Source organism: Lissotriton vulgaris, chromosome 3_1, assembly GCF_964263255.1.
Source record: "Lissotriton vulgaris chromosome 3_1, aLisVul1.2, whole genome shotgun sequence".
NCBI classification, from domain to species: Eukaryota; Metazoa; Chordata; class Amphibia; order Caudata; family Salamandridae; genus Lissotriton; species Lissotriton vulgaris.
In genome coordinates this window covers 1,419,732,350-1,419,804,438 of record NC_141689.1, presented here as the reverse complement: position 1 = coordinate 1,419,804,438, position 72,089 = coordinate 1,419,732,350, and positions in this window count along the sequence as shown.

Here is a 72,089-nt window from a genome sequence, read left to right as displayed (position 1 = left end):
ATATTCAGGAATCTATCTTGACAGTTATTTGTGTCTGTGGGCCAGATTAACCATTTTTTCCAATCGGGATCAGTTCTGTTTTTAAGTAAAATTGTTTTACGTCGACCAGCCCCTCTGTAAGGTTCTTACTATCAGGTGTAGGTGTAGGTATGGACGGATTGTTCAAATCTTTTATCTTAGCTAGGCCAAGACAGGATGTCTGTAGGACAGTGTCATTCAAAAACATTATTTGTTCAGGGATAATGCAGGCTCGAAATAAAGCTTCTATTCCCTGCACATGACACTCTTTTGTGCCCCAGACAGTTTTTGTCGCAATGTTGTCTCTCCAAAAGTCAAAACCTAATGTGGACAGCTGAGCATAAAAGGCAGCAGAATAAATGTGCTTAGTATTAGTCAACATACTTTTCATTCCTGACTTATTAACATTTTTAAAGTAAAATGTTTCTGGATTTGAGACATTGAAACCTGAGAAGTATGGAAACTTTTCATAGAATGTTTTTGAGCTACCCTTCGGTGGCGTTGGACAATGTTCCCATTGACTAAAAGTATATACATTTCTAGGGTTTGCAGATTTGTGCAAATAATAATGACCACAGTGATTATAAGAGTACGTTTGTTCATAATCTGATGAACCTTCTAAGTATTCATGTTTTGTACATTTTGCAGACATCTCTAAATCTGACATCATATTATTAACAGTCTCAAAGTCCCAATCATCAGAAAATGTGCTGGGTGAAACAAAGTCACTCAAGGAAACCTTGAATTGGTGTGGAATCTTCAACAGCTCTGCAGGACCAAAGACGTCATAATCAGTTCTGTCCCAGGCTATACCACCAGGTATAGGAACGGCTGTGATGTTCAACAATGTCAAGTCTCTTTGTTCACAATGAGATGATTGTGTGGCTTGAGTAGTAAGTTGATGTTCTTACTTGCTGTGTCCATTTTACTAAATCTACCATTTATCAGCATTCCCAAATTTAGGAGCCGATTAGGATCGCGGACGGAAACGTGTTCCGTCCGCCAAGGAAGCGGCCAAGTTACTCCAGATCGCACCGCGGATAAACCTCCATTGCAATTAGGATACAAATGGGACGAAAGTACGACCGCAGCAGACGGACCTCACCAAACACCGTCCGCGGTGAACGGAGTACACCTGAGACCGCCGCACGCGGACGGAACCGATGAAACACTGCCCGCCGCAGATGCACTTGACCGCGGGAACAGCCACATCTACCGCAATACCTGCGAAGGCTCAGTGTCCGCGATTAGGATAACACCGCCTGTACCCCGGTACGCACCGCAATCCACGGCCGCAGCGGAAACAATGCAACGAGAAACGGTGCATCTTAGCGGAAGGCCAACATGAACAACATCCCTACCGTCAAACCAATGACAAAAAGTGTCGTAAAGGAAATAGCAAACACATGAAACAGGACTACCACCCACATGAAACACCAACACCAATCACAAGTCGTGAGAATTCTGCGAATCGTTTTTTTGAGTGTTCAGAAGAATGGCGCACAACTTGTTACGGTAGGGTAGTGGTCAATAGGTTCTTTAAAGGATATTTTGATAGGTGCTTCTAGGCCAGAGGAAAAACCTCAACCTCTGTAAAGAAAGAAGGACAGAGACCTCCTTTTCTGTGAATTAGGCAAAAGGTCCAGAGCACACAATATGTATAAATAGACTGGTTTGTCTTAGAGTAGTGATAGTAGGGATAGACCGGACAAAGCATATAGTTTTCAAAGGTTTTATTCACTCACAGTGTTCCCCACCTGGGAATCACTGTAAATACAAATCAAGCCGACACGTGTGTCGTCACAACATATGGCTGTGACTCTTCAGGGCTGAAATAAATAATCAAGGGCGGGGTCAGTGAACCGGTGATAAATCCAACGCGGTCCTAATCGGGTGGTTTTAAAGTTTGAACGGGCGGCACCAATCGGGTTGCCGGTGCCGATCTGTAGGTTACAGAACTTGTTAAATCTACAAATTCTGGGGAGCTGAGGCCGTATTATGCCTGAGTAGTGGAGTCGACGTCAATCGAGTGCGGGACTTAACCTACAGATCGGCAGACAAACCAGTCTATTTATACATATTGTGTGCTCTGGACCTTTTGCCTAATTCACCAATCACAGACCACAATGACACCCCCCCAAGTACCTACCAATGCACACAAGTCAACACACCCACCTAGCACCTGACTGCCAACAACCATTGGGACACGACCACGACACACACTATAAAATGACTCCCACCCACTACCACAATCCTTTGCATCACAGCATAGCTGCTAGCAAGAGGCCCAAGACGACCAACAGCACACACCAATTGAAGACACACAACCACCACCCAAACACACCCATCACACTAACACCCACCACACCATTCCTACACACCACACACCTGCTCCTCCCAACTCACTCAACCCACACCCTGAGCACCACACACCATGGCACCCAAGAAAAACTCAAAATTCACGGAGACCGAGTTGAAGGTAATGGTAGATGAAATCATCCGTGTTGAACCCCACATATTCGGGGCACTAGTCCAGCAGACCAACGTGGCTCACAAAAATCACATGTGGGACAGGATCGTAAGTAGGGTGAATGCGTCAGGGACCGTGCCAAGGACCAAGCACGAGATACAGAGGCGGTGGAATGACCTGAAAACGCGTGTCAAAGGGATCCGTGCCAAAAACCATCTACGGGCACAGCACCCTGGCGGCGGCACACCCCCGGAGCCCATACCCTACACTGAATGGGAGGAGAAGGTGTTGGGCATACTGCACCCAGAGAGCCTGGAAGGAATTGAGGTCCACATACTCACCAAACTGTAAACGACTCCCAACAGGCCCCCATGTCCACAGGGAGGGCGGTGGTGGTTGGTGGGGTGTGTGAGAGGTCACTACTACAACTCCCAACAGGCCCCCCTGTCCACAGGGAGGGTGGTGGTGGTGGGTGGGGTGTGTGAGAGGTCACTACTACAACTCCCAACAGCCCCCCATGTCCACAGGGAGGGTGGTGGTGGTGGCTGGGAGGACACTACTACAACTCCCAATAGGCCCCCATGTCCACAGGGAGGGCGGTGGTGGTGGGTGGGATGTGTGAGAGGTCACTACTACAACTCCCAACAGGCCCCCATGTCCACAGGGAGGGCGGTGGTGGTGGTTGGGAAGACACTACTACAACTCCCAACAGGCCCCCATGTCCACAGGGAGGGTGGTGGTGGTTGGTGGGGTGTGTGAGAGGTCACTACTACAACTACCAAAAGGCCTCCATATCCACAGGGAGGGTGGTGGTGGCTGGTGGGGTGTGTGAGAGTTCACTACTACAACTCCCAACAGGCCCCCATGTCCACAGGGAGGGCGGTGGTGGTGGGTGGGGTGTGTGAGAGGTCACTACTACAACTCCCAACAGGCCCCCATGTCCACAGGGAGGGCGGTGGTGGTGGTTGGGAGGACACTACAACAACTCCCAACAGGCCCCCATGTCCATAGGGAGGGCGGTGGTGGTTGGTGGGGTGTGTGAGAGGTCACAACTACAACTCCCAACAGGCCCAGATGTCCACAGGGAGGGGTGTGGTGGTGGGTGGGGTGTGTGAGAGGTCACCACTACAACTCCCAACAGGCCCCCATGTCCACAGGGAGGGCAGTAGTGGTTGGTGGGGTGTGTGAGAGCTCACTACTACAACTCCCAACAGGCCCCCATGTCCACAGGGAGGGCGGTGGTGGTTGGTGGGGTGTGTGAGAGCTCACTACTACAACTCCCAACAGGCCCCTATGTCCACAGGGAGGGCGGTGGTGGTGGGCGGGGTGTGTGAGAGGTCACTACTACAACTCCCAACAGGCCCCCATGTCCACAGGGAGGGCGGTGGTGGTGGTTGGTGGGGTGTGTGAGAGCTCACTACTACAACTCCCAACAGGCCCCCATGACCACAGGGAGGGCGGTGGTGGTTGGTGGGGTGTGTGAGAGCTCACTACTACAACTCCCAACAGGCCCCCATGTCCACAGGGAGGGCGGTGGTGGTGGGTGGGGTGTGTGAGAGGTCACTACTACAACTCCCAACAGGCCCCCATGTCCACAGGGAGGGCGGTGGTGGTGGCTGAGGTGTGTGAGAGGTGAGTGGGGTGTGTGCGACAGGACAGTGAAATGTGATCATTGCGAAATAAACATGTAATGACCACAGACATGAGCAGCACAATCTTGTCCCTCAGGTGATCGCAATCTGACTGGTGAAACCAGCAACCGGCTGCAAGACTCGCCTTGCACACTTCCAGGATGCTTTGGGGACGATGCCACAGCCAGCTCCGGTGCGGAGGATGGAGACGGCCCAAGCAGTCAGCCAGGGACATCTGGCTCACAGGAAATCCCAGGCCCGACAACCGTCGCCTGTGTAACTCCTGCAACACCGGCCACAGTGAGCTGCTGAGCCACCACCACCACCACCACCACCACCTCCACTACCACCAGTACCACCACTCCTGTCTGTGCCACCCTGCCTAACCCACCGCGCGACGCAGGGCCATCGACATCACAGCCAACCAGGGAGAGTGGACGTGACAGGAGTGTGCCGAGGCCACATCAGCCAAGCAGGAGTTCCACACACCTTCGGGCTGGTGAAGGACACCCACCCCATCCTGTTGCTGAGTCACTGGAAGCCCTAGCCAGGGTCCAAGCTTCCTACGAGCATGGCCAGGAACAGGCAGATCGTGCCCACCAGGACTCGGTGGACAACACAAACATGTTGCGGGCCATTGACAGCCACCTTGCCCAAATAGTGGACATCATGGGCCAGCAGACAACAATGTGGAGGGAATGGATAGCCCGCAACACAACCACCCCCCTCAACCAAGGGTCCCAACGCCACAGGCAGCAACACCACTGCCACCGCCACCTGTGCCCCTGGCAACGGATGTGGCCCCTGAGCAACCTGCCCCACAAGCTGACTCCGTTCCAGCTCCAAGACGGAGGGGCCGTCCGAGGCTGGAAGTGGGCGAGAGCAGTGGGGATGCTCCGTCCACACGCTCCAAGAGGGGCCGACAATGACTCTGAAACTGCCTGAGCCAGCCATTCACCCTGCCAACTATCCTGTCCCACATAGCCTATCATTGGCACAGGTCTGCTGGACTAGCCGGACATCATCCAATGTGGTGTCAGCACGGACATTTCATCTGCCATTACCTTCAACTCCCACTCCCACACCCCACACCTACCTGTAAATATTCACTAGCACCAATGCACAACCTGTAAATAAATCGCACTTACACACTCAATGATGTGTTGCCTCCATGTTTATTCACATGATTGTCTCAGAAACAGACGTTACCAGGTGCATGGATCCAAGTCGTACATAATCATGCCGCTGTGGGAGTGACCTAGGATAAATCAGAGACAGCAAATACACGTCAGCAAACTGAATCACACCCATCACAACACACTGCAGTGCAACATTACACAAACCACACTCATCACTAAATAATTGGATGAGAGGACCCACATCATGTAGACTTGCATGTGTAAAGAAATAAACAAACACACATGCAAACATCACATAGCACAACACCCAGCTGATGCACACCACATCCACACAACACCAGCAAACATACATAAGGCATTGTCAACTGGCACAAGAGGTAGTCACTCACATTCAAGGGAAGTAGCGATCAATGAGCTGGCGCCTCTGGTCCACACCTTCCTCCTCACCACTATCCTCATCAGTCGACATAGGTGGGATGGGAGGCCGAGGAACTTGTTGGTCTTCAGGATCCAAGAGCAGTTCAATGTTATTGCGCAAGGCTAGGTTGTGGAGCATGCAGCAGGCAATCACGATCCTGCATACTTTGCCTGGTGAGTAAGGCAGGGCCCCTCTGGTCTTATCCAGGCACCGAAACCTAGACTTCAGCAGTCCAAAGGTACGTTCAACCACTCTACGTGTCCTTCCATGGGCATCATTGTATCGCATTTCACCCGCTGTAGTTGGATTACGTATGGGACTCAGCAGCCAAGGCCTGTTTGGGTACGCCGAGTCGCCTATGTAGGGGGATGAGAGACAGAAATATCACAACCAGAATTGGTGGGTACCCCATGCCACACAGATATCACAACTGTCCCCACAGCATAATCACCAACAAGCCACGCACGTTCCGGACGCATATTAGCCATCAGTTGGGGAACAATGCTGCTCCTCATGATGTGGGAGTCATGTGCAGAGCCTGGAAACCTTGCACACACATGGGATATGATGTTGTCAGCCAGGCACACTACCTGCACATTGAGGGAATGGAAGTGCTTCCGATTCCTATACACCTGCTCACGTGCCCGTGGTGGAATGAGAGCGATATGTGGGCCATCAATGGAACCCACTACGTGTGGTATCTGGCCCAGTGCGTAGAAGTCTGCTTTGACTGCTGCCAACTCTGCCGCCCGTGGAAAATGGATGTAGTCATCCTTGTACAGCATCATGGCTTTTAGAACATCCCGAAGTACCATGCTGAACATGGACTGTGACATCCCCCGGCATGTCCAACTGTGTACTGGAAGGTGCCAGTTGCAAAGAAGTGTAGTGCCGCCATCACCTTTGCTGCTGGTGTAATGGATCCTGGATAGGTTCTTCGTGGCTGCAGGTGAGGAGACAATTGGTCTACAAGCTCCATCAATCGACGTAGATCCAGCCGGAATTTCCTGATCACCTCCTCGTCAACCATTTCCTCCAGCACAGTGTATGGGCGATGGACATTTGGAGCCCTCCTGTGTGGGAGTAGAGGAAATAGAAGTCAATTCACAAACAACGCATGGCATAGCTACTCAATCACATGTCATACAGCTCTACCAACTAGAAAATTGTTGTAGTCAATTGTGATATGTGTGACATCTCTGATTGTCACAACAACACGGAGTGCCGTATGAACAACGTGCAGCCACTAACAACATGATGTGCGTCAACATGTGCAATGCAACTTAGTCTAATGCCAACATGAATGCCAACAAGACATGTGTCATGACCCACATGTGTAGAAGCATCATAACAGACACACATGCACGTGCAAGCACACAAACGATAATGATACACACACACCATGTCATCATGCACCAATGACAACACCAAAAATGGTGAGCATACGGACATCACATGCATGGTGACACTACAGGCTACACACATACACGTAATGCATGTGTACCACCACCATTGTTATTACCACACATTAACCACACACTGACAACAGATGCACAATGTGGGTAGACAGCCGTGATGTACTGTGTAGATGTGACGAAGTATAAACGTCTGTATGGAAATACCCGACGTCAACACGGCGACATGCACATGTGTTGCACATTGTGTACACACCGATGGGCATACTATGAACACACATGAAATAGAGCATGACATATGAAGGACCGCTATCACGCTCACAACCCTCATGACGCAACTGCAGACTACACACCACGGTGCAGCGTCTGAAAATATACAATCATTGGCGCCGCCATGGCGGTGCACTGCTTCCGCTATTTTCGAATGGGCATACGCGGGCCACGTTCCCTCTTCCCATTGTCTGCATGTGCAAGGTCCGTCACAGTCAGACATCGGCAACCGCATGTGCAAGCTTCCAGGACGGATGCTCCTTTTGCAACAATGTTCAATCACTGGTGCCACCATGGCTGTGCACGTATTCCGCGGGGGAGGTGCAGTCCAACACATCCTTCAGATAATGTCAATGGACATGGCAGTTCATGACCCCCCTTACAGTCACATTGCAACATCCACCGTACACCGGCCGGCCAAGCCCGGCCCAGAACCGCCGTGCCAGGCACCGTCCACAACCTCTGGTCCTGGACCGCCGTGCCAGGCCCGGTCCAGGACCGTGGTGCCAAGCATGTCACCCACGGCCTGCACAGGCCCGTCCACAACCGCAGGTCCTGGACCGCCGTGCCAGGCCCGGTCCAGAACCACGGTGCCAAGCATGTCACCCACTGCCTGCACAGGCCCGTCCACAACCGCCGGTCCTGGACCGCCGTGCCAGGCCCTGTCCAGGACTGTGGTGCCAAGCATGTCACCCACCGACGGGTGTCAACTCGCCTGGCACGGCGGTGGTTGCCATGGCCTGCACGTTGGTCCTGGACCATGCCTGGCATGGCGGTCCAGGACCGGCGGTTGTGGACGGGGCTGTGCAGGCCGTGGGTGACATGCTTGGCACTGCGGTCCTGGACCGGGCCTGGCACAGCGGTTCTGGGCCGGGCTTGGCCGGCCGGTGTATGGTGGATGATGCAATGTGGCTGTAAGGGGGGTCATGAACTGCCATGTCCATTGACATCATCTGAAGGATGTGTTGGACTGCACCTCCCCCGGGGAATACATGCCCCGCCATGGTGGCGCCAGTGATTGAACATTGTAGCAAAAGAAGCATCCGTCCCGGAAGCTTGCACATGCGGTTGCCGACGTGTGACCGTGACGGTCCGTGCACATGCAGCCAATGGGAAGAGGGAACACGGACCGCGTATGCCCAATCGAAAGTAGCAGAAGCAGTGCACCGCAACACCAGGGCCAGTCATTGGCCCTTTTACAAACATGCATCCAGGGGTGACAATTGCTGCCGACGTATGCCACTGACATGGGCACAGGCCCCTATATATGTGTGATTACCAGAAGCACAAATTCTACGCTGTGAACCAGTGCTGCCTGTGACCATCACCTCGACCTCCCGCTACTGAGCTGACCACCGACTGCTGACTGTGACCATCTCCTTGACCTCCTGCTGCTGAGCTGACCACCGACTGCTGCCTGTGACCATCTCCTCGACCTCCTGCTGCTGAGCTGACCACTGACTGTTGCCTGTGACCATCTCCTCGACCGACTGCTGCCTGTGACCATCTCCTCGACCTCCTGCTGCTGAGCTGACCACCGACTGCTGCTGTAGGGCCACAGTCCAGGACCTTGCCATGCAGAGAGTGCGAGAGATGCGATCTCATCCCTTCACCGCCGCAGAACTAGATGTTATCGTGGGTGGTGTGCTCAGCCACTACAAACAGCTGTACGGTGCACCCGGACAGGTGGTAAGTGCAGTGGTGTACATGTCGTTGGCCCTGAGGTGGTGAGTGGCTCCTGTCTTCTGTCGGGCTGCCGGTGAGCTGTGGGACCTTAACATGTGTTGTGCTGGGCATGGCTGGATGTAGATACGTCTATCTACGTAGTATGTGCATGTCATACTGTCCACTAACGTTAACCTCTTGTCTCCCATCATGGTAGGTGAAGCTGCACCTTTGCAAGGCCGTGTGGAGTAGCATAGCACGTGATGTACGGGCAGTGGGGGTGTGCAATAGACAACACACACACTGCCACAAACGCTGGGACGACATTTCCAGACTGAGCAAGAATGTAGCGGAGATGACACTGAGGATGATTCCAAGAACGCCACGTCTGGCCCGACGCTCCATGACCCCTCTCATGCACCGTATCATTGCTGTGACGCATCCTGACCTGTCCGACCGGCTGAGTGTGGATCAACAGCAAACTAGCGGTAAGCAGACTGTCTGTGTATGTTACTTGGGAGTGCAAAGCATGTATTGGTGCTCAGACACTGTAGTGACTTCCGTGGTGCGCATGTATCGCAGCAATGGAATGTTGGTGCCATTGGCGGAGTGTAATTTGACATCCAGGTCCGGCATGTTGACAGGCCACTTGCTTAGTAGTGGAGTGTTGAACCACATGCCGTAGAGGTCTGTGGCCCCATAGGATGACATGTGTGCATAACTACATGCTCCTGCTCTGTCCGCATGCTGTACGTGTTTCATGGCCATTACCGGTAAAATCATGTGAGGATGACTGGTAGGGGTGGGCCGTGTGGAGGATGATGGATAGATGTGTGCTGTCACCAATGGAATTAGGGATTTCATGTCCTTCTGTACGTGAGTGTGGCCATGACTTACACCTCTTTTCTGTGCATTTCAGCTTTGGCAGAGGGCACTCAGCCACAGACGGCAGAGATAAGTGGTGGCAATGCATCCGGATCTGACTTCACGCACACGCAGACTGATACTGAAGAGGGCAGCTCCAGGGAGGGGGACAGGACCATCCCTGAGGACTCGCATGTCGAGACACCATCGTCCTCATCCTCCGACAGTGTCGTTGAGTCAGCACTGTTGTCACAGACTGGGAGTGGGCAATCAACACCTTCGGTAGGGACAAGGCACACAGGGCCCACACTGCCGCTACCTGTACCAAGTACTGCTCGTGTACGAAGAAGTAGGGGAGCAGAGTGGCGTTCGGTGTAGGCACCGCTGCCCCTGCCCCAGTGACCCAAAATGCACTTTATGCTGAGGCTGTTGATCTGCTGCGACAGCTGTGTGTGGGTCAGACCAATATGATCAATGCTTTCCAAGACCACGATAGGAAGTTGGGGCAGGTGGTGGCATTCATGGAAGGGATGAATGGCGATGTTTCTGGTCTACACAGGACAGTTCAGTCATTGGCAAGAAGTGTGTCGTCTGCCATTGTACAGTCGCATGGACAGAGTGCAACTTCTGTTCCCACATCTACACCACTGGATGTCTCAGAGGGGAGTGAATTTTCGGACCAGGACTCTAATACAGGTTATTGCACTAGAAGCAGCCACAGACAGCACATCAGGGCATGGAGGGCACAGACACCATCCCCTAGGTCAGCAAAATCTGTTCACAAACACAACGTCACAGACACTGGAGTTCACACACAGGATCCACAAGTGGTGGTGGGGGAAATGCATTCACATGCTACACAGGCATCCCACACTAAAGGTACTCCCAAGGCAAGTGATACTCACAAGTCCATGGACACTCCCTTGGACAAGGTCAGTCCAAAGACGAAGACACCTCTGAAGAGCAGGGACACTCCCAGGGACAGGGACAGCACTAAGGAAGGGGCCAATCCCAAGGGCAGGGACAAGGACAGTCCAAAGACAAAGGCACAGCAAAAGAGCAGGGACACTCCCAAGGACAGGGACACTACTAACGGAGGGGCCACTCCCAAGGGCAGGGACAAGGACATTCCTAAGACAAAGGCACAGCAAAAGAGCAGGGCCACTCCTAAGGACAGGGACACTAGTAACGTAGGGGCCACTCCCAAGGGCAGGGACAGTACTAAGGAAGGGGCCACTCCCAAGGGCAGGGACAGTACTAAGGAAGGGGCCACTCCCAAGGGCAGGGACAAGGACAGTCCTAAGACAAAGGCACAGCAAAAGAGCAGGGACACTCCCAAGGACAGGGACACTAGTAAGGTAGGGGCCACTCCCAAGGGCAGGGACAGTACTAAGGAAGGGGCCACTCCCAAGGGCAGGGACAGTGCTAAGGAAGGGACCACTCTCAAGGGCAGGGACACACACTGGGAGAAGGTGTGTTCTGGAGACAGGTACACCACAGACGACAAGTCAGATGCCAAGAACAGGGCACCGTCCAGGGAACAGGGAAAGTACAGAGACAACACTCCTTCTACGGACAAGGCACATTCAGGGGACAAGGCTTCTCACATGGACACTTGCGCAATCAAGGACAGGCATACATCACCCCTGGCTGCACTGAGGCTGATGTTGTTGAAGGAACGGAAAACAGATGTCTCTGCGGCGGAGTACCCCCATACCTCCACTCCCATCCTAGACCGTCAGAAGCTGAGGAAGGAGTCACCTGTTGTTGCATCCCCCATTGCACATGATGCTGAGTCCAGGGGGCAGGCACACAGCAAACGACATGCAGGGTCCAGCACGTCCCCAGAGAGCAGAGCCCCAGAAGCAGACACTCCACCTTTGGTGGGTGATGTTTCATTGGAGTCTGCACCACTTGCCAGTCCTGTTATGTCCAGAGTGTCCTCACATATCCCAAAGAAACGTAGACACACACCATTGACACATGACCACACCGATGTGGCTCAAGTCCAGCTACCCCCAGCTCCCAGAGCCACCCTGCCACCTGGCCCATACAGCCCTGTGGCTCATCAATCCGGTGTTCTCAGTGGCGCATCAGAGGTTCATTCTCAGTTGTCAGATAGTGGCACTGTGTCTGTTGTCTGCTGTCATGCATCATGTTATGGCACTGTCTCAGTTGTGCCCACTCCTGTTTCTGGTGCTGGCAGTGTGTCTGGGTCTATGGCACATGTGTCAGTCACTAGAGCTGTGGCTGTGTCGCACACTCCTATGTCTGGTGCTGGCAGTGTGTCTGGGTCTATGGCTCATATGTCAGTCACTACATCTGTGGCTGTGTGTCACACTCCCGGTTCTGGTGCTGGCAGTGTGTCTGGGTCTGCGGCTCATGTGTCAGTCACTAGGGCTGTGGCTGTGTCTCACACTACAGTTTCTGATGCTACCAGTGTCTCGGGTGCAGGTACTTCAGGCAGTGCTCCGTGATGTGCGGTGTGTTTACCTTCACTCACATCTATTTGGAGTTGGTGTGTATAGTGTCCATGTAAAAGACTTTGGCATTGTCCTTGTCCTTGTGAGGGGTACCTTGCACCACGTACTTGTGCGGCCTCTAATGTACCTGTTGGATGCCATGGACTGTTGATGCACTTAGCCCCTCTCATGTGCTGCCTCTGATGTACCTGTTCAGTGCAATGGACTGTTGATGCACTTAGCCCCTCTCATGTGCTGTCTCTGCTGTACCTGTTCAGTGCAATGGACTGTTGATGCAATTAGCCCCTCTCATGTGCTGCCTCTGATGTACCTGTGCAGTGCAATGGACTGTTGATGCACTTAGCCCCTCTCATGTGCTGCCTCTGATGTCCCTGCTCTGTTGGCCACAATGCCCTGTTGCTGTTCTTATACTGCTGTCTGACCTCATGTGCTGCCTCTGACGTACCTGCTCTGTTGGCCACAATGCCCTGTTGCAGTTCTGATACTGCTGTCTGACCTCATGTGCTGCCCCTGATGTACCTGCTCTGTTGGCCACAATGCCCTGTTGCTGTTCTGATACTGCTGTCTGACCTCATGTGCTGCCTCTGATGTCCCTGCTCTGTTGGCCACAATGCCCTGTTGCAGTTCTGATACTGCTGTCTGACCTCATGTGCTGCCTCTGATGTACCTGCTCTGTTGGCCACAATGCCCTGTTGCTGTTCTGATACTGCTGTCTGACCTCATGTGCTGCCTCTGATGTCCCTGCTCTGTTACGAACACTGCCCTGTTGCTGTTCTGATACTGCATTTTGCCCTCTCATGTGCTGCCTCTGATGTACCTGTGCAGTGCAATGGACTGTTGATGCACTTAGCCCCTCTAATGTGCTGCCTCTGATGAACCTGTTCAGTGCAATGGACTGTTGATGCACTTAGCCCCTCTCATGTGCTGCCTCTGATGTACCTGTTCAGTGCAATGGACTGTTGATGCACTTAGCCCCTCTCATGTGCTGCCTCTGCTGTACCTGTTCAGTGCAATGGACTGTTGATGCACTTAGCCCCTCTCATGTGCTGCCTCTGATGTACCTGTGCAGTGCAATGGACTGTTGATGCACTTAGCCCCTCTCATGTGCTGCCTCTGATGTACTTGTTCAGTGCAATGGACTGTTGATGCACTTAGCCCCTCTCATGTGCTGCCTCTGATGTCCCTGTTCAGTGCAATGGACTGTTGATGCACTTAGCCCCTCTCGTGTGCTGCCTCTGATGTACCTGTGCAGTGCAATGGACTGTTGATGCACTTAGCCCCTCTCATGTGCTGCCTCTGATGTCCCTGTTCAGTGCAATGGGCTTTTGATGCACTTAGCCCCTCTCATGTGCTGCCTCTGATGTCCCTGTTCAGTGCAATGGACTGTTGATGCACTTAGCCCCTCTCATGTGCTGCCTCTGATGTACCTGTTCAGTGCAATGGATGGACTGTTGATGCACTTAGCCCCTCTTATGTGCTGCCTCTGATGTCCCTGGTCTGTTGGCCACAATGCCCTGTTGCTGTTCTGATACTGCTGTCTGACCTCTTGTGCTGCCTCTGATGTACCTGCTCTGTTGGCCACAATGCCCTGAACTGTTCTTATACTGCTGTCTGTCCTCATGTGCTGACTCTGATATACCTGCTGTGGTGCCCACAATGCCCATGCTCAAGCATACACTGTGATTATACCCCGATTATGTGTAATAAAGCAAGTCAATCATGTGTCGTGATTTGTCGTAGTCATTCCTGCTTGTGTGCTACAGTTGTCTATTTGTATTTGCTTCAAATCAGTGGTTTCTGACACATGACACTCCCCCTCCCAACATCACGACCCTTGCAGGTACTCCCCTCCAGACAGCGAATGATTTGTAGCGTACCAGCGTCGTCGTCGATAGTGGGCCAAGACTTGGACGTGGTGGATCGCGAAGAGTATCGGGTAAGCGTGTAGTGCTGGGTCCATCACGGCGAGCAGCTTGTGGTGGGTATCTCTGCTATGTATGGTATCTTCGCTGTGGGGAATCCGCAGTGTTCAGGCAGGTTGTTTTTCTGCAGCGTTTTTATGTGTATTTTCCGCCATCTTGATTTGGGGGACGGTCGTAGACGTCAGTCCGTAAGGCGGAGTCTCTGGTTTGGTTACGTCCGCCGCGTGGTCGGGTGTGGTTGGACGGCGGTGTGTGCTCTTCCGTCGCGGACGGAATTTTGACACTCTTTCCTATCCTGATATGGCGGACGGAGTGACTGCGGCAGGCGGACACATAAACGGCTTTTTCCGCGTACTCCAGGGCTGCGGTCGCACTTCCGCCCGCCATCATAATGAGCCCCTTAATACAAGAATTAGTCAAAGTAGGAGAAAAAGTACGCCTAGCACAATCCAAAGTTCAACCCATGGTAACATCAGATAAGTTTTTTCAAGTTGCTGAAAAAGGTCTGTTACTTGTTACTAGAAGCCCATGTTCTGTTGTGAACATGGGTTTCTATTGGAATTCTTAAGGGTATATTATCAAGCCCATTATCGCCACTTTAGTGGCAGTTTTCTGCCTCTAAAGCGGCGATAATTTTAACACCATTCCTTGATAATATGATCCTATGAGAGGTGAGCTTGAGAGGTGAATCCCATGATAATTAGTATCGAATTAAGCCATCGAAATTCCACATTTTTACAGAACTGTGGTAACATCATTTTCCCTTTCTTCCTGACATGACCGAAAATGCTCAGGTATGATTAAGACAAAGTGAAGAATGATGGAACTGGAAGGGATGTTTTTAATGAAGGTCAAGAATTTTCATCCTATCAAAAGAATAGTGTAGTAAAAGTACTGATCTCTCAAAGAGACAATATATTCTCAAGTAAGGTGTATGGCTCAGGCACAGGGACATTCACTTAAGTTCTGAAATATAAGTGTTGTGTGAGGGATTCACTTGAGGATTTACTGAAAGATAGAATTATGCATTCGGGGCTTGATTTAGACTTAGGTTGCTCCATCAGTGCATTGGAGTATTTTACTCACGCACCCTGACGGAGTAACCCCACTCCAAGTTTAGATTTAGAGAGCAGACATCTCTTACATTGGCAATTTATCAATGCAATTGAAATATTGAAAAATGTGCTGTACAGCTCCTTCAACATTTCCATTTCTATTTTCATGAAGAAATTTGAAAGCACATTTTCATTTTGAAAATGAAAAAAGCAATGACCCACTCGCCCTTGTAGTTTTCGCCCATGGCGTGTCAGTCATTGATTTATTTATACTTTCACTTACTGTGAGTTTTTTGTTCATGGTAAGTGAAATTAAAAAAGTTGCCATTTGTTTGCCCACTCTAAATACTTTAAGTAGGGTAGGCAGATAAATGTCAAAACCTCCAATGGCCCTTACTCTGTCAGGCACTAACAGATGTATTTGTCTGACAGAGATGGAGTAGTCTCCGTCACTGACATACTGAAGGTGTACGGCATCTAAATATGGCGGGCAGACCATCATTACGGAGGAAAGGGTACTCTTTCACCTTCGTAATGGAGTACCCTTTCTGTCACACCCAAAGCAGCCCCTGCATGTAAGATTGGTGGGGCGGAGTGGAGGGAGGAGTTGAGAGAGGACGACAAGGGAAAATTACATTTAAAAAAAGAAAACATTTACCTTGTACTTGCCGCATCAGCGCATGGTAAGTGGTTTTTTTAATTGAACTTTCACTCGTCGTCATCTGTCTATGCCAACCCCACCACTCTTACCTGCACGGGCCACTCCTGCATCACCCTCTAAATCATGCCCCTAGTCAGTAGTGCAAATATGGTGCATTAAAAGTGTAGTGTAGTTCCTATATTCCCAATAGGCTCTGCGCATTGGAATAACATAAACGGCAGTTTAGACGTAGGACTGAGGTCGACTAGGTCTCTACTGACTATGTTAGACTTAATTAGGTATGCCAGTTAGCTCAGAGGTCACAAAAAACTTTCTCAAATGAACAGGAAGGAGTTAACTTTCCTGATTAGAAAAGAAGGGATTAGTGTCTGACAACCACATAAACATGACAACTTTGCTCCCTCCAGAATAAGGAGTATATCTCCAGAGTCGTGTGAAAACAATAGATAGCTATTTTTTTTTAACACCTTTATTAGTACTGTTCAAATCATACACTGCTTCCCGCCTACAACCCACCTGGGCCGGCGGCGCGACAATGGGGAGTATAGCCAAGCACTAGATAAAACAATGTACACAGCCTGACGCCGTCAACCCGGGGGTACGGCAGCGTAATATCTCAGTGCAACAGGCAAGCTAAGTGGAATCCAGCGCCGGGGCCGTAGCCCCCCATTTGTCGAGGTATCCCAGTGGCTTAGGGGACCGGGCGCATTGGACGGGTGCTGCACTGTCAGAAATGTAGGTGTATTTTGTGGTTATGAAAAACCCCCCAAACTCCCAACAAGAACCTCCAGCCACCCGCCCCCCCCGTCCAGACTGTCCAAGAACCCACTCAAAAGCAGCTACTCTACATCTAGGCCATGTCGTTGCCCCCTCTCCAGTTCCTGAATGAGACACCCTCGGGGGGTGGTGGGCGCAGCCCGCTCCCATCCCCCCTACGTAGCTCGAAGCTCCCCCTCGACCTTAGCCTTGTGACAGCGGGGTATCGATACTCCACCCGGCCATCTTACGAGCCCCCACAGGCGACATCATCTCCCCTGCAACTTATGTCCTGGGGGGGTAAAGGTCATCATGGCTATCCCCCCGTCCGTCTCCCTGCGTGTCCCCCATCTCTTCTCTAGTATGTCTGAAGGTGTTATATAAACCCCAAAAGTTATTTGGCCTACTAGTAGGGGGAAGGAGCTCACTGTAGTGTTCAGCCTGCGCACAACAGTACACCATATCTTTGGCCCATCCTTTTTTGGTCAGGGTTGGCCCTCTCATCCAGCACCGTGCCACCGCGCGTCTCGCCAACAACAATCCCATATCCGCCAAACACCTGTACGCCACTGGCAGAGGTTTCGAGTAGCCTAGCAGCGCCAAGGCTGGATCGACTTGCAGGTCGTGCTCTAGTATTTCACTGATTTCCGAGAAGACCGCGACCCAGAACTTTTGGACGTTGCGGCAGCCCCATGCCACATGTAGGAAGTCTGCCACAGGAGCGTGACAGCGCTCACATTACGGAGATTGACGGAGGCCATATCGGTGTAGTCGTTCGGGAGTGAAGTACACTCGCTGGAGGAATTTCAAATGAATCAGCCTGTGGCGGCCATTCAGAGACACTTTTTTGGTGTTACTGCAGCATTTCATGAATGGCTCAATCTACAAAATCAGTTTCTTAAATTCACTATAGAAACAAGTAAAGAACGACTTTCATTCCTCAACATCTCTATTTACCCCAATAACGGCAAACTTGAATGTGAATTATACAAGAAGCCCATGTCAAGAAACTCTCTGTTGATTTATAACAGCCATCACCCAAGGTCTCTACGCAATAATCTCCCAGTGGGACAATTCCTCTGAGTTCGAAGGAATTGCTCATCAAAACCCATGTTTGACAAACATGCCAGGATTTTGGCTACCCAGCTAAAAAAAACGACAATACCCAGGGTACCTGGTCAGGCAAGCCTGGAAACGTGCCTCCAACAATGATCGGGAGGCATTGTTAGAACCCCGAGTAGATAAGGCACCACTGGATAGACTTACATTTGTAAGTACATTTAGTGTGTTGTCTAATCAAGTCCAAAAAATAGTGCGCCGACACTGGAAGTTTTTGAACATTGCACAAACCTCTGTTCCACTTCCTCTATTTTCTTCAAGAGGGCTCCATCCATCAGGGACAGTCTCGTACATACAAGACCCAGAACACCACCAACAGCTACTACCAACACTTTATGGGACTTACCAGCAGTACAGGGCCATTTTCCTTGTGGCACCTGCAGTGTCTGTCCTCAGATCTACAAAACCAACAGCGTTGACATAGGCACAGGCAAACCATGGGTTCTAAAAAAGCATACTAACTGCAACACCGAGCAGGTTATCTACATGATAACCTGTCCATGTTCACTACGTTACATCGGACATACCACTCGGAAAATCAAGATAAGAATAAGTGAACACAAAAGCACGATTCGGTGTCAGAAACAATCAACTCGCTTGACCACACCCTTTTTGAACTTCAAACATAAAGCTGATGAATTGAGATGGGTGATACTTGAACATCCATTCATTCCCCCACATATCAGTGATGTATCAAGATTTCTCTTCGTCAAAGAGCAAAAATGGATCTTTAAAGTCAAAAGTGATGTGCAGGGATTAAACGATGATATTCCTTGGTCATCCCTCTAACAACTCCTGTGACTCCCTAGATATCGTAGGCTCCTGTGATTCCCAAGATAGCACAGACTTAACACCACGCTACATTTTAGAATTGCTATCGCAATTGATTAGCAATAGATAGTGAACTCCTGTGACTCCCTAGATATCATAGGCTCCTGTGATTCCCAAGATAGCACAGACCTAATACCATGCTACTTTTTAGAATTGCTATCGCGATTTATTAGCAATAGATAGTGAATGCTACACGATACACGATATTCGTGTCTATCTATTGACACACTAATTATAGGGTTCAGAGTTCCTTGATCTGATGATTCAGTAAAGGAATACACAAGAACCATCAAGGTTGTACATACTCCCCTAGATAAAGTGTCCAAATATTCTTTCAATAAACTAACACGCTTTCTCTGTGTCCGCCTAAAGAGCACATACTACATCAGGCCAAAATGAAAAATTAGAAATCACCAATATTTAGCTTCGCGCGCATGTCTACATCAATGCGCGACGTAGCTGCTGCTATGTATTGTATATGTATAGCCTAGTATGTCCGCTAAATAATTTAATCTATCTAATACATTAGGCCATAATCACAAACGCATCAATAGAACATTACGTTGCGCACATGTTTTCATTTAAGCGCGATGCAGCAGCTCTTGTATACTGCGCATAAACAGTCCAGTGTATGCGAGCTGGCGGCGAGTAATGGTTTTTTCCTGCACATGCGCTGTCGAACAATGGCCAGATGAACGCGCATGTGCAGAGGATTAGTGCTTTTTTTCACGCAATCATAGCAGCTTTATCTACGCATGTCCAGAGGATCATTGCTTTCTGTTACGCGATTATAGCGCGCTCAATTTAAACAACTAATAGGCCAATTACCCAATCAATAAGAGTATAAATAACCTGCGGCCGCCCTCCGCTCTACCTCCACTTCCTCTCGGATGCCAGAGAGGGGTAACCGACGGAGAGGTAGGTCGCAGGTTTTACAGCTCCCTTTTTGTCCAGGTTTCGACAGATTCTATACTTTGAAACCCCTTTATGGTGTATTTTTACAACTTTAAACACCTTTGGTAGACATTTAAACGGGAAGCATATAGCTCGCTTCTCAGTGTCAGCTCTTTGCATTGTCAGCCCTATGTTTTGGGACATAGTCTTTCTCCCACTGACTAACAGTTAGGTTTTTATACATACTGTGCAATATTTAAAACTAGTAAATCAAGTGGGGACGAGGTCTCTCATTGTCCCTTCTTTCTATTTTAATTTGCACAATAGAGCGGTGCCTCATTTGTTCCCGAGCAGGACGCCGGGCGAGGTGAGGTTTACTACCCACACAAAGTTGGGTAAGTATTATTTAAGAAAAGATTTGTTCTTTCTTTCTTTACTTTAAGAGCTGCTAGCAACACTTCTAAAAATGGGCTAGCAGAATACTTACATATACCCCAAAATTTAGGATTTACCGTGGGGTTTATTAAAGAGTCAGCATCATTTCTTGTGTGTTCTGGGCACATGTTGTTTGGCAAACATAGAGATCTCTATTCACTGTAATTTGTATGTGGTTCTTTACTATGTTTCTTTACAGGTAAGGATCGCATTATCCTAACATCCCATGAAACATTGGGGCTCCAAGGTCCGGGTAGGATGTTCTCTTTCCTTGTTACATACAATTATTTTTCACATACAACTTTCTGTGCTGTAGTATTTTCATTCTATTCTATGGTCCTGAAGAAAGCCGGATAAAGTTCCTTTGGCTGAAACATGTTGACCGTCTTGCACAGCCTTACTCAATAGTCATAATGTCAGACTATTAGGCGTAATTTTTATGGTTGATACCAGATCAATACTGATTAAACATACTTTTTGCTCTGGTAATCAATTTTAACTCACTTCTTTTCACTAACACTGCACTTCATCAGCAACCTATTGAGAATAAGCTTTGGATGGAGTAAACTACTGGTATCCGCAACTATACCGTCGTTTGATGGTCAGGATGTTGCCTGGATCCATGTCCCATCTCACATGAGGACACTCCGCCATCTTGGGTGGTCTGATGAGAATCTCTCACCCACCGATTATTCTCAGAGGTTAGCTTTCTTTTTTGAGTTCTCAGTTTGCCATTCGCTCTGCCTTGAGACATACTCTCATTCTATGACCCCGATATTCCGCTTTGTTGTATACAGTTACTGCAGCAGTACCTCCACATTGCATCGTCAATGTCCACTTCCAAGTCCCTTTGCCAAGCGAGCCGGGCCTTGGAGGGTTCCAGCGCCCTGTGTGGAGTGATGCACTTGTACAATTGCGTCGTCAAGTGCCGTGGGGAGGGATGGGCTAGGACGTAGGCGAGTTCCGGGATGTCCGGTGGCTCAGCCATGTTTGGGCCCAGGACTTCCTTCAATGCTCCAAGGATCCAATGAAATTGGAACCGTTGCAGCAGAGTCGGGTGCTCCGCACCTAGGGCCACCTGGTCCCACGTTTTGGCCCGTCCGTCCACAAACAACATGCCTGCTGTTTTGATCCCAAGGTCGTGTAGCGCCCTAACGACATTCCTGTCTCCAATCGGTGCTAACCACTGCAGCCACTCCACCGCCATCGCGGGGGAATACAACAGCACCTCTCCCCTAGCCTCCAACAGCTTGTTCCAGGCATGTTTCGTGGCAGTTATGGAGTCCAGGATGCCCACTCGGCGGTCAACAGGAGTGCAGACCATGGCCGGGAGCGGGAGAGGGTCCGCAAACAGCCGCTCCATACGAACGTGTGGGATGTCCCCATGTATCCACGTGTGCAAGTGAGTGGCCTGGGCCACCCTATAGTACCGCTCCAAGTCGGGCGCGCCGAGTCCTCCCAGTTCGTACGGCAGAGTAAGCGTGTTCCAGCGCACGCGTGGCTGTTTACCTCCCCAGGCCAAACGAGTCATAAGCGTTGTCAGATTCCTAAAGAAGGTGCGTGAAAGTATTATGGGCAAGGTGGCAAACAAGAACAAGAATCTCGGAAGAAGCACCATTTTCATAATGGCCACGCGGCCCATCAAGGAAAGCGGGAGCTTGAACCAGCGTTCCACATCGTCCTCACACTTACTGAAGGCCACCCCATAGTTTTCTTTGAAGAGCACCTCCGGGTCTGTATGGATCATCACACCGAGGTAGCGTATCGGGTCAGTGGTCCAGTTTAGAGGGTAGTCCATGTCGAAGCGATCCGTTACTGGGGTCAGGGGGAACACCGCCGATTTCTCCCAGTTCACTCGCAGACCCGAGAGGGCCCCAAAGCGGACCACCTCCCTGAGAACCGGCGCGAGGTTCGTCTCCGGGTTCCGAACGTACAGTAACGTGTCGTCTGCGTATGTCGAGATGACAATTTTGTATGACGGGAAGCTTACCCCCCGGAACCAGTGGTATTCGTGAAGAGCACACGCCAGTGGTTCCGCCACTAGGGCGTACAACAGGGGGGAAAGAGGGCATCCCTGTCTCGTTCCCCTGCTAATAGGAAAAGGCTTCAAAATCCTATCCCCCAGTCTCATCCTGGCTATCGGTTTCCAGTACAGCGCGCCGATCATCTGTAAAAACTGCTCTCCCAGCCCCATGCGACACAGGACCCGTATCATGAAGGGCCATTCGACGGAGTCGAACGCCATCTCCATATCCAGGAAGATGGCCACCGCCTTCGCGTCTTGGCGGACATGTTGCATCGTACCGAGCACAGTTCGAATGTTATAGGACAGGTTCCGCCCGGGGACGAAGCCGGCCTGCTCCGGGGCTACTATCTCCGGGGCAATGAGGGATAATCGGGCGGCCAGAACTTTGGCGTAAAGTTTCGCATCGACGTTTAGAAGGGAGATTGGCCTGTACGAGCTGCAACGGTTAGGGGGTCTGCCCGGCTTCAAGATGGTGACTAACTGGGCTTCCCTCATCGTGTCCGGCATACTGCCCTCCTCGCCTATCTCATCAAATAGAGAGAGCAAGTGCGGAACGAGTTTGTCCTTAAAGGCCTTATAAAACCCCACCGTCAAGCCGTCCACACCGGGAGCGCTGTGGGCCCGCATGGACGCCAAGGCCTCATCGACCTCGTCTGCCTGGATGGGTGCCATGAGGAACTCCCTGTCAGACTGCGCCAGGAACGGTAGTTGTATATGTTCTAGGTAGTCGTCTATGTCTGTTTCCATGTCTTTGGATTTGGTGGCATAAAGGTCGGAGTAATAGTCACTGAAAGCAGAGATGATGTCCGTGTCTGTCGTGACCCTGGACCCTCCCGGGGCGTTCAATTCTGTTAGCCTGGGGGTGCGTTTTTCCTCGCGCAGTATCCTGGCCAGGAGAGAACTGGGGTGCTCAGCTTCCCCGTAGGTCCTTGCCGAGGCGTATTTCCCCATGAAGCAGACTTCGCTGTCCGCCTCCTCGTTAAATTCGGAGACCAGAGCCCGTAGCGCGGCGGCCCCCGCGGGATCCGGGTGTGTGAGGAGTTGCGCCTCCAAGGCGGCTAGCTGAGACTCCAAGGTTTGAAGCCTCTGACAGACCGCCTTCAAAACGCTAGAGTGTTTGGCCATGACCACCCCGCGGATGAAAACCTTGAACGCCTCCCAGATAGTGTGGAAATCCTCCACGGAGCCTAAGTTCTTCTCGAAAAAGAGATCAATCTCCTCCGCTACCTCTCCCCGGAACGTGCCATCTAGCAGGGCATAGGGTGGAAAGCGCCAGGCAAACGGGGGGATCCCGCGTCTCGGCGCCTCTAGTGCCAGTAGTACTGGTGAGTGGTCCGAGAGAGTTCGCGCGAGCACGGTGCACTCCACAATGCGGTTGGTGATGGAATGAGAGGCCAGCCAATAGTCGATCCTAGTGTGGATGTCATGAAAGGAAGAGTAGTGTGTAAACCCACCCCTGCCCGCATTCCGAGATCTCCATACGTCGACCATATCCAGAGTCAACAGCTCGGTCGTAAGAGCCACTGCTGCCGCAGAGGGTCTCCGCATGGGGCCCGAGGACCTATCTAATCCAGGGTTCAGCACCAGGTTAAAGTCCCCTCCCCAGAGCATGGATGTGGAGACATACTGCCTACAGCTGTGAGCTAACCGGGTATAGAAGTCTGGGGAGTCGTAATTCGGGCCATACACATTAACTACCGTCAGATCGTGTCCCTTCCCCTCACATCTCGAAATGAGGTAGCGGCCCTCAGGATCTGCGGTAATCGGTCGCAGAACCAGCTTGGAACGAGGGTTCACCCACGTCAGCACCCCCCTGGAGTGTGTAGTGTAGCCCGCAGCAGTGGAGTTACCCAACAGGCCCCTGTGTTGTAGCAATTTACTCGTGAGAGGCAAATGTGTCTCCTGAAGCAAGGCAAGGTCTATGTGGTGTCTGTGCAGGTAGTGGAGTACCTTCCTCAGCTTCCTGTGGTCATTAAGACCCCTAACATTCCAAGTTAACACTTTAAGGGTATCAATAGAGGAGGCCGAGGCCGCTACTGGAGCATCCGCCATTGGGGTTGACACAGGGCAACATGACAGCCCACGTCAGTAAGGTCACCAATATTTTCCGGGATGTCTGAGTGATGCAGTGAACATTTCAAGGACAGTCCCCTCCCTTCCGTGTCACCCTCCCCCCTCCCTCCAGCCCCCCCAACATCGCAACTCCCAGAGTAGCATACCCCCGTAACCCATCCACACCTGAACATACCAGCCCTCCACCCACAGCAGACCCACCCCAACCTGGTCCGACAGTATTCCCCCACCCCACTCCCCAACAGACCCACCACAACCAGGGTCATCAACCAAAACAGTGTGCTTAACGCGCAGGGCGGCAGGGAGCCGAGTGACATTGTCTCTACCCACATCTCAGATCGCTCTTGTGGCCCTCCACCCGCTCCCGCCGCGCACAGCATCTTAAAGCTACGTAACCGTTATAACCATGAGGGTTGTCCATTACTTGCCTCGCCCCACCATTCCTTGCACAAAGTGTCCCGGGCCAAGGTCAATGTCTCTGCGGGGCTGATTAACATGGTTCCCGCACCAGGCCTCGGCGCGCACCCCGAGCAAAAGAAGCAGAAATCTCCCCATGGTGGTCCCTCCCCACCCCGCACACCCCCCCACAATGCCACTTATCTGTACATTCCGCAACGGTCCCATAGGTTCTCGAGCGTCCCAGCACTCCTACAGAAGTAAGGAACGGCACGCCTCCGTCCCAGAGCCCCCACCTCGGAGGCGTATAATGGAAGCCGTCGGAGACGGAGTTCAGTCTTGGTCATCCAGCCGGCTGTCGGCCTCGTTATCCTCAGGCGTTTTTCCAGAATTCTCTTTCTGTTCCTTCGCCCACCTCTTCATCGCCTGCTGGAGTGTCTTGGGGTCTGTGAAGATATGAGAATGTCCTCCCTTGTTGACGCAAAGTTTGGCTGGGTACAGTAAGGCGTGGTCCAGGCCCATCTCTCGGAGCCGCTTCTTGTGGGGGATGAACTGTTTCCGCTCCTCTTGGACCTTTGCTGTAAAGTCCGGGTAGAGCGAGATGGCGGACCCCTCGTATTGCAGGTGTCGTTTGGCTCTCGCCAAGCGGAGCGCAATGTCCCTGTCCCTGTAGTTGAGGAGTTTCGCTATGATAGGGAGTGGTGGCGCACCAGGCTGCGGCTGCGGGGCCAACGATCTATGGGCTCTCTCAACCGTGAACATTGCAGAGAACACTCCGTCCCCCAGTAGTTTCGTGAGGAGTTCTTCCACAAAGCGTTCCATGGGACCTGTGGATGTGGTTTCCGGAAGGCCTGTAATACGCAGATTGCAGCGTTGCGAGCGCGCCTCCAAATCTTCCGTCTTATCACTTAGGACTTGCATCATCCTTTCCATTTTCTTCTGTGCAGTGTCCAGGTCCGTTTGAGCCTCCTCGACCTCTGTCATCCGCCTTTCCGCCATGTCATGTCTCTCTGCATGCTTATCCAGCCGTTCCGCCATCTGGTCCATCCTGTACGACATGGCGTCAATCTTGGACCCCAGGGCCGAGATACTGGTCTGTATGCCTTGTTCCATGGACAATAACATGGATTTTATGTCCAAGTCCCCGCCCTGAGCCGCCTCCGTATGCGTCGTGGGAGCATCTTCCGTGGCCGGGCTCTGTTGCAGCAGCCGTTTTTGGGAGAAGGGCAGCTTGCTCTGTGTTCTGTCCCCCTTGCCCATTGTCTCTCAACGATTGTTTGCTGTGCGTCGCAGAGTATGGGGGCCCTCAAGGCAATATATGGGGCGACGAGATGAAGGATCTCTGCGCGGGCGATTGTCCCCGGAACTCCAAGCTGCCTCCCTGGGGAGGGGGGGGGGAGGGAGGGGGGTCCGTACGAGGAAGGATCAGCAGGTCCACTCCACTCACGTCCCTTGTCGTGGACCCGCTCTATCCTCTGAGCGGTGCGCTCTTGACTGTGCTCCACTCACTCAGTTGAAGTGACCCGATGGCCCAGACTCCAGTGCAGTCCAACCGAAGAGCAGGGTGGCCCAGTGCTGCCCTGCCGGGTAGTAGTCTTGTGCGGGCGCTATTTCAAAGGGTCTCCCACCACTCGGGCGTGCTGAGCCAGCGATCTCCAATGGGACCCAGGTCCCTAGTGTGAAGCGCGTGTGGCGCCAGGGGATGGCGCGGCGTGGTCCGGGGGGCCTCACTCCTCACCCCGCGCGTCCTCCTCAGCAAGCCCCCCTCAGCTCGGCTTCCAATTCGCTCCCCGGCCGGGGGTGCCTCGCCACCAGTCTGTCGGGGGGCTCCAGCGGCAGCTCGTACTCCTCCGCTTTCCCAAGGGGGGGAGGGGGGCCACGCTCTCCCTCACCTCCCCGAGGTCGTCCGCTGTCAGGAGACTGTTACCGGGGGTCCCGCCGTGGTCAACCCAGGTGCAGTAGCTGAAGGATAGGGCAGCGGATCCTCCGGTGTGCTCTCCTCGGGCGCACGAGGGGGGAGGGGCGCCGGACCGGCAGTAGGCGCCGACCCTGGCCGCACGTCGCGTGACGCCAGGCGGATATGGAGCACACTCGAGTCCGCTGCTTGTGGCCTTTCCCCTCAGCGGCGCGGGCTCCGCCACGCCCGGCCACGTCTCACCTTCTCCAGCGCCGCCGGAGCCGCCGTCGGGTCCCCGCTAGACAGATGGCTGGCTGGGGTCCAGATTCGGCGAGATTAGGTAGCAAAACGAAGGATATTGAAGGATAATTAGGGCCGTGCACGGCGGAGCTGGGTGACTAGGCAGCCATTTCGCTTGCCGGCTAGCTCGGCCCCCCCAATAGATAGCTATTTCACTCAGTCAATCGTGCATGATTAGTTTCACCAGAGTGCAGTGAAATAGAGAGAGACGGGCGTTTTCAATAAAAGTTGTTATTTATTGAGCAGTCTTCTTTCTCATGCAAGAGAAATGAATTGCCACAATTGCAATACTTATCATAAAGTAAAGTGCGGACAGTAAAAGGAGTATTATGAAATAATACTGTAAAGGCATTTATATGGTTTATGAGCCATATGATACTTGAAACGGATAAAATATATACAGTTACATACAATGATAAAAGTTGACTAAATGTACTCAACTGGTGCTTCTAAAATACGCCTATCCCGGTGTACCTAACCTAAGCCTAGTACCTGGGAAGGAGTAAGTGAGCTGCAGTTAAAGTTAAGTTAGTTTTGTCAAGAATCTGAATCAAGAATTCTCTAGGGTCTCATCAGCTCCGTACCTTGTTTTAGAATGAAGGAGATCCCGTATCTCTTTCTCAGGACTCTATCTCCCAGCAACCCGCAAGGGTGACTGGAAACATGGGAGCTGGATTTCTCCGGGCAGGAGAAAAGACAGCGTCTCTCTCAGTGCGTCAAATGGGAGGGTCGGCTTACTTCGGTACTCGAATCAGCTTGGCTTTGGGTAAGTAGATAGCCGCTCTGCTCCAAACCACCGTCTGTTGATAAGGCAAATGCTGGTATATTTATACCTGGAAGGTGCAGAGTTTGACGTAAGGTTGGACATAAGAGGTCACTAAGAGCTGTCACTAAGAACTGGCAGTTCTTTCAGGACTCTCAGGAGTTCTAGGACAAATAAAAAAAAAGCAGGGGGAATTCCCGGGCTGCTGGAGGTTTGGTTTGTTTAAAGAACGGTTTGTACTTTCTAGGAGTCTAGGGAATAGCCTTGCCGTATTTGGACTGCATTGGCTATGACTAAATATGGATATGATTCTTATGCCTTTTATAAGAAAATGATTTGCTATAACCACATCAGGGCATAAATTGAGAATATTAAATTAGGGTCCTAGATACGTTCACAACACCCACTCCACGTATAACGTCCATCATTACTAAATACTAAGCAATATATAAACACATAAGTATGCATGTGTTTTCCAGCCCACCCCAAAATACATCAAATGCATTTGAAATGGTATAGATACACAAAAATGAGTATTATACTGTACGCTTTCAAGCAGTGGTATCATTCAGATAACATTTTGTTCATTTAGAATGTTGACTAAATGAATCACGAAAATTACATTCATGAAATGGCTCTTAATACTGAAGAAAAAGGTCGAGACCATTTCATCACATATTTATACAAGATTGTACATGTGCTAGAGGCTGATTCAAAATATTGTCTCTAGAGTCTCTAAAAATAGAAGTTCTGTTCTCTAAGAATAGTTCTACTTTAAGCAGAGTACCATGTGCCAAAAAAAGTAAATATTTTGGAAATTGGGAAACAATAATTTTGCCTTCATTGGAAAAAATAGTTCCAAATGTTTTCAGCAGTGTTGTTTATAAAAACTGAAGGCCGAATTCAGAGTTCAGGGAACGCTGTGTGCTCGCTATTTCAAATATTATTCCCGTTGTTAGGAGAGAACATTACCTCAGATAGGCCAGCAAAAAATGTGTCTACAACAGGAGGTGAAAGTTGGGCCAACGCTGAAAAATCAGAAATAGTGCATATATGCGATGCATTGCCATCATCTGTGTTTAGATCAGCAATGGTCATGGAAGGTTGCACCTGTGTGGTGCCGCTTTCATCTCGTACCTCACCGCCACCTCATCATAATGGTGAAGTCTCAATGAATGCCGTCATCAGAATAGGTAGCCGCTGGGGACGACACGTTGCATGAGTCGTTACCGGACCAAGCAAAGCATCGATATCCATTGGTACTGCTGATGGTAGTGTGAGACAGACGTCCAACACGCATTCTTCTCCGCATAGCAGACATCGAAGCACAGGTAAGATTCAATTTTGCCAGATTGCTCTGAATGAAAGACACTAGGTAGTATTCAGATCTCTTAGCCGTGCCAATCCGAGGACCTTAGTGATACGGTCTCGGTATCGTATTGCTAGGATCGTTTCTTCCATCGTAGCCTGAGTTTTGTCTGTGACTTGGCTTGCCATATCAGAGCAGAAGGAACAAAAATAAAATTCCTGCTACGAGTCCCAAAATAAGAGGCAGGTCACCTAAAAAAGAATGCACAAAATTCGGGAAGATGCCCAGCCCCAGAACTGTTTCAAAGTGTGCTAACCGTCCCAAAAAAATTGTCTTAAATACATGTGCGATGCCACTGGTATCTGACATGTTTAAGATTTGGCTTAACATTTCTACGAAACGCACAGGGCAATTTGTCGATAATAGGGTATGTATCTCTGCCGCTGTCCTTGCAACTTGCAGGTCATACATCTGTTTGGTCGAGGTTAAAGGCACAGTTGTTTGTAAAAGAATAGACTTCATTCTGCCTAAAGTATCAATTTGAATAGAAGAGATATTCACAGAAGGCCATATTGCTGCCTCCATGTCTGGATTGCTGTTTGGATACAATACTTGCATACAACAAATGACCCTGGAAGTAACACTCACGAGATAGGCTTTTCCTGGCATCATGCCACAACAGCTGTGGTCACTTATTATAACGTAGCTACCGTTGGAAAAATGTCTGAAAAAGGGCTCTATCTGTGTAGCAGGGGTGCCGTGCAGATGACATGAAAGGTTGTTTGATGAACCTTCGCAGGCTCCATGCAAGTTAATACCTTGACACAGAAGTGTACCCCTAAGTGATTTTTTTACAATTGTTACCACTAAGAAATACCTCTTTCTTCCCTTCACTATAACATCTATGTGTATAAGGCAAATTCCAGGTTGACTTGATGTATCCTTTACCCAACCTTTCATACAGGCCTGCTGGTATATACTTTTGGCAGTATTGAAACTGAAAAGTTATCGGGATTGTAATGGTGCCATGTACTATCCATTCCATGACAGGTCTTTCTGACATTGTCAATGGTAATCTTTCAATGCTCAGCACCGCATAGTCTGCTCCTTTTTGTGCCAACGAGATTTGTCTATCAGTAAGGATAAAGATAGAAAATAATGACTTTGTGTTGATTAGACGCCATGGCACGTAGCCTGCACAGAGGTTTTGTAAAGTCCAGCCTAACCGTACAATAGAACACAATTGGGACTGGCCAGGTTGTAACATTAGCATATCCTGTTCTATTATATCAATAGCAGATGATACAATGCTGTCCAGTGAATAAATTCTGGAGGACAGAGTTGTTAACCCATTGTCCACTACAGAAAGGGATTTTTCCAAATTAATACGATCAATTTCTCGTTTTTTTGCAGTTTCAATTTGTGATACTTTCCAAGCTTCATTGTAAGCTGCGTATATACCGGCGTATATGAAACGTTTTTGACGCTGTTTGCGAGGTCCCATTATGAAATCTCGCAAGTCAGCAACTTCTTTAAGTAAAGTTAAGTGTTGCTTATTTTTGGGAAGTGTGGATCTCTGTAGCCAATCAAGGCATAGTTTTCCTACACTATATGGTTGATCTGTTCCCATTGATTATAACTGAAAACATTTCTAGGATTAGCAGATTTATGCAGATAATGATGCCCAAAGTGATTGAAACTATACATTTCCTCATAATTCGATGAACCCTGTAAATAATCATGTTCTGTAAATTTTGCTGACATTTCTAAATCTGATTAATATTTTCAAAGTCCCAATCATCAGAGAAAGTACCAGGTGATACAAAGTCACTTAAGGAGATCTTGAATTGGTGTGGATATTTCAAGAGCTCAACCGGGCCATAGATTTCATAGTCAGTTTTGTCCCATGCTATACCACCAGGTATAGGGATGGCTATGATGTTCACTGATGATAGTTCTCTTTTTTCGATGTGAGAAGATCTGTGTAGTTTCAGGACCAAGTTGATGTTCTGACTTGCTGCGTCCATTGTACTATGTTTTCCATCATTAAATCTACCCAAGCTTAAAACCAAGATGAGCCACTGAAGGAGGAAAAGTACACCTGACACAATCCATAATTTAGTCCATGGTGACATTAGATATGTTTCTCTCAGTTGATGAAAGAGCTCTGTCATTTTTTCTTTGAAGGTTTTTGTTGTGGGCTTGTGTCCATGTTCACTTGGATCATCGGAAAAGTAATCAAAGTTGATAAAGTAGCCAGATGCAGTTCTGTCGATTGGTGGAATTGCTTCCGAATTTCCATTGATCGTTGGATTTTCTTTTGTTACATTTGTTTAGTCAGATGCTACATCATTGTAGACAGGGGTTTCTTGATGAACTGTTGCAATTTGGGTTTCAAGAGGCACAAGTTGCATAGCTTTGTTGCATAGTCCTTATTTATTCACTGCAGGTTTATCAAATGTGATTAGTCTCTCAGTTTGAACCTCTTGGATTGTAGCAAGATTTGGTCTTCTGCTATTTCTTGGGAGTCCACTGGGCCTACTACTTATTATTGGCCACATGGTTGTGGTTTCACCAGGTCGATTGATACAACATTGGTTCTCCTTTTTACCAGCAAGGGGCGGTAGTACTACTGATCTTGTTCCGCTGACAGCTAAGACAGGTACTGCTTTTCTGTAAGAAGGCCCAAATTCCTTCTTCACTGCGATCTTTTCTCTGACCAGATCCCCAATCTTTGGAATACAGACAGGTCTTGCTGGGACAGGTGGTTTTTCTTCAGTGGTCGTTGGCTTTAGCTTTTCGTTACTTAGACTTTTTCTTGTTTCATTCAAGTCCTGTAAAACAGCCAAACGATCTTTGATATCAAAGGTTTTTTGTTTCACCACTGAAGTCTGACAATCCAGATCCTGGATGATCATTCTAGTACCAAACAATAGTTTGTACGGACTGATACCTCCTAGAGAATTTCTTGGCATGTTATTAAGACTACGTTGAACTCAAGTGGTAGAGAGTTGCACAGCTCGAGTATTTTCGAGGTTTTATGTGAAATTTGTCAATGTCATCAAGGTATGAGGTTGCTGCCTGGGTGGCGCCTCTTGTCTTGGACGTGAGTTAAACATTAAGAATTGTGATTCCAACGGATGTTGAAAGCATCCCCTGGTGCTCCACTCTTATGTGGTTAGAATACTCCACATCAATAAATGTCAATAAAGATTCATGCTAATTTTCATGTAAAAATACTCTTATTTTATGGTCATAAGTTCATATTTCTTTCTATATAATTCATTTGTGCAGCTCGTTAATTTCAATAAGAATAATCACTTATTCAGTCCAATGCATTTCGGGTTGAAAAGCCCTTCATCTGGGACAAAAGCAAGAAGCAAGACAAAGAGAAATATACTGTTCAAATCACTGTGCAACATCAAAAAACATGTTAATGCGCTAAAAACGATTAAGTAATAAGGGTGAAAATTTGTGACTAAACCATGGTGCAACCCCAAGTGTTTGGTGACAGAAAATAATGAACAGTCGACATCACTCACGTGTTACTCTTTCAAAAACGCTTAATCCTATCGCTATATCAGTTCTGTTGAAAGGGAAATGCATTAGTTCTCTTCTATGCTGTGTTGCGTTATAAGAAAAAACATAAATCTACAGGCATTTAAAACTTACTTAATGGACGCTAAGCGTCTCCTGAAGGTTCAAGCAGTCCGCGGGTGCATCCTCGTCTATCGCGAAGCAGCCAGACTTGGCGGTCAATCGCGGTAGATGTAAGAAAACGTCCATGGAGGTTTCTTTGTGAGGTGTGACATGATTGGTTGGAGTTCCGATCACGTGGTCGGGAGTCCACCAATCATGAGCTGTAATGTGTAAAAAGCCACACAGTTGTCGAGTGTGAATTAAACAAGAAGAATAAAGTTATCTCTTGTGCTGGTGAAACGTATCAAAGGACATCAATGGTCATAGTCAGTGATAAAAATGATGAAAAAAACAAATTGGTATTTTAGGGATGAATGAACATTAAGACGGCTTAGAAAAGGAATTAAATGATAAGATGAAAAAGTGGTATTATAAGAAACTAAATGTTCAGATCGGCCACCAGTTGTCCAAACTGGAAGCAAGGCAGTGCGTGCCCAAAGAACAAGTGGGCCTATTTAGTTCTAGTCAGCTATAAATAGCACATAAATTCGGTTCGGTCATTCAGACCATTAGGTTTGTTGGAATTCAGTAGGTAAATCCAATGGTTCTCTCTTTGTAACAAGAAGCGAATTATTGTCTCTGCCTTCCTGTTTTTCCACTGTTTCTAGTACCACAAATTGTAATTGGGAAACATTGTGATGGGCTTCAACAAAATGTGCTGCAACTGATGATTTTACGTTACCAGTTCTGATGTTCGATTTATGTTCATTTAGCCTGGTTTTGATCTTTCGTTCTGTCTTACCAACATATACCTTGCCGCAAGGGCATCTTAGCATGTAGATTAAGTTAGTCGTATCACAGGTTGCGTTAACTTTCAATCTTATTTTGTGACCCTTCATTAGATGGGTGATGTGGTCTCCTATGATCAAACTATTGCAATTACCACATTGTAAACAGGGACGAGTTCCGCGGTATCTTTTGGTATCATCCGTTGTGTTCTTGAGCAGTTCACCAAGGTTTTTATTTCTTGAAAAGGCAAAAGTAGGAGGATTATCAAAAGAATTTTTAAAATCTGGTTCTGCCTTTAGAATGTTCCAATGTTTTTTTATCACTTTCTTGAAGTTCATACTCGCAGTGGAATATTTCGATACCACTGTCATTCTGTCTTCTTGTTTCTTCTGTTTCACTGTTAATAGATCAGATCTTTGTATGTTATGTACCTTGTGTTCCGCTGCTTTAATCAATGCATCTGGATAACCCCTTTCACAAAATCTTTCTCCCATTTCTGTGATTTTAATTTTAGCTTTTTTCGCATCGGATGTAATCCTTTTAGCTCGCATCATTTGTGATAACGGTAGGTGTCGTTTTAGAGGTTCTTGATGAAAACTTAGATAATGAAGGGTATTGTTTCTGTCTGTTCCTTTTCTATACATTTCGGTCTCAATTCTGCCATGCTGTAGGTTTATGCGTACGTCGAAAAAAGTTATAGACTCTGTGGAAATTTCCCAAGTAAATTGAATGCGGTCGTCTTTTGTGTTTAGATTCATCAGTGCTTGTTCTAATGATTCCCATGAATTTCTCCATAGGATGAAGATGTCATCTATATGTCGTACAAACAATTTCAGATTGTCCGTCCATCTTGGGTCTGACAATATGTTTTGTGTTTCGTAAGATTTCATGAACAGATTAGCGTACACTGGGGCAAAAAGTCAGTAGTATCTCGGATGTATGTGGCCATCTGTTGAACTGTGGGTTGCATTAAACGGTCGATGAATTGGCCAATGGGCTCGTGCAGACTGTTTCTTTTAGAGACTATTGGACGTAATGGTGGGTCAAGAAGATTTGTATGCACTTTTGGCATCATATAAAATGATGGACTCTTCGGGTGTGATGTGATCAAGAATTTACTTGTCCTGTCGTTGATTACACCCTCATTTTTGGCTTTGGTAATGAGTTCCGTGAGTTTCACAGTGAATTCATTGGTTGGATTATGTTGTAATGGTGCATAAGTATTACTGTCATTGATATGTTCTTGAACTTTTTGATTGTACATAGTAGCATTCATAATGACAAGACCTCCGCCTTTGTCAGCTTTAGTGCAGACAATGTTCTTGTTCTTGGATAGTTTTTTCAAAATGCCAAGATCCTTGTTGGTGATGTTTTTTTTTCTTCTGGCAATTGATTCTCTGAAGATCTTGTTTAACTAATGTCTCAAAAAGATCCAACGTCTTGTGGCTCATGGGAGCCATAAAAGTACTTTTGGGTCGTAAACCTTTGAGTTGGTCAGGTTCCTGTGCCGTTGGCTTTGGTGATATATTATCAAAAAAATGAGGCAGTCTTAGTTTACGCATCAGTTTAAAAAAACTGACTTCCAGTTCTAGAGAATTGGTTCGTGTGGTTGGAACAAATGACGTCCCTTTTTTAAGTAGTTTCAATTCTTGGTCTTTCAGTCTGTAGTCCGAAATGTTAATAACTAGTTGTTCCTGTTTGTTAGTTTCTTTTTCTCCTTTTCATTGGTCTTGCTGGTCACACTTCTTGTGTTTGGAAGTTCTTTTTCCCCTCCTGGGTCTCCGGCTTCTGTGGGACCTTGTTCTAAAAAAGGCACTTCCGATGGGCTTATGTTGGTAGAGGTAGATGGTGCTCCTTCTTTGTGTTGTTCTCCTGAGGTGGTCATGGGTCCCTTCTTTGTGGATTGCATTCTATTGGACGAAGGTTTGTTCGACATGTTACTCCCTGAAACAGGAAGGCAGAGACAATAACCGCTTCTTGTTACAAAGAGAGAACCATTGGATTTACCTACTGAATTCCAACAAACCTAATGGTCTGAATGACCGAACCGAATTTATGTGCTATTTATAGCTGACTAGAACTAAATAGGCCCACTTGTTCTTTGGGCACGCACAGCCTTGCTTCCAGTTTCTAAGCCGTCTTAATGTTCATTCATCCCTAAAATGGCAATTTGTTTTTTTCATAGTTTTTATCACTGACTATGACCTCTGATGACCTCTGATACGTTTCACCAGCACAAGAGATAACTTTATTCTTCTTGTTTAATTCACACTCGACAACCGTGTGGCTTTTTACACAGTACAGCTCATGATTGGTGGACTCCGGACCACGTGATCGGAACTCCAACCAATCACGTCACACCACACAAAGAAACCTCTGCGGACGTTTTCTTATATCTACCGCGATTGACCGCCAATTCTGGCTGCTTCGCGATAGACGAGGATGCACCCGCAGACTGCTTAAACCTTCAGGATACGCTTAGCGTGAAGTATCGAAAATTATTTACAAACCCCCAATTATAGTTATTTCCATAACCAATCCCACTCCCATTACCAATAATCAGCCAGTTGGCAGTGTAGAAGGTCCAACTATTTATTAGAACAAACAAACTCTGCCAGAGGAGCTCCTTGCGACCTAACCCCACGAGGTCCGCCAAGAAGGCTGCTGGCACACTGTCAGGACATCACATATATACAGTTGCATTTGCGAAATCATGGCCCAACATGGAAAAATACAAGCTGGTACAGCAGTTCTTTGTGTGCCATATATGGCACACAAAGAACTCTTGGTTTAGCTCATCCCAGATTAGCAAGGTCGAATGAGTGACTCCCTTCTGCCGACTCCGAGACAGTCCACCCCGCTCCCCTCCTGGAATGTGCTTATCGGGCCTTCTTCTGCCACCTACAACCTTGACAGGCTTAACGAGCTGAAACAGCAATTCCGCAACAGTTGGGTTATTTCTCAGGAGAACGCTTTTAGAAAAAGGGAATGAATGAGGTTTGTTAATGTAAGGCTTCGAGCGAGGCCACAAAATGGCGTCGGTAAGGCTAAGAAAGTGTAGAATGCGGGGAGTGGTGCAAGCTAGAGTTCTAAAACATGACAGATGGATTTATGCTAATGTTTGCGTGCATATGTTAAAACATTTAGATACATCATGCTAATTTTGAAATATCGATTATAGATATTGTATAGTCGAAAATCGATGCCAGTTCCTCAAACCCTCCTTTTAGCGTGGTGTAGCTAAATACAGAGGTCATGCAGGCTAATCTCTAAAAACATCTTCATTAATGGCCATCAATTCATGGATCTCTTTTTGCAGCATCTGTGTTTTAGATGGGACTGTGGCAGGCACGCAAAGGGCAGTGATCCGGCAGGCACAGTAGGAGCAACAAGCCGGGCCACATTGTATCAGAATGCAACAGGTAAAGACGATAACGGCTGCTTCGCCCAATATCAACAATAACTTCCTTCCCCAGGTGGACAGGAGCCCCCAGAACCACCCAGACAGTGACCAGGACCCATTATCAGTATGCATTTCAGAGGCAACGCGGTGCAATTTTTGAATGGCCAGATGAACAGAGGGGGCGGAGTCTGGAATATACACGCAGCAGGAGCTGCCAATCACGCGGCATGCTCCACCTCGATCAGCTAAGATGACGTCTAAAACCATACGGTTTTGGAGCGCAACGAGCCTCGTCGCCTGAAGCTCAACAGTTAAGTTTGTTAAGATGTCAGTAGTAATGTTAATGACATTTTCCACTATCCTGGACAACCTCCTTATTTCTCTACTATTGAATATGGGTCCCCAGAACGGCACTAACCCCTTGCTAAAGTCTGTGAATTGTTCTAAGGAGGTGTCAGTCTGATCAACTTCAGTCTTGATGAGCTGCCTACGTTGTCTAATGGGTACCACGGTGGGTGCTGTGCGTACGGGGTATAGCTGATGTGTTTTGTGATAGTCAGATGGTGCTAAGTATACAGGTGGGTATAGGAAGGACAAGTAACAGCGCCCGGCCCAATTGCGTGGTAGCCAGGTATATGCATTTCCTCCGCAGACAAAATACACATTGGGCGGTGTAACCAAAGGGGGGCTGATGCGTTTCTTTAGACGATAGGTATAATTGCAAATACTATCTCCAACCTGTATGCGGCCTACCCCTTGCACACAGAATATTGAAGAGACATTCAAAATAGGAACGGGGACAACACGGTCTCTGGTAACATTTCGTTCGATAAAAAGTTGGAAATATTGGGAAGCATTGAAATTTCTAAAATCATAAAGCTCTTCCTCCAACCAAGCGTCATACCTAGCCACCAGATATAGCTGCATGCACGCCTGTGGGTCTATTGTTCCCCGTCCCCCATTTCCCTTTTGGTCAAAACCATAGTGCACATCAATATAATCCATAACCATGTTGTGTTCATTAATATCAAAATCTCTGCGATTTTCTCCCCAATGACGGTATATAGCTGAAAAACAGTCTGAACCAGCCTTCACAGCTCCCTAGATAGGACAAGGGCAGTGAGAGAAACATATCGTTGTTATGCACTATGGATGGCAAGAGCCCACAAACCCAGCAATCAGTAACATTGGTAACACTGTGTGTTTGATGAAGCATTTCAACGAAAACATTCTTGGCATAAGTCTGGCGATGTCGTTCTTGGTGAGGTGCTAAAGTGTACAACAGATGCTCAGATGGGGCAGCAGTGGTTGGTAAGAGATCTTGCAAAGGGTACTTATGCTCCAAATAAACGAATAAACCCATAAACACCGCTATAATAACAGCAATAACCACTACAAATGCTACTTTGACCTTCGTGGTCCATGTGGAAAACATTGGCTCATAAAAGGGCATGTGACGTGGTGCAATCGGAAATTCTTCTTCTAAGACAATACGGCCAAAAGGGTACATTTCTAGCTAAAAGTCCAAAAATAAACTCGGACCTAGCAGTCCGTCCTGCCAGAGGGTTCTTCTCCCTGTGTCTGTCAGTGTCTCACAGGCAGACTCCTATCGTTCATCCAAGCAACAAAAGAGTGGTGGTCAAACTTTTACTTCGTTGTACAACCAGGCCTGTTGCGCTAGCTGGTCTTCTTTCTGAACAGAGCACAATGATCAAAGTTCCAGCTCTCAACGTGTTCAGTCCAGTGTCTCGCTCAGTACCTCAGACCGGCAAGCTAGCAAACCCTGACTATTCAATCGAGTCTTTCCTTATCTCCTAGTGGTGTAGTCTGAGGCACTGTTGTTTGTTTTTCTTGGCCGCAGGTTGTATCGCACATGGCCCGGAATTTCCTGATCAGAGAACAGTACACCAGGTACCTTTCGAACATGAGAGTGATCGCCTTCCGGGGTACTAGAAGCAGGATTCAAAGCAGGTGCAGACTCAGCGGAGACCAAGTCATCTGGTCTCGTCACTCCCTCCTCTAGCCTTGGTTCAATTTCACGGGCGTCGGAGAAGGGTACAAATGCAGCAGCTTTCTCAGTTTCCTGCGTCAGAATTCCCCCTGGGCGTTGCTGATCAGAAGGTAGTGGAAACGGCAGCCTCTTCAGAGGGGAGACATGGATCCAGTGTTTCCTCCCATCCACTTTAACTGCCGTCCGGGTGGCCAGGAGAATTTGCCGGGGTTCGGACCACCTTGGAGCCAGGCTGGTGTCTCTCTCAAATTTCTTCACCAGCACCCAATGGCCGGGCTGTAGTCGATGTCCGGGGCCCTCTGGCAGTGGCTGCAATACGGAGGCTACCTGCTGATGAACAGAACGAAGGTCTTTAGTCAAAGCATAGAGGTAATCAATCAACATAGGATATTCAATATCAGAAAAGGATCGTGGCCTGGGCACCCCCCATACGTTGGCAGGCCTACCGAAAATAATATCATATGGAGAGAGACCAGATCGGGAATGTGGGGTAACACGCAGTGACATGAGGGCTACAGGCAAGGTGTCAGGCCATTTTAAACCTGTGCTTTCCTGTATTTTGGCCATTTTTAGTTTAAGGATACCGTTGTATTTTTCCACGAGCCCTGCCGATTGTGGATGCCGGGCAGCGTGGAACTTTTGCTTAATCTGTAGGCCCTCGCAGATATGTTTAACGAGGGCCCCATTGAAGTGCCCCCCGTTGTCCGACCAGATCAAGCGGGGCAAACCGAAGCGGGGCACAAACTCTTTGAGAAGGGCTTTAGCTGTGGCCATGGCTGTATTTTCTTTAGTGGGGTATGCCTCAACCCATTTGCTAAAAGCACAAACTACCACCAAGACGTATTTCAAGTTGTTGACACGCTCCATATGAATGTATTCCATTTGGAGTACTTCAAAAGGCAGCGTCGGGGGTGCAAAATTCCCAGTCAAGACATTCTCTCCCTTCCCCGGATTGTGTTGCAAACAAACCATGCAGTATTGGACCAACCGGACAGCCGTCCTTTGAATATTAGGGTTGTTCTAAACTGGATCCAGAAGCCCACAAATACCTTTTGCTCCTATGTGTGCAGGGCTGTGTGCCATAGTCACAACGGCCTGTACTAATGCATTTGGCAGTAACCATCTTTGCTTTTCTGTCAGATCAACCCAACAATTATTCTCATCCAATCTTCCTACCTCCTTTTCCCATCTCTCTAATTCTGCGGGTGTAGCTTCCTTTTGTAATACCCGCACGCTTTCCATGGTGTTGTCAAACAATTCAGATTCCTCCACCCACCTTGCGGAAGAGTTCACAAACATTGTTGACATTGGGGACTGTGCTGTCTGTTTGGCCACCTGATCTGCGAAGGCATTTCCCTCCCCCACTTCGTCCACTATTGCTTTGTGCGCGCTGCATTTGATGATGGCTAATTTCTTGGGCAGGGTGAGGGCATCTAGCAGCCGCAAAATCAGGGGACCGTTCTGAATCTGTTGACCATGGGAAGTAAGAAAACACCGCTCCCTCCACAGCCGCCCAAAGCTATGGGCCACGCCGAAGGCGTATTGGCTGTCAGTGTAAATGTTGACTTCAAGTCCCTCACTCAATTCGCAGGCTCGCAGGAGGGCTAGGAGTTCAGCAGCCTGGGCTGAACGATGAGGCACTCAGAATGTTTCAACGACTGTTTTCAAAGTCGTAATGGCATATGCAGCTTTTGTTGTTCCATCTGCTAGTTTAAAACAGGACCAATCTACATATAACTCCCCTTGGGGTTCAGCTAGAGGAGTGTCCGTGAGATCGATCCTGCCCTTGGTTTCTTCTTCAGTGCGATAAATGCAATCATGTACGTCATCATTAAGTTCACTCGTAGGGCGTGGTAACAATGTGGCAGGGTTCAGTGTTGCACATCGGGTGATCGTAATATGTGGTGCAAATTGTGTTAGTTCATATCCAGTGAGGCGTGCACTTGTAAGATGCTGTGTTTTTGTTTTGTTTAGTATTGTGTCTACAGTATGCGGCACCATCACTGTCAGGTTGGAATTTAGGACGAGTCCTTCCGACTGCCGGATCGCCACTGCAACAGCTGCTGTGGCCCTCAGACAGCTTGGAAGTGCTCTTGCGACATTATCCAGTGTGGCTGACAGATAAGCACAAGGTCTTTGCTTACCACCAAAGTCCTGCGTTAACACCGAAAGTGAGCATTCGTCGACCTCGTCCACGTATAGTACAAAAGGTTTACGGTAGTCAGGAGTGCCCAAGACAGGAGCGGAACGTAAAGCAGTTTTCAAAGAGTCAAAAGAGTGCTGACATTCATCCGTCCAGGGGAGGGGTTCATGCATGTCCTTAGTAGTCAGATGCAGAGGTTTAGCAAGAAGGGAAAAGTTAGGTATCCATTGGCGACAGTAAGATGTTATGCCAAGAAAAGCGCGAACTTCGCGTTGCGTGCAAGGAACAGACATTTTAGCAATAGTAGTAATACGTTCAGGTGTTAGTCGTCTACCCTCCTTCGATAGTAGATGACCAAGGTAGGTCACCTCCTGTCAACAGTATTGAAATTTTGACAAGGAAACCTTGTTCCCCTTAGCAGCCAAATGGTGCAGCAATTTGACGGTGGCTGTTTTGCAACCTTCCTCCGTATCCGAGGCAATCAATAAGTCATCCACGTACTGCAAGAGGACTACCTTCCAGTAAGTCCAGATCATCTAATAAAGCCTTAAGGGCTTGGCTATATATACTTGGGCTTTCAGTATAGCCTTGGGGTGCATGACAGAAGCGGAAGCTGTGTCCAGATAACGAGAATCTGAAAATCTGTCTGCTATCAGGATGAATGGGGATACTGAAAAAGGCATTCTTCAGATCAATGACCGAAAAGTACTGAGCAGTTGGTGGAATCATGGTAAGGATCGTGGTGATGTTGGTTACCACGGGATACTGTGGTACCACAATTTTATTGACGGCTCTAAGGTAAATCACAAAGCGATAAGCAGCGTCCTGACCCAGTTCACCAGAATCAGAACTCCTTTTCAAAATCGGGAGGATCGGGCTATTACAAACGTTGGCAGCCGTTTCCTCCACAACTCCCTTGTCGATCAAGTCTTGAATAATCGACAACAAAGCCCGTTCCCCTGCAGGTGCTATTTTGTACTGCGGGATGCGCGGCATTTTCGCACCTTGTTTCAACGTAATGTGAACCGGGGGGGATATCCAGCTTACCCACATCAGCATCCCCTGTTGCCCAAAGCGTGGCCGTGATGCCATCGAACTCTGAGGGAAGGGGTTCATTTTTGGCAAAACATTGTTTCATGTGTTCAGTACAAGGTCGAATTGTCAAATAAACCCCATCAGCAGAACAATGTATCGTCGCGTTTAATTTCTTCAACATATCCAAACCCAGCAAGTTCTCTCCACAATGTGAGGTCAGTAAAAGAGGAGTGTCAATAGTGGCGGGACCAATCGAGAAGGGGAGGGGTCTGGAGATGGGACTGACAACTGGGACTCCCGAGAATCCCACTGAGACATTATTTTGCCCGGACAGAGCCGCCCCTGGAACCAATGATCGAGCAACAGAACTATTCATTGCTCCCGTGTCAATTAGGAAATTCTCAGAAGTCCCCATCACTTCCCCTTTTACATAGGGTCTCTTTTGATTGACCGGGATCGACACTTGAACCCTCCTCTGTCCCTGGCTGTCCTATGCTTGCATGTATGTATCCTGATCTTCATATTCGTAATCGTCGTGATAGTACTGCTTGCCCTGATGATTATCAAAATGCTTACGCTCAGACTAGCCTGATCCTTTTTCTCTGCGCATATCGTTCCGGTCGGGGCCTCCTCGTCCACGTCCTCGCCCTCGGACTGCTCCGTTCTGAGCAAGCAACAGCGGACACTGCGCTTTCCAATGCCCCTCCTCTTTACAATGGGAACACTGGTTCAAGCCTACAGTCGGAGCCCCTCCTGAGCCTCGGCCTGTACCCGCCCCTCTGGACATTGGCCCTCGAGCTCCTCTTCCCCCTCCTTGTCCCCGTATCACCTGCTGCAGCAATACCCGTGTTTTAAGGTCTTTGGCCTTCTTTTCTACTTTTTCCTTACATTCATTTTCTCTGTGTTCATAGTACTGGGCCATGCTTAAGATCACAGAAGGGGTAGAGGTAGTCCAGGTACTCTCGGCCACCTGCAAACGTGCGGAAACTTCCGGAGCCAAATTTTTAACAAACCTATTCACAAACAACCTAATTCCACCTTCCGTAGCCAAATCCTGCCCACTAAAGTCAATGAAAACTCCTTCAAACCTAGTGAAGAAGTCGGACATACTTTCATCCTTCTTCTGCCGGCACGCAGTCAGTTTGTCCCAATCAACCTTCCTCTGAGGTATCAAGGTGTGCATAAAGGCAATAATTTTTGCCGGCAAGGATGTTATCTTGTTTCTAGGTTTGTCTCCCAGTTTGCGGTCTCGATCCCACCCTTGTAACTCATCCCATGTCCCCCCTAGCTCAGCATGATCAGAGTCAGGCACCTGTCGCCATATATCAACGGGCACAAGCAACCCAAAGAATAACTTGACATCTGCTAAAGTCATTACGGCAGAGGCCGCAGCCTCGGTCAGTTCCTTGTAATAGGCGGTAGGGTTCTTTCGGGGGTCAGGCAGTTGGGATTTCAGGGAAAGGACCTCACTTCTTTTCCACGGAGTGAACACCCATTGCTCCTGGAATCGGGCGTCTATCCGTGCCCGGGTGATTTGTTGTTGATCATCACGCAGTTCAGCAACTTCGGGATGATAAATGGGATGGACCTCACGCATGGGGTGCTGCGAAGTCCACTGAGGCAGGGGGGTGCTCTGAAGTCCATTGAGGGCTTTTTAAGAACAATCTGCCTCAATACTGGACTAAGGTGACTACATTTTTGTACACCTCCTGCGGGGTCAAATTAAATTTATAAGCCCAGTTTCAAATCTCGTACAGTATCTGAGGAGCACTCCTGTTATTGAAGCTGGCCTCCCAAGACCAAATGAGGGAATTAGACATTTGGAAAATCACATGTTGTTGCATCACTAGTTCTAAATCTTTCATTGTACTCCATATGTCTTCTACCGTATAGGCATCACTCCTTATCCATTTGACAGCCTGATCTGCTAATACTTCCTTCTCACCATATGCCACAGATGATCTAGTGAATAGTCGTTTACTATACAACCCTCCGGCTGCCCCTCTCGGGGTCTGCTCTGCCATACCGGGCGTGGTGCTGGCCGGCTGAGAGACGCCTACGGGACTCGGGATGCTTAATTGTACATGAGGGAATGACGGGGCCTGTCTGGGGTCAGGGACAAGGGTGGCCAGGTCCCCCAGAGAGGGAGACGGAATGCCAGCGTCGTGTTTAGGGGCGACAGAGCCTCGGTCCTCTGGTGGGGATGCTTGGGGTGCAGCCGCCGTTTGAACAGGGACCGCGGGATATATGCGCTGTGGGGCATATGGTGGAGGAGGTCTTTTGTCCAGTAGATCCTCAATCTCATCCTCAGCTTCATTTCGCGTTACATAGCTTTTGTCAACCTGCAGCCTAAATCGCCCATCTTCTTTTTCAATATTCTTTTCTGTTCTATTTTTGTCATGTGCAATAGCTTTTTGTTTTATAGTTTGCCCTTGCTGTATCTTAAGTAATTTTTCTGACCGAATACGTCTTCTCTTTGCCTCTTTCTGCCATTTGTTAAGAGTGTCAAACATGGCCTGTCCGCTGCGTTTGACAAAGAGGCGCTCTTGTAAATACTGAATCTTTTTCTCATCAAAGGATCCAGTTTTCGGCCACTGTAGTTCTACGTTATCTTTAGTGTACTTATGCCACAAGGAATTAAAGAGAAGGGGGCTGATACCGTGTTTGCAGTACATATTGTGACTGGGTGTTCCCTCCGGAGGGGCAGGTTGGCTCTCGTCCAACCTCACGCTCTCTCGGTGGAAACAGCCAAAGCATAACTTGCTAAAGCACGGCATTTTCCCCTCTCGATTCTACGTGAGCTGTAAAGGAATCAGGGGTTATTATTCAAAAACAACAATTTCAAATTTTGTCAATCACAGCTCTCTCAAACACATGGCCATGTTCCCATTCAAACACACACTCACGTTGCGAATGAACCACTGAACATAAAACACCAACAATACAAAAACCGTATAAACGATAAAGCAAGAACTGCAAAGGAAAAGGTGGAGCCCGTCGACTCCCACCTTGGAGAACTCTTTATGCAAATATCCAAAGCTGCAAAGAACCCACAGTCTTGTCCTTAGACTGCCTGGAGATAGGCTACACAGGTTTCTAAACCACAGACCAGCCTACAGGCCATCCAACAGTATTCATGGTTCACCTCCCGGACTATGCTGGCTAAGCCCGCATTTGCATGCGCCGCTCCAGATCTGTCCGGGTGCTACCCAATCTCAACTGTCGGCATTCCCGAGAACAATCCGGCCGAGTGAAAACCGCAGTCCCCACGAAAGGCGTATAGTCGCTATCTCCAGTTTTCCATAGAAATCAAAGTAGAGGCATCTGCACGTGCAACTTCAACATTGCCCCGTCAGACCCCCTTATTCAGAGTATCTCCGTGACCACAGGTCACCAAATGCCAAGTACCATATCCAGAATCCGACACAAAACAGGAGAAAACACTCACCTGGTGCACACAGGTCTGATTGCACGTTCTACACTGCCAACTCTCGATAGGGCCAACGTGGCCGGTTCTCGGGTCACACCCGAAGGACTCCGGCGTGGGGCCACTAGCAGCCGAGGTCCTCGCGATCGGGAGGGCAAAGCAAAACCCCAAATCTTCGTTGGTCTATTCTGCAATTCCCCCCCCATCTGGAGCACCCTTTTCAATGTCCCGATTGTTCTCTGAAATACAGAGGGACGACCCCAACGCGGAGTCCCGGCGGAGTCGCCAACTGAAGTACCGAAAATTATTTACAAACCCCCAATTATAGTTATTTCCATAACCAATCCCACTCCCATTACCAATAATCAGTCAGTTGGCAGTGTAGAAGGTCCAAGCGTTTATTAGAACAAACAAACTCTGCCAGAGGAGCTCCTTGCGACCTAACCCCACGAGGTCCACCAAGTAGACTGCTGGCACACTGACAGGACATCACATATATACAGTTGCATTTGCGAAATTATGGCCCAACATGGAAAAATACAAGCTGGTACAGGTTGGTACAGAAAGGAAAGCCCATATATGGCACACAAAGAACTCTTAGTTTAGCTCATCCCAGATTAGCAAGGTCGAATGGGTGACTCCCTTCTGCCAACTCCGAGACAGTCCACCCCGCTCCCCTCCTGGAATGTGCTTATCGGGCCTTCTTCTGCTACCTACAACCTTGACAGGTTTAACGAGCTGAAACAGCAATTCCGCAACAGTTGGGTTATTTCTCAGGAGAACGCTTTTAGAAAAAGGGAATGAATGAGGTTTGTTAATGTAAGGCTTCGAGCGAGGCCACAAAATGGCGTCGGTCAGGCTAAGAAAGTGTAGAATGTGGGGAGTGGTGCAAGCTAGAGTTCTAAAACATGACAGATGGATTTATGGTAATGTTTGCGTGCATGTGTTAAACCATTTAGATACATCATGCTAATTTTGAAATATCGATTATAGATATTGTATAGTCGAAAATCGATGCCAGTTCCTCAAGCGTCCATTAAGTAAGTTTTAAATGCCTGTAGATTTATGTTTTTTCTTATAACGCAACACAGCATAGAAGAGAACTAATGCATTTCCCCTTCAACAGAACTGATATAGCGATAGGATTAAGCGTTTTTGAAAGAGTAACACGTGAGTGATGTCGACTGTTCATTATTTTCTGTCACCAAACACTCGGGGTTGCACCATGGTTTAGTCACGAATTTTCACCCTTATTACTTAATTGTTTTTATTGCATTAACATGTTTTTTGATGTTGCACAGTGATTTGAACAGTATATTGCTCTTTGTCTTGCTTCTAGTTTTTGTCCCAGATGAAGGGCTTTTCAGCCCGAAATGCATTGGACTGAATAAGTGATTATTCTTATTGAAATTAACGAACTGCACAAATGAATTATATGGAAAGAAATATAAACTTATGACCATAAAATAAGAGTATTTCTACATGAAAATGAGCATGAATCTTTATTAACATTTATTGATGTGGAGTATTCTAACCACATAAGAGTGGAGCGCCAGGGGATGCTTCAACATCCGTTGGCATCACAATTCTAATTAAGACTACGTTGGACACTTATTAGATGTTTGACCCACCCGTCACCCGAACCTAATACTCTCGCTGTTATAGATTGCTTTATGTCACGTTTTTTCTCTCCACTACCGCATTTCCCTCAGGATGGAATGGACTAGAATACCGTAATGCAATGCCCCTGCTGGCCATGGCCTCCTTGTAAGCCCAAGAGCCAAACGCAGGACCCTGGTCAGAATGTAGCATGCCAGTTTGCGTATGTGCCAATAAAGACTCACAAATCTTTTATAACAGTTCTGGCGTCAGCCGAGCGCTGGGGCCACATCCAAATGATTCTCGTTTTAATAATTATGGGATTGCATTTTTCCGTCTGGATGTCTGCGTATAGATAGCCTCATGCTGTCTAAAAGAGATGTCCGGGCAGGTGTCTGGTCCGGTTCACAACTGCGATCTCTGTTGCAGTCCAGACAATTCATTGCAAAGTTATAAATTTGCACGCTCCTCCCCGACCACCAGTATTTTGATTGTAATTCTATTAGAGATGTCAGGATCTCTTGGTGCCTCAGACCCAATCCCATGTGTGCTTCTTCAATCAAGAAGACTCTCTGGTTCGTGTTTGGAATTACTCTATCCCCCACCCCAGGGATTTAAGCAAACAGAACGGAGTTCGCATTAATTATGTATGTATTGCCAAGTGAATAGTTTTGAGGTAACGCCGCATAATTGCCTTCCATTGAGGCTATTACTGCAAGCAGCGTTTCGCGATCTATTTGTTTTTTCGGATGCTTTTTTGTAGCTACGGAAGCCGGTTGACCCGCTGCTGCTGTGGCTCTGTTAGCCAATGAATTCCCTGCAACGTGAACGCTATCACGTTGAAGACTCTGCGTATGTATCACGTGAGTCTTTCGTAGTTCTTTCTGCAAAAGAACTACTTGTTCCCATAGTTTTTTATGCTTTATTGTGGCACCTGTCTCATCTTTGTAACCATTTTTTATCCAGGTCTGCATAGAATTATTGTAAGACCGGACGCAGTAATGCGAATCGCACACTATTAGTCTGGGGAATTCGCAATCAGCATTTTCAAGCGCCATCTTTAGAGATCTTATTTCGGCTTGCTGAGCTGTACAGTTTCTGAGTGATTCAGTTTTAGTGAACATCGGTCTGAATTTACCTAAGCGCCAGCGACCTTTAACAATCGTGCACTCAGCATTGTAAATTTGTTTTCCCACAACGTAGTGTTGTGCAAATCTGTCCGTGTAGATTACACAGGTGTACTGTTCGAGAGGCAGAATTTCGATTGACAGAGGGCATTCATGTTCGTATTCCAGATCTTCTAGTTTTTTCATTTTAGGATCAAAAGCGTGTTTCACGTCTGCTGTAGCAAGAGAATTTTCCCATTGTATCCATTTTGGATCTAGAGCTATAGCATTTAGAATGCCTGGTCTTGTTACTGCCTCAAGGGCTGATACTGCTATTAAAACAGATATCCTCTTCCCTTGGGCTAGGGCTCTTTCTTTTGCTACAGCAGTTTGAACCGCAGTTAGAATTTTTTCAGTAGAACTGAATTTCATTTCAGCTTGTGTGTACAAGTGTGATTTGTAAGCAATTGGTACCGTTTCTCCCTCATTAGAGGTCAGGTATGTCAATCCGCATCTTCCTGGGATGACTCGGATTACAAGGTTGTGTTCGTTTGCGCGTGTTTGCAGTTTTGTTTTACTTAACATGTCTGTTTGTAGTGATCATAAGATTTCTATGTGTTTTTGAGTCCAATTAATTGGTTTAAAATCAGGTTTTATTAGTTCGTAGAGAGGTTTAACCCTCTCTGCATAATTTAAAATGTATGTTCTTCCGAAATTTAGGACACCTAGAATTGATTGTAAGTTTTTCAGCGTTTTTGGAGCTTGGAGTACTGCACACTTCTCTGAGAAGTTGTCTGCTAGGCTTTTGCCTTCACTTGATAATTCATATCCTAAAAATAGGACAGTTAGATGGGCAATTCGTGATTTTTTAAAGTTAAATTTGTACCCTTCAAATTCGAACCCAAGTATGATGGTTGTCACTCTTTTCAAGTGAGTCTCCAGGTCATCGTCTGTAAGATAGATGTCATCGACATAAGATAATGCCTCATCATCATATATTTGTAGTAACTCTGTTACCCTGGCTGAAAATAATCCTGGGCTGGATTGAATCCCTGTGGGAGACGACAAAATTATTTTTGGGTCCCCTTGCTGGAGAAAGCGGTCAAATGTCGGCTTTCAGGTGCTATGTTTTGACAGAAGAAACCATTTGAAATATCTTATGTCGTTTTATATTTTTTGCGAACTATATTATTCATTAGTGCTGCACTGTGTGAGTTTTGTACTGCAAATGTTTTACAACAAGAGTTTAGGTGTCTGTAGTCCAAAACTAGACTATATGAATCGTCTGGCTTGGAGACAGGAAACAAAGGATTGTTCATCTGTGAGGTGCATGTTTCAATCACCCCCTGATATTCAAGTTGGTCTAAAATTTCTCTGACTTGTTTTTTAGCTTCTTGCTTAACAGGATACTGCCTCTGTACAGTAGGTTGATTTTTTAACTGGATTTTATGGTGTGGAGAATCCTCATCCCATCCTACATGATTTTTATATAATGCAGGGGCTTGGGCCACTGCCCATTCTCTAGCAAATGTGTATTTTTTATGAATTGGATTGTGATTTAAGAAGGCAGGCATAATCATTTCTTCGCCAGGTAGGCACTCCCTGACAAACTCTGGTAGCAAGTCTTTCTCTGCTAGAAGGATATCATAGCCTTTAGAGAGATTCTCCCAAAAGAGACCTTTTATTTTCCTAGTTTTATCTCCCTCTATACGTAATGTTATTTCATATAGTTTATGGGGCACGCAAACTCGGGTGTCTGCAGTTTCCACTTGAATGTATTCATTCGTGTCCACTGTTTCCAGAAGATTCATCAGGATCTTGCAAGCTATGGTCACTTCTGCTGCGCTGTCTAGCATTGTCTGGGCACACTCTCCGTTTTTCAGTTGTGTTCTCAGAATTCTCGGCATGTTCTTTCTGGGAAATTGTAATTTTTTACTTTGATGAGCAGGTTCCTTGTCTTAGGACTTGACGTGCTCTTCTTTATGTTCTGACCGTCCTCTTCTTTCCGATTTCTGTGAGGAAGTCTGAAAAGATCGAGAGGGACGTGTATCAATATCTTGATATCTGTCAGGTTTTCTCAAATTGTCCCTATTTCTAAGGTTGTATCTTTTTTCAGAGGGCTCCCTTTGGGGAGATTTGCCTCCTCCTTCTGGAGATCTATCCCTTCGTTGAGGAGACCTTCCTCTGGACTGAAACTGTTTTTCTCTGGGAGAGGTTTGTTTATTACCCACCCACTACTTCTTTTGAGTAATTAAATTATTTTTAATGAAAGTCTTTTCAGGATTTTCAGTTAGTGTTTTTAGTCGGTAGGTTGTACTGTCAACTGTTAATTGAACTAAATCTCTATATGCTTTTGGTAATTCTTTTATTTTAACTAAGAGTTCTTCGCTTGACATTTTTTCAATGTCGGGATGTGGTGTATAGCGGGCTAGAACCGGCCATGTGGCTCCTGGTCTACCTAGTGGACTGAGCCTGGTAATGTGATTTTGATATTTTAGGGCGCCATTAAACCAGAGCAGGTGCTCTTGGTATGTTAGTGGAATTTCAACTTCCTCGAAAGGAGAGTATTCCTCTGGAGATTCCTCTATTTTGTAGTAGTGGAACTCATGTGTTACAGCATGTGCTGCTGGAAAAGTTATCCAGGAATAGAATACCTCTGTCTGCCGATATTCATGGGCCTCTACCACAAATACGACTGTACCACCTCTTGATGTTACTCCATTTTCCATAAGTTTTATAGTTATAGTTTTTCTTATATTGACCGGGATGATTATAGCATTCGGATCTTCATTTTGGATAGTTGTGTCATCAACTACAAGTTGAGCTGCTAGTCTAGCTCTCTCTCTTTCGTCATCACTTTCTGACATTTTACTGACTGAAAGTTTGCAGATCAAGTTTCAAGGAAACAAAGATTAGGTGCACAATATTTTGCAACACTGTCTCCTTCAACGTTGACTAAACCAAAAACTAATACATAGGAATCTCTTCCTACTACGTTTCGGCGGATATTAACCTTTCACCCACTCCAGACGTCTATTGGAGTTTTTACGGGAAAAAGGTGTCTCTGTGAAAAGCACAACTGAGTTATTCTAGTATCTTGCGTTAGATTATCGCCTTACCAAACGTTGGGCGCCATGTTGTGTAGTTCCTATATTCCCAATAGGCTCTGCGCATTGGGATAACATAAACAGCAGTTTAGACGTAGGACTGAGGTCGACTAGGTCTCTACTGAATATGTTAGACTTAATTAGGTAAGCCAGCTAGCTCAGAGGTCACTAGAAACTTTCTTGAATGAACAGGAAGGAGTTAACTTTCCTGATTAGACAAGAAGGGATTTGTTTCTGACAACCGCATAAACATGACAACTTTGCTCCCTCCAGAATAAGGAGTACATCTCCAGAGTCGTGTGAAAACATTAGATAGCTATTTCACTCAGTCAATCGTGCATGCTTAGTTTCATCAGAGTGCAGAGATATAGAGAGATGGGCGTTTTCAATAAAAGTTGTTATTTATTGAGCAGTCTTCTTTCTCATGCAAGAGAAATGAATTGCCACAATTGCAATACTTATCATAAAGTAAAGTGCGTACAGTAAAAGGAGTATTATGAAATAATACTGTAAAAGCATTTATATGGTTTCTGAGCCATATGATACTTAAAACGGATCAAATATATGCAGTTACATACAATGATAAAAGTTGACTAAACGTACTCAACTGGTGTTTCTAAAATACGCCTACCCCGGTGTACCTAACCTAAGCCTAGTACGTGGGAAGGAGTAAGTGAGCTGCAGTTTAAGTTAAGTTAGTTTTGCCAAGAATCTGAATCAAGAATTCTCTAAGGGTCTAATCAGCTCCGTAACTTGGTTTTAGAATGAAGGAGGTTTTGTATCTCTTTCTCAGGACTCGTTCTCCCAGCAACTCGCAAGGGTGACTGGAAACACTGGAGCTGGATTTCTCGGCATTAGAAAAGACCTGCAGAGCCTTTGAGCCTCAATGTTATAACGTTATCTGATATAGATAGTAAAAAAATGAATGTGTTACACCCATATTTAGGGTGGGCTGCATTTAAATGTGATCATATTTAAATATAACAGTGAATTAGTATAATGATGACATTGCCAATTATTAAAGTGGAAATTGAGAATTATGGTTGTAGTTTGTGCACTCATCTGTATAGAATAAAGGATACCCCGGTTGAGGCATTTGAGTTCCGGGCACAGTTTTAGCAAGTCATGGGCGACTGATCCAGCGGCGTACCAGCAACAGATACTCCAATACGATATACTCACCTGGACAAATAAACACACACACTTTGAGTAAACTGCTGGAGTCAAAGTTTATTAAATTTCATACATCAAGATTGATTATTTCTTATTCCTAACCAACCTTTCACTGATCAAAAAGTTATTTCCTCTGGTCGATGGACCATTAGTTGAACTAGTTGATGGTGAAAATTATAACTTAATTCTAACCTTCATACTTTAAAGTAAAATAACAACAGACTTGGGAAAGTTTTACGTCTTTATCTAAATTATTTGCATGTGAACCACTTCAAAGTACAGCACATTCACCAATACTCATAGGAGAGAGAGAGAGAGTTCAATTAATCATGTCATCAACGCATAATTCAAACTTGCAATGAGTTATGCTCAGAAAGGAGAGGACAGAGAGAAAAGAGCACCTGCACATTCCCGAAATTTATATTTACCTAGGATGGTGTGTAGACCAACCCCCTGGACAAAGGGCAGGTAAGGGTCCCCCGGGATAGATCAGGAGACAAAGACTTCAGGACAGTATTCAGGACAGGATAAATGACCTCTCTAGCACCGACGGACATGTTGCACCCCTCTCTGACACTCTCTTCCTTCTCGAGATTCTTCCGCAATCTTCTTTCTAATCCTAATAATCTAGACTATTAAACTCTGCTTTCAGTTCTTCATCAGCATCACTCGCTACTCTGACAGCATCCCAAGCTCTGCAGCATTCAGCATTGACGTCTCTCTAACTAACTAAAACAACCTCAATTATAACTTTTCGTTACTCATGTACCACCAATTTATGTTTCAATATCGTAAAAAAATACTAACTCTGATTGGTCAGGCAAGGGGGGAAGATCATCACACCATGCTGACATATCATTCTTTTCAGTTAGCTGTTTGTTAATAAACCCATCCTCTTAATTTTTATTCATGTTTTTATTTTCCCACCCGCATTCACATTACATCTGATACAAATGTTTAACTTTAATATGTGATTTTATTCATTCGGGTCTTGTACTGCCGGTTCCAAGGCTTCAGGAAAGCAGTGGCCTTGCTCTCTTCTTGAACCACACGTCATCCTTCTGCCATGCGCCAAAATCATGTGACACGGCTCCCTCCAGACATACCAAAGAGGCCCAAATGCGCAATAGTAATTAAGTCAGAAAGACAGATGTTACTTTCAAGAATAAATGGTTCCACTGTATACCACCCATCTCTATTCTAATTCCCTTTACTCATTAATATCTTTACCCACATTAGCATTAGTAAATTCACTCCATTTAGTTTCAAGCGAGCAGATGAAAAGCACGTGAGTCTTCAAGACGGCATATTAGTACCCTTTGCCCATACACAAGACTTTCCCTCCAAGCTGGTAATTTAATGCATACATAACAATCACTAATCTCCATTGTATCTACATATTGGAATAACAACTTTTTGAAGACATTTAATGATGTGTCATTGTCTGATACTGTGTGATATTTGTCTATATCATCTACTGCTTCTAATGCTACCATATCTCCTCTTATTGTAGCTATCTTTCCACTATTAACTGTCTCATTCTTTCTGTTAGCTATCATCAAATAAGGCACCGCTACTGTAGCAATATCCATACAGTGATTACTAACAAAATGCTACATATACAAGCTCTACAACATTTTTGAGAGCAAATTTGTTTTTGTCATTCAGTAACCCTGTTTTTAGCCATTTTAGTCTAAGAAGATTTCTCTTCTTTTCTTTTGTTTGTTTTCAAGTTCAAACTCTGGGTTTCAAGGAGGCCTCACATTCCCTTCATCAATCTGTACAACATTTATTTATTCATCTGTCTCTTCACTCAAATCTAAATGTTCAAATTCTTCCAATATCACTCAAGACCCTTGAATTTATTGTTCAAATTTCTTAGTCTTGGAATTTTTCGAGTGTTTTCACATTCAACTGCTTAGACTGAGTTTGACTAGTAACCTCATTTATTTGCTCAGGTCTTTCATTTGTTTTTCTCAGATAGTATTTTAATCTTTTGACTCCACCTGGCCTGTTATCACCCTTTCTGACCCTTTTAACTTGTACTGCACTTTCACCCTCCTTGTCTCTTTCTAGAGCTCTTTTATTTTCATTATGTTTAGGCACAATCCGTACTTCCTCTTCTTCAGAGTCACTATCTACCTGCTCCTGGTCAGGTCTTGGATTTGTTGTTTCATTCGCAAGTCAAAAATTAATTCCCTTTGGGCGAATTAACGTTAATACACAAGTACTTACAGACAAATAATAAACTTACCAAAAACAAATAACAGGGAAGCAATGACAATAAGTGATAAATTCAGTACACGTGAAAACACTATGGTAAAATTAAGTATTCAAACAATTTATTAGCATACATTACATTTGTTAAAAATTGGGAAACACATACAGGACGGAACAATAATCAATAAAAATCAACATTCCAATAAAAAAGCCGGTACAAGGAGCAGACATCCACGCGGGACGCTTTTGTGTGTATTTAAGAGGGTAAAACACGGAGGATAGTATCCCGTGTCCCGGGCATTTATTTGGAACCTGGAACCCCTCGACGTTATAACTGCTTCGTTTGTAGTTGGAAGCTGGTATCCAGTTCAGCACTACCGCGTGTTTTGGATATATTATTTTAACTCTTCTTTCCCAGCCATTATGCTGGATGCGTTACCAAAAGTGGAATTATGATAATGATTCCGCCATCATTTTAACCTAGAATACTGTGTATATCAAGAAGATAATTCGCTGGACGAATATCTCCAACAAATGATAAGGAGGCAGTATACCCCTTAAGACACACTGAAAGACCATTTGCTTACCTGAGAAGTATTGGGAAACATTTGTACTAATTGCCCTGATGAAGGCGGTTCTATATTGATTATACCACCGAAACGCGTCGATGCCCAAGGAGTAAATCTGGGAATAGAAACTAAGGAAAATTCAAAATAACTGTTTTTGTTTGAGTTTAGTCCTTTCTCCCTGTAGCTCCTTTTTTATTGGAATGTTGATTTTTATTGATTATTGTTCCGTCCTGTATGTGTTTCCCAATTTTTAACAAATGTAATGTATGCTAATAAATTGTTTGAATACTTAATTTTACCATAGTGTTTTCACGTGTACTGAATTTATCACTTATTGTCATTGCTTCCCTGTTATTTGTTTTTGGTAAGTTTATTATTTGTCTGTAAGTACTTGTGTATTAACGTTAATTCGCCCAAAGTGAATAAATTTTTGACTTGCGTCAACTGTGGAACCCTATCCCTTTGGTCTTGGGGTCCCTCTCTCTTTTATTAGGTGAAAATTGTCACCTACGCGGACGACACTCAGCTGGTGGTAGCACTGGACCCCCCTCTCAACTCCAACCACAGCCTACACAACTGCCTGGAAGCTGTTGCGTCCTGGATGTCGGTCTCCCATCTAAAACTTAACGGGGACAAGACAGAGGTAATGCTCCTTGGAAACAACATCTCCAAATCCATCGATACCATCTGGCCCCTCTGTTTAGGTAGCCCCCCCCAACCTAAGGATCAAATTAAGAGCCTTGGGATCTGGCTCGACCGCAATCTCACCTTCAACTACCAAGCCACCAAACTAGCCGCCATCTGCTTTGGGCTGATGAGATTGCTCCGAAAGATTCTCCCCCTTCTCCCGTTTCACTCCAGACGAATCATGGTCCAAGGGCTAATCCTGTCACGCCTCGACTGCGGTAACGCCCTATACCTGGGCGCCCCACAGTCCACACTGTCCAAACTGCAAGTTGTCCAAAACTGCGCAGCAAGAATCCTCTTGAACCTCCCTCGCCGATCCTCAGTAAAAGCCAGATTGAAGGACCTTCACTGGCTACCCATGGAAGCTAGAATAGAATTCAAGAGCATGTGCGTCGCGCACCGCTCCTACTGGGGAACAGGCCCCGCCATAAATCAACATTTGGTTGAAGCATACCATCCTCCTCGAGCCCTCAGATCCGCTACCTCCTACCTAACCTCCGTACCACGTATAAAAAGAGCCAGATGCGGAGGCCGCTCGCTTTCCTACAACTTGGCCAGGATCTGGAACACTCTACCACTCACAATCAGGTCAGAATCCAACCTGCTCACATTTCGAAAACTCCTAAAAACTTGGCTTTTTAATAAATCTCACACTTAACCCACCCTCTGCTCCCCCCACCCCTGCCCTACAATTCAACCCTCCAGTTTGTCTACAGCGCTGGGACGCCTTTGGGTAGCCATCGCGCTTTACAAATTTTCATTCCATTCCATTCCATTCCATTAGAGAGTTTGTTGTTTCATTCACCTGAACTTGTTCTTCTTCCTCTATCTGGTCCTATTCAGGTCTTATTTCTTTTTTGTAAAACCTTTATTTGTATTCAAGGAAAGGGAACAAAAGAATATAAAGAAAGCGACAGTTTCGCACAACTTCCCACACAGGGGGCAATCCGGGAGGCATAAATCAGGGCATTATAGGCAATAGCTCAAAGTCCTTTCAGCTCGTTGAAACAGTCCAAAAAATAGCAGAAGTATCTTGGCATTACTTAAAATAAATCACAGGGCATCAGACAGAGCAGGGAAAAGATCTCAGATTGGTAAGATGGCTGCCTTAATGTCTTCACCTGATGCGTTAAGCCTGTGTCTGCCTCAGTCGTCAGAGAGAGTGTCGCCAAGGAACAAGGAACAAGAAAAAAAAGAAAGAGAAAAAAAAGAGGAAAAAGGGAACTCCCCCCTCCCCCCCTTCCCCCCGGTGGTGGTGACATCATACACTCTAGCAATCATCCCGATTATATCAATCAGACTTGGAACAGATGAAGGGACCGAAACGTGGCAGGACAAACTGCGGATGGTAGACCCTTGGAGAGGAAGCGCACCAAGGGACCCCAGCGAAATATGAAGTTCTTGAAGTGACCTAGGAAATATCCGCCGTCCGTTCTATGCTTAGCAGCTTCCACAACCTCGCATGCCACAGGGAAATCGCCGGGGCCTTCGGCGTCTTCCAGGCCGCTGCCAAAGTGAGTTTTGCGGCCCACAGGCACAACCATAGTATCTGTTTGTCTGCTCGCGTTTGTTGTTCGAGCTCCGGGTTCCGAAGACCCAGCAATATATGAGCCATGGAGCCATCAACAGGGTTTCCTAGTATCTCTCGGATATGGGATAAAATCTCCTCCCAATATGGGCGGATGATCGGACAGTCCCACCAAATGTGGCGGAAATCAGCAAGCAAGCCGCAGCCTCTCCAGCATCTGTCAGAGGAGGTCGTGAAGATGCAGTGTAACTTGGTGGGGTATAAATACCAATCCATGAGAGTCTTGAGGTGGGCCTCTCTGAGTTCCACTGAGTGGTTATGCACGGCGATGTCCCGCCACAAGCGCGACCACTCCCCATCTGAGATGTCTCGTCCAAGGAGGTCCTCCCATATACCCATGTACCGGGGCCGAGGTGAAACTACGGAAGTAAGTAAGAGGCCATAGAGGAAGGAGACGACACCCTTCATAGAGGAGGTTCACAGCAGATAAGCCTCGAAGATGGAGGGCGATCGCGTGGCCCCTGCGTGGACTGCCGAGGATGTGGCCCAAGAGAGTAGCTGAATATGGCAGAAGCGCTCGGATTCTGGCACTCCATAGTCCCTCATACAGTTGTCAAAGGTAAGTGGGGCTTGGCCGTGGAACAGGTGCGTGAGGGCGCGGCATCCCCCCTCTCTCCAAACATCGAAGGGCCCCTCCTGAAGAGCCGGTGGGAAGGCCGGGTTAACGTGTAGTGGTGTGAAGGGGGAAGGGAACGTAGTCCAGCGATCATCTCCAGTCACTGTGTCCCAGACCTTAAGAGTAGTGCCAGTGGGGGTACTAATGTATGCGTTCTTGGGCCTGTCCTTTTTGGGTTTCCATGCCAGATCCCAAATCGATCTTCCCGCTACATTTCTGTCCATATGCAGCCAGTGTTTCTCCGAGAGTTGTTGGGACCACTCCACTATGACCAGCAGTTGTGCGGCTTTGTAGCATAAATGCATGTCAGGAAGGCCCACTCCTCCCTCCCTCCGCGGCCGGCGGAGTGTAGAGAAGGAAAATCGCGCTCTGCCCCCCTGCCAGACGAACCGTAGCATCTGGGTCTTGAGCCGCCGGAAGAAGGCAGTCTCCAGTGGTATGGGGAGGGCCTGGAAGAGATATAAGAATTTGGGGAGAATGACCATTTTAAGTGCGTGGATTCTGCCCATCCATGATATGTATTTCAGCTTCCAGCGCTCCAGGTCAGCCCGGGTTTGTGCCAACAGCTGGGGAAAGTTTGCCGAGTACAACTGTCCAATCGAGTGAGTCAGCCGAACTCCCAAGTACAGGATGGAGTGGGGGGCCCATGATAGGGGCGTGAGTGGCCACAATCTATCCACCTCCGCTGATGGAAGGGTAAGATTAAGGACTAAGGATTTATCGTAATTAACCTTGAAGCCCGCCACCTCCTCAAAGCGAAGAAGAACCCGTTGGACGTGCGGAAGAGAGTGGGCCGGGTCCTTGATAGAGAGGAGGACGTCATCTGCAAAAAGGGTAATCTTATGTTGCTCTCCCGAGAATGGGAGTCCACGTATCTCTTCATGCTCATGCACAGCAAGTGCCAGAGGATCAATACTCAGGGCAAAGAGCAGAGGGGAGAGGGGACACCCCTGCCTGGTGCCACGCGAATGAGAGAAGAATGCAGAGAGATGGCCGTTTACTGCTACTCGTGAGCGGGGAGTGCTGTAATTCGCTCTCACCATCAAAAGGAATTTCGTGGAAAAGCCGAAGGCGGCCAAAGTACAAAACAAGAAGCCCCAGTCCACCCGATCGAAGGCTTTTTCAGCGTCCAGGCCTACTAGAACTGCCGGAATCCTGAACCTATTGCCCTTCTCACTCAGATTGATGACTCTTCTCGTGTTGTCGTGGGTTTGGCGACCCTTGATGAAACCAGATTGATCTGGATGAATGAGTGCCGGCATCAGGTCCTGGAGCCTTCCCGTAATGATGGAGGAATACAGCTTGGCGTCGATATTGAGGAGGGCTATCGGTCGGTATGAGGAGCATTTGGACGGGTCTTTCCCCGGTTTGGGGATAATCGAGATTATGGCCTCGGCCATGGAGCCCAATGTCTCTCCAGTTTCTGCCATGACATTAAAAAGCGAAACCAGAAAGTCGCTCACCTCTTACGCAAAGGTCTGATAGAATAGAGCAGTATAGCCATCCGGCCCGGGTGCCTTATGGGGTTTCAGATTTTTAATAGCATCCATGACCTCCTCTCTAGTAAACGGGGCCTCGAGTAGTCCATTCCATTCCCTGGAAACCTGAGGAAGCGGAAGGCCACCCAGGTAGGCCTGTTGGCATCAGGGTCAGAGGCCCCCCTCTATAGAGCGCTGCGTAAAAAGTGCCCGAATAAGTTTGCCTCGTCCTCATCTCGATGGTGCAGGATCCCCGCAGCATCCTGAACACCTCCTATAAATTCCCTTTCCTGTTTATCTTGAAGCTGGCGAGCTAGGTGTCTCCCCACTTTGTTCCCCTGGGCATTGGAGAGGCGCCGGAGTTTAAGTAGAGTGAGCTCTGCTCTGTTGTTGTAGTGAGCTCGGAGTTTCCCCCGAGTCGCCGTCAGTGGGCGAAGAGTCAACCTGGAGGGGTTCCGTTTATGCTCTTGTTCAAGGACATCGAGTTCCTTCTCCAACTCCTCATGCTCCTTACGTCTTAGCTTATTAAGGTTGGCATTGAGGCCCAAGCAGGTGCCCCTTATTGACGCCTTAAAGGCGTCCCATGTGGTGAAGGTTGAGGTATCGGCCACAGGGTTAAGATCAAAAAATTCACGTATGGCCTTGCGCAATGCCTTACAAGAAGTCTCATCTCGAATAAGCAAGGCTGGGAAGTACCATTTGCGTTGCCCATCCCCCCTCGCAGACCAGCGCAAACAGAGCACATGTAAGCTGTGATCAGAGACCGAGAGTGGGAATATTCAGGCGTCTCGAAGATCCCCTCTAAGGGATTGGCTCAAAAAAATATGGTCCAGGCGGGAATAGGTATGGTGGACATGAGAAAAGAAGGTGTAGTCCCGAGTCTGGGGGTGGAGAGACCGCCATCCGTCCACCAGCCCCAAATCTCCTATCAGGCGCTGTGTTTCAGCTGAGAACACCCCAGAATCCGAACGCTGGTTTTGAGAACTATCCATTCCCTTATGCCATACTAAATTAAAGTCCCCCATCAAAAACAAGGCGCCTTCCACAAAGTCATCCACCCTTCGCAGCAGGTCCTGGAGAAATCCATTCTGGCCTGCATTCGGAGCATACACTACCACAAAGGTGCACATTTTATCATACAACAACCCTTTGACCATCAGCCATCGACCTTCCCTATCGCTGCACACCCCCATGGGCTGAAAGTGAAGGACAGACCGGAAGAGAAGGGCCACCCCTCTATTCTTCGTGGTAGCCGAGGACCTGTAAATAAGGGGAAAGTTGTTATGTTTGAGGCGCAATTCGTCCTTGCGTACCAGGTGTGTCTCGTGGAGACCCACCACGTCTAATTTGTGATCAAGCACATACTTCCAAACCTTTTGGCGCTTCTGTGGGGAATTCAAGCCCTTCACATTCCATGTACCTATAGATAGTGACATTACACAATGCTATCCTCACCCCCTGCTATCTGCAAACTGCAAAGACATCTCACATACCTCACTGACCAGAGCAGCCAAACGGCTCGTTGTATTAGCATCTCCAACCATAAATAACTGTGAAGAGTCCAGTCCGGGCAGGTGTGTATCCCTCCCGACCACCCCAGGTTCCCTCCCTCTGCCCTCAGCCACCACATTCTCCACAAATCCAGAGCCACGGGGTCTAAAGGCATAACCCCAGTATGCCACCATTTGACATCCATCCACCTGCACACTTCTTGGTCACCACCACCGTCTGCCCGTTTCCCAACTACCCTGCCTCCCACCAAAGCCCACCCACACAACTCCCCCCCCCAACCCCGTAAGCCCCGCAATGGGACAACAAAACAAAAGAAAGCAATGGGAGGGAACAAGGAAAAGTCTCACCAAACAGGTCAGAAGGACCGAGAGTTCCAAAATGCGGACAAGTACTGAAACCCTCAGGGAACGAAGGTCGGGGGTACAGTCAGTGGTCTCCCCAGGGACTGGTCCGGGGTGTCTTCCCAGAAAGTACATATGGACCCACGGTACCTGGATCGGAGGTGTCCCTCCGATGCCATCTATTCAGCCAACCAGGACTCAGGCCGCTCCGGAGCTGTCTCTTGATGTGGCCTCCGTCGCTGTGGTCACAGAGGCAACCGCTGCCCCTCTCGCCTGCAGGCTAGTTGTGGGATCCGGTCTCCCCCTTGCTGTTGCGCCTCCTTCTCTCTGGCAGGATGAAGAGCGCCGTCTCCGTCTAGCAGGGGATCTCCCTTCCCTCGGGGAGGGAGCCTTGTCATTCAGACCCAGTAGATCTTTGGCAGCTTGCAAAGAGCGGACCTGCACCAACCTATTTTGCCATCTGAAGATAAGACGAAAAGGGTGACCCCAGGAGTAGGCCACATTCTTGTCTCGCAGAAAGGCGGTAACAGGTCGGAACTCGCGCCTTTTCTGAAGTGTCGAGGCTGCCAAATCCTGAAAGAGCTGAGGATGATGATCCCGAAATTGCAGTGAGGAAATCTCACGTGCTTTCCTGAGTATGGGCTCCTTCAGTTGGAAATCGTGGACACAAACCAGGATGTCCGGGGGGGGGGAGCTCTACTGACCCTCGGCAAGCCAACTCTATGGACCCTGTCCGTATGAATTTCATGAAGATCCTCCTCCTCCAGGATCTGCAGAAAGAGGGCCTCCACATAACCCCACAAATCTCCAGCCTCACCATCCCAAGGCACCGCCCGAATGCGAATGTTATTTCGGCGGGATTTATTTTCCAGATCTTCCGCGTGGGTCTGGAGATCCAAATTCTGTTCCGTGAGGCGGATCACGTCTTGCTGGAGCTGATGCACTTTGCCGGCCACCCCCAGATCGTGGTCCTCCAGCGTGGCCACTCGCTCTCTAATATCGTCCACATCCCTCCTCATCTCGCGGAGGTCCAAAGTGAGTTGAGAGCGGAGCTCCGAGATATCCTCCTTTATCGCGGAAAAAAGCTCTAGCATGAAGGCCTTAGTGGCAGGTGCCTCATCATCTCTTGGTTTAGGCAAGGCACTGGGGCCCAGCGATGTCGGTTGCTGAGAGCTTCTTGGCGGTGCATCTTTGCCCGGTTTCCCCGTGCGTTGTCTGTTGGCCATTGTCTCTCCGTTGTTCGGGTCCGCACCCCAGAAGCACACCAGGGCAGCGCCGCGCCCTCGGGTGGGTATGTTAGAGGCCTCCCTGAGGCTCCGTAATCGTCACAGCCCCCGGTAAACCCCAATCGTGGGCAGCGACAGGCCCCCCCATTCGGCGTGAGCTACGTGGGCCCGCAGGGCGCATCGGGGGTAAAGTTTCCTCAAGTCCGTCACCGGGATTACAGGGCTTCGACAGATTCACCAACGATGTGCAGCCAGGGAAAGTATTCCTGGTGGAGTCAGAAAGCGATAAATCCCTTCCAGGGGGCCAGCCACAACAGCCCATGATCCCCCCACGACCCGCCAGGCTCAGGGGTCCGAGGAGCGCCACTCGTCCGCGCCAGCCAACCGCTAGACCAGCTAGGCGCCCCACCGGGCACCAAGCGGGCTCCTCAGGCCTTCTCCGGTGCTAGCCCAGTCGCTTCGTCGCTAGACCTCCAACACCTCCTGGCACACCTTTCTTCACCGCAAGTGCACCCCAGACGGAGCGCGAACGTTGCTCCCACTCCGGGTGCCCTCGAGTATTGCTCTCCACTCAATGCTTGGGGTTCGAGGAGCGTCCACAGTCCCAAGTCCTTTGCCGTTCAAGGAGCACCCCCATTGATCCTCAAGTCCGCGGTAGGCCAAATCCACTTCCTTGTGGTTCAGGGAGAGGCAGGCCTGCAGTCCTCGGCCTCGCATGCTTAATACTGCCGGACCGGAGTGTCTGCTTGTTCTACTGCTTCTGGCCGCCCTGCGGCCGGGATCATGCAACCAGCCCCGATCTGGCTCCTCCGTTGATCCAAGACTGCGAGGTTCCGCTCAGCCGGGCCTATCACAATGCAGCTTTAGCCGTCCTGCCGCCAGCTTCCGGTTCGCGTCAGGGCTCCACAGCCCCGGCCGCGGTCCTCACCACAGCTCCCGGCTTCAGCGTCGGCCACGCCACCACAGGCCGCCAGCAGTTCGGGTTGCACCACACCACAAGGAGAACTGCTAGGGAGCCCAAACTTTCAGGATCGCCCCGGGGGTCTCTGCCACACTCCCGGTCAGGTCTCTGAGGTCCCGGGCAGGTGCTAATCAAAGCTTAGCAGGTTCGGCGCCGGAGGGACCGATTAGAGCGTCCTACTCCGCCGCCATCTTGGCCATGCCCCCTCAGGTCTTATTTCAAATTGATCTTCTTCTGCCTGAACCTGTTCTTCTTCTCCTAACTGATCCTGTTCAGGTCTTGCTACAATTTGCTTTTCTGTTGCCTAAACGTGTTCATCTTCTCCTATCTGTCCCTGCTCAGGACACTTAGTATGTCTTCTCTCCTGAGTATGTTCTTCTCTCTCTGTCTGGTCTCAAGTAACCTTGTTCACTTCTCCCAGAGCGTGTTCTTCTATACCTGTCTGGTCCTCACTACTTTCCTGACTGTCTAATCTTGTTCTGCTTCTTGTTTGAATAATAACCTCTGGTATGTCAGCCACTGGTAACCAGCCTTCCTGACTTGTGGTCGGTTGTTTTTAGTCTATTGGTTCAGAATCTATTGCTCTAGATTCTTCAACGTCACAACCTTCAGCTATTTCAAGTGGGTCATTGAGTTGTTGTCTCTTTTCAATGGGGCCTGGTACCATTGGATAAACCTGCACACTTCATTGCTGTAGTAGTGACCTCTGACCCTGCTCGCAGGCAGGTCGCTCCCCACGCTGCTGCATGGCTCTGTCTGTCTTGCCTGCCTCGCCGCTTGGACCCGCATAGGTTTTGCTTACATTTTGGTGTTTTGTGCCTAATTTATTCTCTCTCTATGCCTAAACTGTTTATCTTCCTTTTGTGCCATATTACTGTTCCTCGCCCCCTTTGCTCCTGTGCCTAATTTGTTTTACTTTCTGTGCCTAATTTGTTTTCTTTCCTTTTTTGCCTTATTGACGGTCCTCGCCCGTTTTCCCCGCCTTTGCGCCCCTGTGACCCCGCCCCCCGGACTCCCATGCACCGCCCGCTCCCGCCTCCCAGCGGCTCCTCCCTCCCACATCCACTCATATGGAGGCCGCACCGCTGGCGTGCCTAAGGCAAGCCCGTCTGCACCCATCTGCTCCTGGACCACACTCAGCACCAGGACCCCTGGTGCGCGCAAGCACCACGCCACCCGCATCCGCTACTTCCTCAGCACCCTCCACGCACTCAACACCATACGATCACGCACCTGTTGCCTCGCCACCCTAAAGCACACCCAAGGACCCTTCTCCTGCCGGAACTGCAGGTTCACTAGCGTCCGGCCCGCCAACCCACCTACCAAAGACCCCAAAGACCTCAAGAACTTCCAACCCATCTCCCTGCTCCTGTTCCAGGGGAAGGTCATCGAGAAGGCCATCCGCAAACAACTGACCAGATTCCTCGAGGAGAACAGCATCCTGGACCCGTCTCAGTCTGGATTCCCCAGCAACCACAGCACCGAAACTGCCCTCATCGCCACCACCGATGACATCAGGACCCTGCTAGACAACGGAGAAACCACGGCCCTCATTCTCCTGGACCTGTCAGCTGCCTTCAACACGGTCTGCCACCACACACTACGAACACGCCTCCATGACGCCGGGATCCAAGAGAAGGCCCTGGACTGGACCACCTCCTTCCTCGCTGGCAGAACACAAAGTGTCCACCTCCCCCCATCCACTCCGAAGCCACCAAGATCATCTGCAGCATACCCCAGGTCTCATCTCTCAGCCCAATGCTGTTCAACATGTATATGACACAGCTCGCCCACGTCGCCCGACTGCACAACCTCAATATCATCTCCTATGCCGATGACACCCAGCTGATCCTCTCCCTCACCAAAGACCCCCACACCGCTAAAACCAACCTCCATGAGTGAATGAAGACAGTCGCCAACTGGATGAGAAATAGCCAACTAAAGCTAAACTCGGACAAGATGGAGGTACTCCTCCTCGTATCCACCCCCTCTGCCTGGGACGACTCCTGGTGGCCGACCGCGCTAGGAACAGCTCCAGCGCCAAATGACTATGAACGCAACCTAGGGGCCATCCTCGACTCCACCCACTCCATGACGAAACCGGTCAATGCCGTCTCTTCCTCCTGCTTCAACACCCTCTGCGAGCTACGCAGGATCTACAAGTGGATTCCCACCGAAACAAGAAGGACGGTCACCCAGGTCCTCATTAGCAGCAGACTGGACTACGGAAACGCCCTCTATGCAGGAGCCTCGGCTAAACTCCTTAAACGGCTCCAATGCATCCAGAACACCTCCGCACGTCTGATCCTCAACATCCCTACCTCAACCACATCACACCCCACCTGAGAGACCTGCACTGGCTCCCCGTCACCAAGAGGATAACCTTCAAGCTCCTCACCCAGGCACACAAGGCACTCCACAACACCGGACCAGCATACCTAAACAGATGACTTAGCTTTTACACCTCCACCCGCCAGCTCCACTCTGCCGACCACTTCCTCGCCACTGTCCCCCGCATCCGAAGAGTGACCGCCGGTGGCAGATCATTCTCCCACCTCGCTGCCAAGACATGGAACACCCTCCCCATCCGCCTCCGGCAGACCCGAGACCTACTGACCTTCAGAAGACTACTCAAGACCTGGGTCTCCGAACAGTAGCAGAATTCCCCCACCCCTTAGCGCCTTGAGACCCTCACGGGTAGTAGTGCGCTTTACAAATGCTCTGGTTGATTGATTGATTGATTGACCAGTATGACTTGTAGTGGTTCATCCCACCTGGGTGCTAAGCACGTTTTTCTTGCGTGTTTCTTCACTACCATCCAGTCTCCAGGATTAAAATCATGCGCTTATGCTTGCTCCCTGGCAACTGCGTCTTCTCCTGGTGAGAGACAGAACACACTAGGTCAGCCAATCCTTTGCAAAATTCTGATACCAGATCATCAGTTATATTCATTCATTTATTACCAGGAATAAATGCTTGTCTCATTGCCCTTCCCATGAGTATTTCATGGGGACTCAATCCTGTCTTTCTGTCAGGAATACTTCGGAGTCCCATCAATACAAGAGGCAATGCATCTGGCCCTTTCAGTGATGTGTATGCACATACTTTGCTTAACCTTGACTTGATTGTGGCATTCAATTGCAGAAGCTTCCAGAAGCTTCTGGGCAGTATGTACAGTGCAGTTTTTGCTCAATTTTAAATGCTTCACAGATTAGCTAAATTATTTCATTATTAAAATCCTCTATCTGATTTTAAAGTGACTGGAAAACCAAATCGAGGTATCAACTACCTCAACAATAGTTTGGCAACTGTGAGGCTGTCATTTCTCCTCGTGGGGTATGCTTTCACCCATCGTGAACACAAGCACACTATGACAAGGACATACTTCATTCCGTTGCTTGGAGGCAACTCTATGAAATCCTGTTGTAATCTTGTGAATGGTCCTTCTGCCTTTCCAATTTTTCCCCACCTGACCACTGTCTTCTTGCCTGGATTTTGCTGCTGACAAATTAGGCATCTCTGGCAAAGACTTTCTGCAACTGCCCTAAATCTTGGATTGTACCAATTTTGTCTGAATAGCCTAATCATGGCATCCCTACCAACATGTGTGTCTCCATGATACATTCTTGCCATTTGTGAGAGTAAGCAGTCTGGCATGACTGGTCTGCCATCAGTGTACACCCATACATAATCCCCTTTCTCCTTTCACAACCTGACTTTATCCAGTTTTCCTTCTCGCTTACCTCCACTTCATCCTGCAACTGTCTCACCTCATCCCATGTTTCTAAAGGCTGAGAAAAAACATAAGTTGGCAGCTGTTTCACTTGTTTCAATTTTTCTTTTATAGTGCCATGTTATTTCTTGCAAAATATTGAGCAATCTGGTCAGCGTATCGGTTACCTGCAGTCACATAGTCATCTCCAGACTGGTGAGCAGCACACTTGACCACTGCTATTTCTTTTGGCAATTGTATTGCTTCCAATAATTCTTTGACATTTTACTGTTTCTGATAGGGGACCTCAAGAAGTCAGAAATCCCCTCTGCATCATAACTGCCCAAAGTCACGCACAACCCTGAAACCATATTGACTGACTGTGCTCTTTTCTCATTTCCTGTTAATCTACCTGTTGGATTCCTGCCACCGGATTTCTACCAGTAAGAAAGTTGCTGAGGGTACGAGGACAACAAAGGAACTACTATTCCCGAGAGTCCGAGCGGCGCGCCTACCATCACCGTCACTGCGCGTGACAGGGAGGCACTAAAGTAGTGGCAGGGGCTCCCGCAGAGTGGGAGCTCTTTTCTCATTTCCTGCTAATCTACCTGTTGGATTCCTGCCACTGGATTGCTACCAGTAGGAAAGTTGCTGAGGGGCGCGAGGACAACAAGGGAACTACAATTCCCGAGGCGCTCAAGTAGCGGCAGAGGCTCCCGCAGTGAAGGATGCGTGCGGGAGTGCCCAGGCCGCGCCCGGGCCAAGGGCGGGCCCATCTGCGCCGGTCCTTGCCTAGATAAGGCTGGGCTGAGCCATCCCCATGGTTCGTACAGAGGCTGGCATGGTAGGTAAGAGGAACTTACCTTCAAATATGCCCAAAGTACTCTGAATAATGGGCAAAAGGAAATTGAAACCGCAATAGGATAAAATGCCCACAAAGAACATACCAATCATCAAATATTTAAAAATACACAGTGGGCCATATCGATAGTGAGATAGTGCAAGAAGAAGAGCAGTTGGCAGCTACAAAAACAGAACTAAACGCCGCCATGAGGGAAAACGTAATTGAAGGCGGGAGTGAAAACCAAACCCTTGTCTGTAATGTGAGAGGAAGGCGAGTGCAATTAATATAGCTACAGAGCTGCCTGTATTAAATAACCAAAATGTTGCAAAGGTTCATGGACAGTCTAAACCATGTGTTTTAACATCATTCCTGGAAATTTCTGAACTATCAAATTACTCACCTCCGGTATCTCCCCCTGCGAAGCAAAGTAAACAACTAACCTTTAAAGACAAAAGCCCCACAGTGAGTCAAATTATTTACCCCATACTAAGAACTAAAGGACCTGATGGCATCCCGGGGGACTTGCTAAAATCTGATGTTGCTACTTGGGGCAAATTAATCCACTCCCTCCTTCTCGCCATTTGTAGGGGTGCCCCCATTCCTGCGTCATGGAAGGGGGCAGAGGTAGTTCCCATCCATAAGAAAGGCCCAAGGGATGACCCGTCCAATTATAGGCCGATTAGCTTGCTAGATGTAAGCCAAAAAGTTGTTGGTAAAGTTATTCTACTCAGGATACTTAACTGGGTAGATGAAAATAAAATACTTACCGACTTCCAGGCCGGTTTTAGAGTAGGCACTGGTACGATAGAGCAGGCCTTTAGGCTTATGATGATCTACTGGAAGGTGGTAGTGATAGGCAAGGGCAGTCTTTATCTCGCTTTTATCGACCTAAAGACTGCCTTTGACCTTGTCCCCCGGGACTTGCTGTGGAGGGTCCTGGCTAATATGGGGCTCCCACAGTACTTACTATCCCTACTAGTTAGGCTCCATCAGGACAGCTTTGCCCAAATTAGGTGGGGTTCTGGAGGGGAGAAAACAGGCTGTATTCCGGTCGAGAGAGGGGTCCGCCAGGGATGTGTGCTGGCTCCCACCCTTTTCTCCTTGTACATCAATGGGGTGGTTGAGCATTTACTGAAACTTCCATCTGACGAACCATCCCTGGCGGGGGTTCGTGTACCGACCCTTCTCTTTGCGGACGACACGCTCCTAATTTCCAAAACACCTATGGGGCTACAGAAACTCTTGGATAATTTCCAATCCTTTTGCACTGATCGGGGTCTGGTTATAAACACCAACAAAACAAAATACCTTGTTCTTAACCCCCCCAAACAGCAAGTGCGTCCCCCTATTTTAAACACTGAGACCCTGGAAAGGGTGAAAGTATTTGACTATTTAGGGATACGCATCTCAGACAAAATGGATTGGACTCCTCATTTAGACAAGATGCTGCTAAATCACAAAAGGATCACAGGTGCCCTATTGAGGGAGCAACGTTCCAGTTCGTTGAAACCAATAGGAACAGTCCTAGAGATCTATGCCGCCAAGGGTGTTAGCTCTGCACTTTACGGAGCTGAACTCTGGGGCTTTGCATCTTCATCAGCTCTCCAAAAATCCGAGAATAATTTCTGCAGACAAATAATGTCCCTTCCTCAAAGCACCCCACTTTTACCCTTATTTATGGACTTTGGCTGTACCCAGATTGGCGAAATTGCGAAATTTCGCCCTCTCTTGTTATGGGCCCGTATTTGGCGGGTAGAGGAACTTAGTGCCTACGCCAGAGGCCTGGAAGAAATAATGGCGTCACCACATTGGGCCAGAGTCAAATGGTTAACAGATATGAAATCTTTACTGTCGAACTTGGGCCTTTTGGACTGTTGGTCAAGCAGAACTTCTCCACCAAAACAAGTACTTAAAAATCTTTATCGGGATTGGATCTGCTCCCAAAGGCATTCTAGCACATCAATTGGCAGGCTTACTGAGGACTTCCTGAAGTTTAAAGACATTCCCATGCGAGAACCCTATTTAGATATAATTGGGAAACCGTTTGCAAGATCTTTGTATTTTAAATTCAGAACGGGTACCTTGCCATTGAACACTTTTACTAAAACTTGGAACTCCTGTCCCTACAAAACTGACCTGTGCCCTTCTTGTCTAGTCCATCCAGAGACACTGGCTCACTTCCTATTTGTCTGTAGCGAATATGCCAATCCAAGAAGGGTTTGGTTGAAGAACTTGTGCCGGCAACTGGGAACTAGGAGCCACGATGCGGCAATCAGGATACTTGTTTCGGACAGTCATGTACCCTATGTCTGTGCCTTAGCCAAATTTCTATTCTGGGCTTGGGCTATTCGAGCCAGAAAGCTTAAAAACCTTGTTTAATCCCTTTTTAAAACCATATTAACTTTAGCAAATGTTGTATTAACTGGATATGTCTAACTAATTTTATTATGTATCAATTCTTTTTAAACTTGCTTTTATGATAATGAAATTTTATTGAAATAAAGCTTTTTTTTTTTTTGACTACTAAGAACTAAACTAAAAATCAAATCAAAAATGGACGAAACAAACCGGGGATAAATAAAGGGGAGAGCAAGACACAAGATATTGAGACTCTATTTAAGAGAATTCACGGTAAAATGGACTGTGTAGAAAGTCGCTTAATGTCCGAAATAAAATTATTGAGGAATGATATGGCTTCTTTAATAGAGATGGTTACCAAAGCACAATCTTTAAATCCCCAGAATATAATAAATAAGACCCCCTGTATAGATATCCCAATTGGAAACTCAATGGAAACATTGAAGGTCATATTAACAATGCTGTTAATACTGACAGTGGTAAGCAGAGAGTTGATTCTAATAATGGATAGTCAATAAAAGAGAACATGGCAATGCAACAAAGTGTAAGAACACACAAAGATTATGTGTCACATCAAACAGGTGCATAAAACATGCTGCTGATGAATAGAATGATAGGAGACATCGAGGTCAAGTGACTTTAAATCTCTCACCACAGGCAACCTCGTAAGTCATTATCCTGAATAACGTCCTGAAATTAGCCAAAAACCAGAGGGAGATGTATGAAACGCTGAAGAACAAAGTAGTCGACTGGATCTCTGGGAAGACAAATGTTGGTGTGCATACCCTATATCGGAACATTATAATGTTGAGGAGGGTAGACTGGGTGGATACATCCAGAAAGGCATGCAAAGGAGATTGTGTGGTGGTAAACTTTAGAAATAATATATTGGTGGGTGAGTTGCTGAAACTACTTTTGAATGAGGATAAATGCCCTTGTAGAAATGATCCTGACCATATATTTGCCATACCTTTGGGTTTCCACTGTGGGACAGAAAATGATTATAGTAAGACTAATAAGTGAAATTACAATTTGTTCAATGTACCCTTGACTAATAGGTACTTGCCTTTGAGACGATGTAGGGAATCGGACTGTCTTAGAATGGAAATGGCAACTTATGGTCTGGTCAATGACCAAAACATACTACACATCTCCTCAGAAATTGCTCCAACAATACTAAATCAAACAGAGGAAAAACAGATTGAAGATGAGTCGCATATAAATAGGGACATTGAGAATCCTAATAATGTAAATATTGATCAGGAAAATGTTGCAAGATCCGCACTAATTAACGAAGACCCATTGCCGGAGTCTAGTCTGGGCATAAATGAATCTCAAACAATGGACAATCTCATAACTGATGGTTCCTTTATGTATTACAGCGAATTTCTAAATATCATGACATGGAATGCCGCTGGAATTAGAAACAAGATTAGTGATGAAGAATGGCTGAAAACCTTAGATGGGTGTCGGTTTGTTTTAATCCAAGAAACTTGGTGTACTAATCCCTTTTTTATTAATGGATATCAATCTATTTGTACCAATGCTAGTCCTTTAGGGATGGAAAGAGCAAAAGGGGTTTAGCTGCCTTAATTGCAGTAAATACACCCTTGATTTTAAAGAAAAAGTTTGTTTCATCACAATATTATCAGTTCCTGTACTTTCTTTTAGAAGGGAAAGAGGCCATAGTTGTGATCAACTTTTATAATAATATTTTTGATAATACTAAAAGCAG